Genomic DNA, 72,089 nt, shown 5'->3' with positions numbered 1-72,089 from the left:
AATATTTATAATATCTAGTCAATTTATGCCCAATAGCATGAACAATGTGGGTAATTACCTAATTCAGGCATGTAGTTTCAAAAGTTTCTGGCTTGTGGATAGTTGAACAATTCCAACTGAAATCAATGATAGTTGTGAGTTTGCAATACTAATGAAAAACCATGAATAACGGTTTTAAATTAGATACCCAGAAAGAAAGATGCACTAAATATGCTATTTCTGAAACTGTGTCCATATATGATCCAAGTTGTGCTCCAAAAGGTTCAGCCTTAAAGCTGGAGATAAAATGGAAACAGTTGCAGCTTAAACCACTACAGTCTGTACTGATGGCATTAATAGAAATAACTACTGGGTTCCTGTGGTTTTATCTCACAGATGCTTAATTACCAAAGTGAAACTATGGCACAATATATGTCTTGTACATTAATTTTCTATGCTTTCATTATGCTAAAAAGTTGCAAAAATAAACAGCCATTTCTCCATTACTTAATTCTCAAGTCATGAATAAAATCCTTATCCTTCTGTAACACGGTGCTGTGGTGGGTTAAACTTGGTTGGCTGCCAGATGCCCACCCAGCTGTTCTCTCACCTTCCCTCCTCACAGGGAAAAAGTAAGATAGAAGAGCTTATGGATCGAGATAAAGGCAGGGAGATTACTTACCGGTTACCAATCAGCAAAACAGGCTTGACTTGGGGAAGGTGGAGCAGATCCTCCTGGAAGCTACGTCAAGGCACGTGGATGACAGGGAGGTGATTACAGACAGACAACATAGCTTCACCAAGAGCAAATCGTCCTTGATGAATCTAGTGGCCTTCTACAATGCAGTGACTGCACTGGTGGATAAGGGAAGAGCAACTGATGTCATCTGCCTTGACCGCTGTAAGGACTTTGACATGGTCCCACAAAACATCCTTGTCACTAATTTGGAGAGATATGTATTTGACGGATGGACTATTCAATGGATAAGGAATTGTCTGGATGGACATCTCCAAAGAGTTCCAATCAATAGTGGCATCTCAAAATGGAGATCAGTAACAAGTCCTGTCCCTCAGGAGTCCATACTGGGATGAGTACTGTTCATTGTCTTTAATAATGACATAGACAGTGGGATTGAGTGAACCCTCAGCAAATTTGTGGATGACACCAAGCTTAATAGTGCTTGATTTGCTTGAAGGAAGAAATGCCATCCCAAGAGGCCTTGACAGGCTTGAGGAGTGTGCCCATGTGAACCTCATGAAGTTCAACAAGGCCAAGTGCAAGATCCTGCACCTGGGTTGCAACAATGGCCACTGTCAATACAGGCTAGTGGATAAATGGATTGAGAGTAGCCTCGCGGAGAAGGACTTAGGGATCTGGTGGATGAAAAATTGGACATGAGACGACAATGTGCACTTGCCGCCCAGAAAGCCAACTGTATCCTGTGCTGCATAAAACTAAGGGTGGCCAGCACAGCAAGGGAGGTCATTCTCTCCCTCTACTCTACTTTTGTGATGCCAGGAGGCTTTGGAAGAGTTTAATAACAAACTGCATAAGATCCTAAGGATCTAACTGAAAAAAAAATGTTTCCAGCATGAAAAACAAACACTATTAAACTGGTTGGGTCACTTCAGGGCAAAACATGCATTTTTTAATTTCATACAAACAAAACTAGGAACTTAAATGTATGCATGTGATAAGGCAAAGAGAAGACTTTTTTTTTCCTAATTCTCTTTAACATAATTCAGCTTTAGCATCTGTTATTGCTTTAGCGTTTACCATGAACTCATCTTAAACTCCTGACCCCAAATTCACCTCAATCTTGTCGGAATCAATAGGGTTGCAGTAATGTTTTATGGTTTGCTCAATCATTAGCAAACTACACATTAATTACCTTTGTCCTGCTCTTCAAAATCATAGACTGAGGAATTACTAAATAAATGTAATGTAAAATATCGTAATTAATAATCAATAATTTAACACATCTTTTGGCTAAGGATGCCAAATCCAGTCCAAACTTCACAATATTTATAGATTTCTTTAATACCTAAAGTAGTACATTAAAGATATCTACATAGAAAAATTCTCTTAGCCATCTACTTTTTATACAATAATGTTTATATTTCATTTTAAAATGCCAGTGTTGAGAAAAGAATCTTTCTTGATTGTATCCTTTCCTGATTGATTCAGACATTGCATATCATAAACCTGAAGACCAAACTACAAATATTTCCGTCTGGTTAGATAATGTATAAGCAGAATGCTTCTTTACAGGTGTAATTTGGAAACAGTTCAAGACGGTAGAAAGAAATCAAGTAATGTGGTGAACACTAACCTGGATACTAAATCCACAGGTTATATAATAATAACATAGAAACAGATCTAGACCTCTGGTCTGCTGTGGTGAAGTCCCTGCCCACTGCTCTTGCGACACCAAGACACCCAGGTGCCCTGGGTCTGGGGACAGGGAGGATTTTTTTTCCCCCAGGGCAGACAGGCACTGGGAAGGCAGGACAGGGTGTTTCCCACACTCCATGGTCCAGCCACTACACCTTTTGAATAAGACAAGCAGAGCAGGAGATGACTGCAAGGACTCACAGTGGCAATAAGTCCTTGGATGACATCCTCTGCCCACACAAGCCCTGGGGAGGGAGCATGGCTTGCAGAAGGAGTGCCCGAGCCCTGTGCTGAAGGGGGTCTCCCTAGGTCCTGGCGGGGAAGGCCTCTGCTGGACTCCTCCAGGCTGGGAGCACAGGTAACAATGCCCTAAGCTAAAGAGCTACCTGGCTGCTTGTGGTGCAGCAGGAGTAGCCCCTGGCCAGGGACAGGTTGTGACCTAACTCTTGGCCCTGCCGTGGTGACACTGGGAGCCTGCTGCACAGGGTCACAGGGAGGGAGCCCAGCAGGCTGTCCCAGCTGTGCCCAGTGGATGGCCACCAAGGGCAGGGACAGCCCCTGGCCCGGGGCACAGGGCCGGCTCCAGGACCAGCACCACCCCAAAGCCCTTCCTCATGTGTGGTCTCCACTGAGACATGGGGGACCTGCCACCCCATTGTCATAGTGCCACCAGCGGGCAACACAGGGTCACCATGCCCAGATAGGGTAAAAGGGGCATCCTCCTGTGCCCCACTGCCAGCCTGCCAGGATGCTCCATTGGGACAGAGCTGGCTGGGGGCTGTCCCGTGGCATGGGACATCTTTAAGGGCCCAGGGGGATTAATTGGAGGGGCTGAGGGGGGAAGGCTCAAGGATGAATGAGGCTGCTGGAGGTTCTCTGCTGCAATCTCAGCTCCTGGCAAGGCCATGTTCAAAGCTGCATCTGCTGGATGTAAGTCCTGCTTCATCCTTCCTTCAGGGAATGGAGACAAGCTCTTGGGCAGATGAGAAGTACCACAAACACATGGATGTGTCCGCGGCTGTCAGGTCTTTTCAGCTGGACAGCAGTGGCAAGGGTTGGCTTGGGAGCCTGCCATGGCCATGACAATGCGTTCTCAGTGGTCGAGGAGCACTGCGGAGCTCATAGTCCTCATCCCCTGCAGAGCCAGTGGCAGCAGCACCAAGGAATGTGCTGCAAACACGTTGCAAGGGGTATCAGAGCCAGCAGCTTCCCCCAGTGCTTTGGAGCACCCACTGGTGTCCTGCCAGGCATGGGAAGGTTTCTTACACCTAAGGTCCAGGGGCTTTTTGCCATCTCAGAAGCCCCTGAGATGGATACAGGTTGTGGGAGGGAAGCGGTCAGGCATTGGTGGCGTCCCTGGTAGGTGTGACCACCCCGTGGGGCCAGGAGGCAGGTCTTGCTCACGGGCTCAGGGAACAGCCGATCGATCACCAGTTGTGGGGTCAGGAAGGAATTTTTTCGCCCTGGGTAGATTGGCACCGGTCCCTGGAGGTTTTTCATCTTCCTCTGCAGCACTGAGCACAGCCCCTTGCCAGGGCTCCTCTGAGCCATTTTGGGTAACTGACTGCCTGCTGCTCTTGCAGCACCAAGATGTCACTGGTGCCCTGGGTCTGGGGCCAGGAGGAAATTTTTTTCCCCCAGAACAGATTGACACAGGTCCCTGGGATTTTTCCTCTACCCTGCAGCACTGATCGCAGCCCAATGCCAGGGCTTTTTTGTGTGGCTTTCACTAAGTTCCTGCCTGCTGCTCTTGCAGCATGAGGACACCACTGGTGCCCTGGTCTGAGGTCAGGAAGGAAATTTTCCCTCTGGGGAGACTGGCACTGGTCCCTGGGGATTTTTTGCCTTCCTCGGCCACACTGAGCACAGCCCCTTGCCTGGCTGCCTCTGGGCCATTTTGGCTAAGTGCCTGCCCACTGGTCTTGCAGGACAAAGACACCAAGGGTGCCCTGCATCTCTCAGGAGCCGCCACTTTTCAGCTGTTCCTAAATGCAATAGAAGTGCAGTTTTCTCCTTGACCTGTGTTTGTGTCGTGTGAGTGCTGGTCTCGGCTGTGAGCCTTGTCCTGCAGCTGTGTTGTCCCCAGTGGCGTGTGCGCCCATGCCACGGGCCTGGCAGCGCCCTGGCAGAGCCGGGAGGGTTGGTTGGTTGCCCAAGACTAGCCTGGGTCAAGGTGTCTCAGCAGCCGGAGTGCAAGGCGTGTTCAGCTGCTGCCTCCTGGCCACTCACGCTCAGCCCCAAGGATGCACGAAGAGCTGCTTCCAGGACCTGGTGCTTCGCACACCCACGTTTCTTCCCATCCAGGTCTCTGTAGGTACTTGCATGGTCCAGCGGGGGTGGGGACAAAGCCCTGCTCCACATCATGTACTCGTCCCCCTTTCTGCTCCACACTCCCAGCTCTGCCCACGCTCCTCTCCTGTGCCACTCACAGCTTGTGGGAGAGTAGAGAGGGCAACAAGAAGGAGGCCTCCCCATGACTTCTCCATCCTGGAGCACTCAAGATGTTTTTTTTGTGCAATGGAGACAAGAGGGACCCCCCAAAAAATGAGCCTGACCCCATCTTTGCAGCTTGGTGCAAGGTGGCAGTTGGCAAAGGGGCTGGCCTGCCCTCTCAGACTGGCTTTTCTTTCCAAGGACCAAGGTCTTAGCTGTGTCCACAGCATGAAGCTTCAACGCAGTGGCACATGTTGTGGTCTGTTGCTTGAAGGGTGTCACTGAAGCGTAGGAGGCCTTCGTGTGCCAAAGGCACTGGCTGCCCCCTCCTGCAGAAGTCCAGGCCATGGCTATGCCTCGGGAAGGTGACTCTGCAGAGGTGCAAGGCAGGACAGGGTTCCTAGTGATAAGCTCTGGGATAGCATGATGAGGTCTGAGTGACAGTGTGCTAGGGAGGGCTTTCACTCTGCTCCACAATGTACCAAATACAGCAGAGCACATTTCAAATGTTTGTACACTTAACGCACACAGTATGAGGAATAAAAGAGAGGAACTGGAAGATCTGGCTTAGTCCCAGGGCTATGACAACATTGACCTAAGTGAGACTTGGTGGGAAGAGTCCTGTGACTGGAATGCTGTGATGGACGGTCCCAGGCTGCTGTGGAGAAACAGGCAGGGCAGGCGAGGTGGAAGGGTAGAGTTGTGTGTGAAGGAGGGGTTGGACTGTACAGCGCTTGCAGTTGGAGGTGACGTGGTTGAGAGCCTCTGGGTAAGGATTAGGGGAAAATCTAATAAAGCAGATGTTGTGGGAGTCTACCATGGATCACCCAGCCAGGATGATGACACCGACATATTATTCTAGGAGGAATTAAGGGAAATCTCCAGATCAGTTGCCCTTGCCCTTATGGGTGACTTCAACTCCCCAGATGTCAACTGGGACTGTCATACAGCAGACAGAAAAAGGTCCAGGAAATTCCTGAAGCATGGTGAAGACAACTTTTTGGTACAGGTACTAAAGGAGTGGAGAAGGAGGTGCCGATCTCTTCTCTGGTGTCTGGTGATAGGGCACAACAGAATAGCTTAATGTCAGGGTAAAGTCAGACTGAATATTAGGAAAAAGTTCCTCACTGAGAGGGTGGTCAAGCACTGGAACAAGCTCCCCAGGGAAGTGGTCATGTCTCCAAGCCTGCTAGTGTTCAAGATGCAGATGGTTTACCTTTTGGTTGCCCTGTCAGGAGTTGGACTCAATGATTCCCATGGGTCCCTTCCAACTCAGGATGTTCTGTGATTCTATATCCTATAATTAACTGTCTCCTAAGTACTTTTCACTCAAACAGTAACTTACATAAACTTTGTGAGAGAGGGTGAATGAGTCCATTTATATGAGAGTTGTAATTTTTTTACATAATTTTGGTGATTTACAAATTTAAAAAGCAGTTACCTTCCAATCTGCACAACAAATAGAAGAAGAAAAGGAAACAATATATATGACAAAGCATATGCTGTCTTGCTGCCTAGTAGCTAATCAACTTCACAATACATTAAAATTAGCTCAAAAAGTAACTTTTCAGAGACAATACGATGTTCTGGATAGGACACCATAACAGAATGTGGAAAAGAAGATTAAATTCATGGCTTTACCATTCCTATGCATCCCTGGGCAAGTCATTAAATCCTTCTGTTACACAGTCATCCATCTCCATAATGGGATTAAAAATCCTGTCTCTAACTCTCTGTTCATCTGGTCCATCTAAGACCAGATGCTAACTCACACTGGCACAGAGTTAGCAGCTACAGAGACAGTTTGTGTGAACAAATGCATACAAATGAAAGTACAGGTTACTGCTTGCTAGACTGTAAGCTCCCTGGGATTTAGACTGTCCTTTTCTGTGTATCACTTTCTATGATCAATACAGATCACCACAATTAAGTCATCCCTGCCTTCAGAATTGGTTTTAGCACACTTTCAGTATTCTGGTCTTCAGAGCTAGAGCATTCATACCTGTTATTTCTTGTTAAATAGACCTTATATACATATTCTCCATATTCTGCTCTTCACACCATATAGCAAAACCCAGTTTCATCCTCTGTAAGGACTTATATACCTATATACAGATATTTGAAAGTAGATCATAGAATGGGACTTGCATCACTTGACTTTAGTGTCACAATCACCAACATGTATTTGACATTCATTTGGATTTTTTCTACGAACCTGAGTGCCCCAGGATATTAGTGAATTCGTCAAGAATATTACGTTGTGTGTCTGCACAGATAGAATCTTAGAAATCAGGTATTTATGGGAAGCAATATAATGCCCCAGTTGGAAAGGTGACTGAATACCAGCAGTCTTGATTAACGTCACTCCCTCAGAGCAGAACAGCACTAATGCTTCTTGTCATAAGTAGTTTATTAAGACTATATAACTACATTTTCCCACCAATTTGTTAACTATTACGTCCACTCTGAATCTTATGCTTGCCTCCTTATAATTAAATTTACATTGCTGCTTGTGATAGAGAAATTGGGAAAGAAAGATGTTGCACTGAACATAATTCTTTCCTCTTTTTTTTTTCAATAACATTCAAACAATGCTTAATGTGTAACTTTAGCACAGACAAGCTGTTCCAAACTCCCGTGCAGCATCCAAGTAATCTCTGAGTCCATGTTTTCTTTTGTTTTTCATCAGATGTGCTTCTGCCTACTCTTAACCTATCAAGTCTAAAGAAATGAATTAGATATGTATTCCCATTATCAACACTGGATGTGGTGTCAACCCAGACTGGAATGCCAGACTCAAGTGACTTTTTCTTAAAACGCTCTAAAAAGTATCTCATTTTAGCATCTTTGCTGCCACTGACCACAGACTGAAGAATTATTTTGATGTTTTTGTCCTTAATTTTTCCTTTCTTATATTACACAGCATGTACAGCTTCACAAATGGTCTCTTTGAAAGAGAATGTCTTGATTAATATTTTAAGTAGCAAGGCCTAGTGTACAGATAAAAAAACTAAGATTCGTGAGATCAAGGTTTGTAGTTTCTCACTGACCTGCCAGTTTATTCAAGCCAAAATGATACCATTCTCTCTGGTTAAATGACAAAAATCTACTGTGTTTGCTGTTCAAATACGACCTGAACTGTGCAGGTGACCTTTCTGCTTCCAGAAATGTAGGAGTACATCTCTGGTCACTCGGGACAAGATCCAAAATCCACTCAAGTTATCCCTTCAAAGAAAACTTCTCGCTAACTCACGTGCATTCTGAATTAAGTCCTTAGTTTAACTTTGTGGTTAAGTTTAACATACTAGTGCACTCCAGATGCAAGGAGTTTCCTGGGAATGAATGAGTGATGAGGGGAAGCTGATGATATAAGAGATTCATCATTCATCATTAATCATGAGGAAATGCCATTTGCTGAAGTCATTTCAGTTTAAATTTCAGTCACAGTGTAACCTTTAAGATGTCTTACCTCTAGACAAGTACATTAAAACTTTGAAAAACGTAAACATCTGTAAGAATACCACAGCACTGAAAAATAGAGCCTGTTAAATATGCTTACTTTTACTGACTCTTTTTCCCCCTCCTTAAAATGCTGACTGACAGTTTTCCTCCTTCCAAATAATTAGGGTTTGGCGATTCTTAACTCTTTGCTATTAGAAATATGTACAAGGTGGGCCATGAGCAGCCAAATAGCAGGAGGCAACATGACAGGAGATCATCAGGTATGTATCCATTGATGGCCTTTTTAAATTTTAAAAGCCATTAGCCATCTTCAGTCTTAGGAATTCTCATTGTAGACATTTTCACACAGAATCTGACCTGATACTTTTACTGAAAATGTCTAGAAAGAAACAGGAACAATCTGGTAAGTTACATGAACAGTCCTGGAAGTGCAACAGCACAGGCACACTTAAGGGAGGTCCATAATATATTCTGATATTCTTCAGGATGCTCTAATTTTTTATTGTAGAGTTCTAGGTAGTCCTAGATTTGAGAGAGGAACAAAGCCATTTCTTTTGTACCTAATTTGGGACTATCCACTGGATACTTTGTATTCTTTTCTCATATATGTAACTGTCCACTTCCTCTTCAGACCCAATTCCTCTAACAGTTTTCTGGTTTTCACTGATAGCACACATGAATACAGTTTATGTGAATTAGGCATTACAATAAACTTTCCTGTGACATCTACACAATTTGTTTACGGATATTACAGCTGTCAGTGGAGAAGAAATAATCTTTTCCTACTTATTCTGAGGAAATATATTTCATCATTCAGTTCTCCCTTTCCCAGAAAAATAAAGGTTAATTCTCTTCCAATTTAATCTTTAAAAAGCACCTCCAGCTGCCCCTCTTTTTAAATTCAAATTTCCTCAGTTTAAATGATGTTTCTGCTCTTCCTGAACATACCAAATCATGCACTGAGGACCAGTGATTCCAGTTCTAAATTTTGCCTTAAAGACAGTATTTTATACCCTTTTCTCAGATTCAACCTCCATATAAAGTATGCTCTTATTGAAGTTCTGTTTTATGGTAAAAAAAATAAAACTTTTAAGAATATTTCCAAAGTATTCCTAAGTGTAACCAGCTGACCACAAGAAGAGTAATTCAAGTCACCCTTTTAGGACACTTATGGGCAATTTAAATCCCTCCTACAAAGGGATATAGTTATTTACCACACTCTGTGCACGAACAGTATGCAAATGTTAAAAGAGATGAAAGACAGGTTAAATAAGAAGATCGTAAGTGAATTAATAGCTACCCTAAGGTTATTCATTAATTAATTCAGGAAAAAATACAAAGCATTTTGAGCTGAAAATGCTGGAAACACATGAATTTATACGCACCAGTGACTTTTTAAATTGGGATTATATTTACAGAATCCCCTCCAACACAAATGGTGAATGAAACAATACTAGCTGCCAAGCAGAAAGTCTTCTGAACTAAGCTACCATGAAAGATGCCTGAACAGAGAGGATAATGCATCCCTATTTGAATTGTATATGACCTGTTCCCAGCTATGCACATGATGATGCTATTCTAGGTGGCAAGGGGGAATCTGTGAAGCTATCACAACATGCTGTATAACCTCAGTAATGCCATATTACAGTAATGCTCATCTGGCCTGTAGTAGGAAATGCAATGCTCCCAATCCTAGCAAACTAATAGAAGGCATGCTTGATGAGAAAGGACTGATTGCCTTTAGTGGAGTGAACCCCCAGGTGATATAGAATACTTACCAATCTCATCATTGTCTTCCTTATTTGGAAACTCATCCCCCTGACATTTTTAATATCAGCATATATTATTAAAAATAATTCCAAAGGAGGAAGGAGAGGGCCAAACATCTAAGACATGCTAGTTGTAATATTCAATCCCTTAATTTGGTTTGGCTAGTAGAATGACGAAAGCCATGTTGGAACAAATATCTAACATGTAGATAAACAGAATGATCAAAGATGTAATTTTAGCAGGAATAACTCAGTCTTCATAGTTGTAAATTTAGTCAGAAATGCAACAAGTACAAATCTTTTGATGTTAATAGAGATAAATTTTAAAATGTTTATTTTAGAGAATGAAGTGAAGAAGGCAGAGTAAGTAACCTTGTAAAATGAGGGATAACTTAATATATGGAGGCAAAATTAACACATGATATCAATGGGAAGTGAAGCTGGGATTAAAAAAATAGGCATGCCAAGGAAAGTCAGTTAATAATTGTGAAAAACTGTTATAACTTAATAACCTCTAAAACAAGATGATAAAAACCCCTAATTTTGACTAAACAATTTAATAATGGTAGCCAAAATTTTTTAATTCAATAATTACTTCAACCATTGGCTGTATGCAGAAAATTTCATAACCGATACTAACCTAAATAAAGTACATAGTATTCACTACTCAATTTGCTTCTACAAACTACCTTATGATTTCCATTTAAATAATTTTAATTATATTGTTCCCTTAGAGATGTGGGATAAGTGAAGACAGTAATGAAGCACCAAGATACTGGACAATCTCCATCTTCTTCCTGGAAATTGGATTATAAATTGACAAATGAATCTTGAAAGTGCTACAGTTCTAATTCTATTGCTAAAAGAGAAGCATAATGATGTTAATTTACCTAATGTGCATTAAACAAACTCAGAAAATGGAAAACCATATCGACTTCCATATAGTGTTTCATATAGAGTTACAGAAATTAACTACAGTTGAAACACAGGCTGTTTTATGAATAAAACACTTTGATTTTTCTTAGTGATGATTTTTTGACTGTTATATCCTGGGTTTTTAAAATGTATATTTTTCAGATGGATTAAAAACCAACTCACAAATTATTAAAAAGCAGTGTGCTGTGGGGCAATAACATTTAAAAACTTATTGATGCAATCATTGCCTTTAAATTGCTCTGTTTAGACACCTTTCCAACTCCAATATATGTATTGAAGTCTTAAAGTTATTAGATTGTACCAGTTTTGGATCCAAAAGTGCCTTTAGAAAAAGGCATAACAAATTTCAAGAAAGCAGATTTTACTGAACACAAAGGATAAATGTGTAAGATTTCTTTGGGAAACGTGTATTAGAAAAGTGGTTTAGGAGAGTTCGTAGCTCCTTGAAAAAGCTCTTTAAGGATGTAGATACAAAGTATTCCAGTGCAAGGAACAGGAAGAGTAGTTCTAGCTAAATTAGCTCTTCAATGATTTAGGCTAATTAATTAAGGAGGAGTATGAAAAGCGGGCAAAAATAGAAGACAGTATGAGAATGACGGAATTACAGAATCACAGAATGGTCAGGCTTGGAAGGGACCTCTGGAGATCATCTAGACCAACCTCCTGCCAGAGCAGGGTCACCTACAGCAAGTTGCACAGAATGGCACCCAGGTGGGTTTTGAATGTCTCCAGAGTGGGAGACTCCACCACCTCCCTGGGCAGCCTGTGCCAGTGCTCTGCCACCCTCAAAGTAAAGAAGTTCCTCCTCATGTTAAGATGGAACATCCTATGTTCATTTTTGTGCCCGTTACCTCTCATCCTATCACTGGGCACCACTGAAAAAAGACTGTTCCCACCCCCCTGGCACCCTCCCTTTAAGTATTTCTAAGCATTAATAAGACCCCCCCTCCATCTTCTTTTCTCTAGACTAAAAAGACCCAAGTGCCTCAGCCTTTCCTCATAGGAGAGATGTTCCAACCTCCTAATCATCTTTGTAGCCCTTTGCTGGACCCTCTCCAGCAGTTCTCTGTCCTTCTTGAACTGGGGAACCCAGAACTGGACACAGTACTCCAGATATGGCCTCACCAGGGCAGAGTGAGGGGGAGGATGACCTCCCTCGACCTGCTGGCCACACTCTTCTTGATGCACCCCAGGATGCCTTTGGTCTTCTTGGCCACCAGGGCACATTGCTGGCTCATGGTCATCCTGTTGTCCACCAGGACTCCTGGGTCCCTTTCCACAGAGCTGCTCTCCAGGAGGTCAGACCCCAACCTCTACTGATGCATGGGGTTAATTCTCCCCAGGTGTTGTACTGTACACTTGCCCTTGTTGAATTTCAGAAGGTTCCTCTCTGCCCGACTCTCCAGCCTGTCCAGGTCACACTGTATGGCGGCACAGCCTTCTGGCATGTCAGCCGCCCCTCCCAGTTTTGTGTCACCAGCAAACTTGCTGATGGTACACTCTATCCCTTCATCCAGGTCATTGATAAATACGAACAGGACTGGAAATAATTTAGGTCAGAAAAGATCCTTAAGATCATTGAGTCCAACTGTAAACCTACAACTGCCAAGTCCACCATGAAACGATGTACCTAAGCAACACACCATATCTAGAGGTCTTTTAAATACCTCCAGGGATGGTGACTCAGCCACTTCCCTGGGCAGCCTGTTCCAGTGCTTGAGAACACTCTCTTTGAAGAAATTTTTCCTAATATCCACTTTAAACCTCCCCTGATGCAATTTGAGGCCGTTTCTTCTTGTCCTATCTCTTGTTACTTGGGAGAAGAGACCGACTCCCACCTTGCTACAACCTTCTTTCAGCTAGTTGTAGCGAGCTATAAGGTCTCCCCTCAGCCTCCTCTTCTCCTGATTAAACTACCCTAGTCCGCTCTTCTTTGGATGCTGTGCGAAGCAGAGCGGTTGGGATGGCTCTTAGCTACCGGACTTTGAGCTCTTGACCATGATGTAGTTGCATTACATAGTAAAGTGAGAGAATTGGAAAAGGAAAACAGGAGTTTAAAAGATGCAAAGGTGATTGCTCAAGAAGTAATTGCTGTTCAAGCAGAGCAGTGCTATGATCTGCAGGATAATGTAGACTGGTTGGTAGCATGTATTGTTAATAAAAGGACAAATACGGGAAAAGGAAGCTCAATTTCCCGAGTTTGTGCTCTCACCACAAAACAGTCATGGGATTCTGAGGAATGGGATGAAAATATTTGGAGACTCCAAGATTGATTTGGAATTTGATCCAGACTTAAAAAGAAGTGAGGTAGTGGAAGCACAACCCCTCACACAAATGAAGGGGGAGCAGGAATGAGCAGTCAGGGAAGTGCAGATCGTGTGTACTTACACTCCAAAAGACTTAAGGGAATTTTTAGAGATCTATCAGCAAAAGAGTGGGGAAGGCATATTGGCATGGATTTTGCGAGCTTGGTATAGTGGAGCTGCATCTGTCCATTTATCAGCGGGTGACAGATTTTTACAATGGAGGAAGATATTAATTTGGTGCAGCAGATGGGGATGGCTCATGTGTTGGTTACAGGATCTAATCCAGACAGTTTAGCAATGATGAGAAGTATCAAAATGTAGTTTTTGAGAGGAGTGCCTGCCTCACTAAACCCTTTGACAAATGCTATGGGTAATGTAGGTGCCCTAGCACACACCTTGAGGGAAATTGGGGCTGTAATTTTGGGACCATCTGTGTTGGGGGTGAATAAAGTAAAACCAGCAAAACTGAAAGGAGTTACAGCATGGGTGACAAGGAAACAAATGTGGGATGATCTTGTACAAGCCAGCATTCCACGATCAGAAATAGATGGGATCACAACATCAGAAATGTTTCCCCGATGGCAAAAGTTAGTGTTTACCCCAAAAAGCCAACCACCCCCAGCCCCACCACCAACTCCTCGCTGTCCCTCAATGCAAGACATTACCTGGCAACAAAAGCAATATATTTTGTAAGTATTGCCTCAGGGATACAAACACAGTCCCTCCATTTGCCACCTAATAGTAGCAGCTGATTTAGCACTATGGTCGGGTACCATTGCTGTTTACCATTATATTGATCATCTATTAATTATGACTGAGTCAAAACAAGAAAGTGAAGCAGCTGCCAAATTGCTGAAGCAGGACCGAGGCTCGGCAATTAATCCAAAGAAAATACAGGGCCCGAGTACTACTGTACAATTTTGGGGAATAGTTTGGCATGAATAGATTAGAGAAATACCAATTCAGGTACAGCAAACAGTCCAGCAATCTCCTATACCAATCACAGTAAAACAGACCTTTTTCGGACTTTTAGAATATTGGAGAACTTTTATCCCATATTTGGTGATATTAATGTGCCTTCTGCAGAAATTAGCAAGGAAGAAAGTTGTCTGGCAGGGGACCAAGAAACAACAGAAAGTCTTTGATGCCTACAAAAATGCTTTGATTAAGCATTCACAATTATACACTCCTCAGTGAGGATATCCTTTTGAATTAGAAGTAAGAAATCCAGATGATAGTCTCAGGATTTTGGCAGATGACTGGGCTGGTAAATCAGAAAGAACCTGTAGGATTTTAGTCCAAGGCATTACGAGGCTCACTATACATTATACCTCCACTTCTCTTATTTTACATCCCTTGTTAATATCAGATTATTGAATTCTTGTATTTCAGGTATCTTCGACAAATGCCTCTGTCTTATCTAGAGAAGATAGCATTGGAAAGGTGTTGCAAACCCAACATCGGATTGAAATTCAATCTGAAAAAGTGCAAGCCATAGCTCTCCAGTCTGTATGGGCAATTACCCTACATCAGGCTATCAAACCCAGACTAATATTAGCTGAAGACACTGGAGCAAAGCTTATGTATTACTGGAAGGAGATGACACTGCTGTTTTCCTCTCCTATCACAGGTTGACTCATCGTGCTTTGTAGTCTTGTACATGTCCTGGGTACATCTCTCAAACCACCATGTAAATACTTAGATTTGGTTGGCCTCTACTGTAACTAACTCATCTGCCTTTTATATTATGGGAAGATTAACAGCTGCAGATCTTTTGACAACTTGTTTCAGTAGCATATCAACCCCAGCAGCTGTATTGTAGAATTATAAGATGCTGAGTTATTTTGATATTAAAGTTTCTCACTGCTATCTTCTCTGGGTAGGTAACAGCTGTACGCCAACGAATATTACAAAATCAACTGATGGTGGACTATTTCCTCCCTCGACACCAGAAACGCTGCTCTGACTTTGAAAGCTTGTGTTTCTTTGACATAAATGATGAATCAGCCAGTATAGAGCATGACTTTCAACATTCTCCAGGACTTAATGCATCAAATGAAACACCCTACTGGTGGTGCCTCGTCAGGTGAGTGGTTTAATCCCCTGACAGAATGTATGGGACACCTGATTCAATGCATTATTGTAAAAACATGTTTATTCCTTTTTCTATATGTGTTTATTTCATGCCTCTGTAAATTACTCTGTATTACACCCCGCAAGTCTAAATGAACATCTCCAGTTTTATCAGCCCCAGCAGAAGCGGCCTCTTGAGCGAGGGGGTGGAATGTGGGAAAGTAACAGAAGACCAGTGAGGAGGAATGTAAATATGCTCAAGCAACTCGCACATGGGGTGCTGGAAAACACATATATCACACTAGTTGTTGTTTAGTCTTACATGCTTGACAAGTAGAACATCTGCACCTAGATAATGTAGGCCTGTTATGGACTCAGGGCCACCTTAACGTGCCTGAGATTCCTGCCCCACTGTTGAAGAAGGTCAAAGTGTTGTCTTATAGCTAAAATTTTAGCCAGTTTTGTTAACATTGAAATTATCTAGGCTTGTTAACCATTGGCATTAGCTGAACTTTTGATACAGGGTCTTGCATACGAGCATTTTGTTGTGTACTTGGGCAGATGGTTGGCCTTGGGGATGTTTCTTTACAAGTGTCGGGGATGATTAGTTGAGGAACTTCTAAGATGTTCTCATGGACAATGAAGATTCTGTCCTTCAATCCATAGTGAAAGAACTCCTAATCAAGGAAAACAAGTATTATCATTCTTGAAATGAAACATCCTGGAGCATACAGACCCTGAAAATGCTACTATTTTACACGTTTTGCAACTTAGCAGGAAAGTGAAAATTCTGAGTGTCCTAAGCCTAACTACTTCATTATAATACTAAAATCACACCCATAGTTCAAGAAGACCCTGGCCCAGGTGAAGACCTTTCCCCTGAGCATGCATAATAGCTATAACTCGATTGTGCAATCATATGTAAATTACCAACCAATCAAATAGAGACAAAAAGTAATAATATGATAATGATATCGTAAAATATGTATATAAACCACACAAAGAGTCCTGTTAGGTGTGCATGATTTGTGGAAATATTCTTGGCACCCTGGCCAGAATAAAGCAACGTCTCCTCTCTAAACATATTCTCTGTGTTTCGGGAGAATCGGAACTCTTACCTTTTTACAGGTAACAAAAGCACAGTGAAAAACTATGCCTGCTTGAACCCTTGAAATACAGGCGAGAACAGCAAGTCTGGGCTCTCTCTCTCTCCTTCATTCTCTCGCTAACAAGGACTCTCTTGCTGATAAGGACTCTCTCACTCTGCAGTGCCTATGTCCCCTGCTTGTGTGCCTCTGCCCAGCTGCTGCTTCGGAGATGCCCTGGTCTGCAAGGTATCAAGATTAAATTTGTTCTTTTTCTTTCATCTATGGTTTTGTGGTTGTTCCTGCATCCAGCCGGCGTCAGCTCACACAGATGCACTTCAGCATTTCAATATCTTTCTAGTAGTGAGAGGCCCCAAACTGAGCACAGTATTCCAGGTGCGGACCCACCAGTGCCAAGTACAGGGGGATGATCATTCCCCTAGTTTTGCTGGCCACACTACTTCTAATACAAGCCAAGTTGCTATTGGCCTTCTTGGCCACCTGGGCACACTGCTGGCTCACATTCAGTCAGCTGTCGACTAACACCCCCAGGTCCTTTTCTGCCAGGCAGCTTTCCAGCCACTCTTCCCCAACCCTGTAGCACTGCATGGGGTTGTTGTGACCCAAGTGCAGGATCCAGCACATGGCCTGGTTGAACCTCACACCATGGGCCTTGGCCCATTGATCCAGCCTGTCCAGATCCCTCTGTAAAGCCTTCCTACCCTCCAGAAGATCAAGACTCCTGCCCAGCTTGGTGTTGTCTGCAAACTGAGTGTGCACTTGATCCCCTCATCCAGGTCATTGATAAAGACATTAAACAGAACTGGCGCAAATACTGAGTCCTGGGGAACACCACTTGTGACCAGCCACCAACTGGATTAAACTCCTTTCACCACTCTCTGGGCCCAGCCATCCAGCCAATTTTTTACCCAGCGAAGAGTACACCCATCCAAGCCATGAGCAGCCACTTTCTCCAGTAGAATGCTGTGGGAAGTGGCGTCAAAGGCTTTACTGAAGTCCAGGTAAACAACAGCTGCAACTTTTCCCTTATCCACTAAGTGGGTCATCTTGTCACAGAAGGAGATGAGGTTAGCCAAGCAGGACCTGACCTTCATAAACCCATGCTGATTGGGCCTGATCACCTCGTTATCCTGTAGGCGATCTGTTCCATATTCTTCCCTGGCACTGAGGTCAGACTGACAGGCCTGTAGTTCCCCAGATCCTCCTTCTTGCCCTTCTTGTAGATGGGCGTCGCATTTGCTAACCTCCAGTCAACTGGGACCTCCCTGGTTAGTGAGGACTGCTGATAAATGATGGAAAGTTTCTTGGTGAGTACTTCCATCAGCTGCCTCAGTACCCTTGGGTGGACCCCATCTGACCCCATAGACTTGTGTATGTCTAAGTGGAGTAGGAAGTCACTATCCATATCTGCTTGGATTATGGGGGCTTCATTCTGCTCCTGGTCCCTGTCTGTGGGAAACCTCGGCTGGTCTGAGGGATCAGAATGCGAGTTTAACATTGACCTTGAGCAGATATCTGTGTACCCTTGAAGAGACTGAGGAGTCCTGAGAAGAGCTAAGTAAAAAGATAAGGGTTGGCAAACATCCTGGCTTTGACCACAGCATGAACAGTGTGTGATGTGAGAGCGTATCGGGCAAAAGTAGAATGCTAGAATATATGCATAGATAAGCACCTGGGTAAAATAATATAAAAAAGCACTGCTTGTTAAATAAAGAAATTGGATCGCTGCAATTTGATGTTCAGTGTCGTGTCCATCCCAACAACGACACCTGTCTTCCAGCTCAGGGGGCAGGGTACCATGAGAACAATTAAAGACTTACTATTAAAGACTGAGGCAAAGAAGGCATTAAGTACCTCAGATTTTTCCTCATCCTTTGTCACTATGTTTTGGCCACATCCAATAGAGGATGGAGAGTCTTCTTAGCACTCCTTTTGTTTTTAATGTATTTACAGGAACATTTTTAGTTGTCTCTTATGCAGTAGCCAGATTAAGTTCTAGTCAGGCTTTGGCCCTTCTAATTTTCCCCCTGCATAACCTCACAACATCTATGTAGTCCTCTTGAGTTGCCTGCCCCTTGTTCCAAAGTTCATAAACTCTTTTTTTTTTTTTTTTTTTTCTGAGTTCCAGCCAAAATCTCTGTTCAGCCAGGTCAGTTTTCTTCCTCGCTGGCTCATCTGTTGTCACATGGGGAGGGCCTGCTCCCACAACTTTAAGACTTCCTTCTTGAAGAATGTCTAGCCTTCCTGGACTCCTTTGCCCTTCAGAACTGCCTCCCAAGGGACTCTGTCAACCAGGCTCCTAAGCAGGCCAAAGTCTGCCCACTGGAAGTCCAAGGTGGCAGTTCTGCTAACTCCTGCACAAAGATCCTTTTCCCCTTTGAGACAGGTGTACCCCATCTGTGACCAGCAGGCCTGGTGTCATGTAGACTGGCCCATGATGAAAAAATCCAAAATTTTTGCCAGTGACACCAGTCTCTGAGCCAGGGATTGATCTGCTGGCTCTTTCTATTTCTTTCTTCATCATTCCCTAAAACTGGAAGGATAGAGAATGCTGCCTGTGCTCCTGATCCCTTAACCAGTCATCCCAAGGCCCAAAGGTCTTCTTTCATTGCCCTTGGACTTCCTATTGCAACTTCATCACTGCCTACATGAAAAAGCAATAATGGATTGCAATGGGATCTGGGGGTTGTGGTAGACAGTAAATTATCCATGGCCCAGCAATGTGCCCTTGTTGCCAAAAAGGCCAATGGAATCCTGGGCTGCACAGGGAAGAGTGTGGCCAGTAGGTCGAGGGAGGTCATTCTCCCCCTCTACTCTGCACTGGTGAGGCCACAACTGGAATACTGTGTCCAGTTTTGGGCTTCCCAGTTCAAGAGGGACAGGGAACTGCTGGAGCGAGTCCAGCGAAGGGCAACTAAGATGATTAAGGGCTTGGAGCATCTGCCTTATGAGGAAAGGCTGAGAGAGCTGGGACTCTTTAGCCTGGAGAAGAGAAGGCTGAGGGGAGACCTTATTATGGCGTACAAGTATCTAAAGGGTGGGTTGAAGGAGGATGGAGCCAGGCTCTTTTCAATGGTTCCCAGTGATGGGACAAGGGGCAATGGGCACAAATTAGAACACAGGAAGTTCCGTTCAAATACACGGAAAAACTTCTTTACGGTGAGGGTGACAGAGCACTGGCACAGGCTGCCCAGGGAGGGTGTGGAGTCCCCTTCTCTGGAGATTTTCAAGACCCGCCTGGATGCACTCCTGAGTAATGTGCTCTGGGCAATCCTGCTTTAGCAGGGGAGTTGGTCTAGATGATCTCTAGAGGTCCCTTCCAACTTTGAAAATTCTGTGATTCTGTGATAATAATCTGAGGGCCACACCAGGGTATGAAGTTTCCTCATCATATCTCTAACTGGGCTCCCAGGGAGGCAGCAGAGTTCTCTAAGTGGGTCTGGCTGACATATTGGACCTTCTGTTCCCCTCAGAAGAGAGTGTCCTATGACAATGACCCGTCTTTTTTTCTTCATGGAAGTGGTTTTGATGCAGGACGTAGGCCAACTTAACCCTGGTGACACCTGAGACCTAGATGAACCATTGTCCTCATCATTGTTTGGTTCCACTTGCAGAGTCTTGTACCTATTACGCAGGGCACGTGGGAAGATAGGGTATTCACGGAGGAGATACGCCTGCTGCACTGGGCAGGAACTTGTCCCCATTCCCTCCTGTCCCTTAAGTCACCACATTCTGCTGGGTGAAGAGAGGATAAGGAATCCCCTGTACCATATGGCCTGTCTGCCTGACAGAGCTGTCCCAGGGAAGGCAGTGGGCAGTTCGAGTAGTCAGTCTATCTCTCTCTCCCACTCCCTGATACTCCTCAGCCTCCTCATCTCCTCCTGGAGCTCTGCCACCAAGCAGAGGGGTTCCTCTATCAGGGTTCAGCTCCCACAGGTGTGCTCACTGCTGCTGTCCAGTGCTGGCATAATAGTAGGGCACACCTTGCAGCCTGACACCTGGGCAGGCAAACGTACATGAGATAAAACTAGGCAAGGCTATGAAAGCGTAATAAGAAAACAGCCTTTGGTGGTGACAGGAAGATTAGAGAAAGACTTGCTGTACTGCAAAACAAATGAAGCTGATAAAACCAAGGAGGCCCTAATGTCTTCTTAATGTCTCTTTTTCCTCCCCACCCCCCACCCCCCACCCCCCTTTTTTTTTATTAAAGTCTTTACTGGAAAAGTGATGAGGCCCTTGGCACAGTTAACACCTGTAACATAAAGATAAAACTCAGGCTAGGGCCAAGAGAGAATGCCTAAGGATAAAGTTTCATGAAGCAGGTGACCTGATTTAAGGGCTTGCTGTTGGCAAAAGAGATCCCACATGCTTTGCCATGTGCAGACACAAAGACCCATAAACCAGTGTTGTTAGCCACATGCTCTCATTCTTTTGTGCTGGCTCTGGCATTTGTCTGACCCTGTGCTGAACCATTTCAGCTTACTAAATGGGCAAAACCCAAATCCAGGAACAGTTACAAGAAGAAGCTATTGTTTTTCCATCACAAGAAGAAAGTGGAGAACATGCAGAAAAACCCAGTAATTCTGTTGTAGAAAACACTAAGGTGGCCTTGCCTGAGGTAGTCTACCCAACTACAGACACTCAATAAAGAAGGGTGAGGGCTAATTAAGAGTTCAGAGAAGGGCAACAGAAATTAATAAAATCACAGAGAACATAATTAACAGAGTGAACTCAGGGACTTGAGATTATTTATTCCAGAAAAGACTGATGAGAAAAATGACAACAGTCTTTATTCAGTTAAGCAGTACATAATAAAGCATGTAATGGTTTGAGAAACCCACAACAATTTATTGTCATTTAGACAATTATTCTATCACCCAATGTCCCCTCCTCACGCAAGAAGGGGAACTGGGGAACAAAAAGGAAACATGAGGGTTGAAATATAAATAGATACGATAGCGTAAGTCTAAATAATTAACATTAAAAATAGTAAAGCACCAGTAGTGATCCCGATACCAATATAAAATATACAAGGATTATACTCAGCCAATTCTATCAGTAGGAAGCTGTGCACTTCCATCAGTGGACAGTAAATGTGGGACACTGCGAGCGCTACAGCTTTGGGAGGAAGGGAAGAGCTTGAGGGTCTGGCACCGGGGCAAGAAGTTCTTGGGATCACCGCCATCAAAGGAGAGGGGCACTTCACAGCAAATTTTCTAATTTATATTGAATGTGACGCTCATGGTATGAAATAATCCTGTTGGCCAGCTTGGGCCAAGTGCCCGGGTCTCGCTCCTCCTCATCCCTGCACCTAGTGAGCTCAAAAACACTGAGACTTTGAAACCCACACATCATAGCTGGCTATAAAGTAAACATTTTCACAAATTCAGATACTAGAGTCTTCTAACAATGCAGTTTTTCCAAACATTAGAAGAGAAATTAGTTCTGTGTTGCTCAAACCAGGACAAGCAAAATGAATTAAAAAGGAAAGAAGCTGACTATGAAGACTGTCCCTAGAGGAAGATAGCCTAGGGCATTAGCCTGCTGAAAAGGTAGGAATAAAGTGGAAAAATGTTTCTAGGGATTAGGAAGGTTAGAGAGACAAAATATGGGAAAATATGAAGAAATGCCAAAAATAGAAGGGAACAAAAAGTAATGAAGTATACCTTATTGTTGTGAGGAAAAGGATAGGTGCACTGAGGAATAATTTTTAATTGTTTTTTTCACCCAGAAAGCATTACTGGCTTTAATTTCTAGGGTTTTTTGTTTGTTTTTTTTTTTTTAATGTTTATTTACTGATACAGTAGTTTTATTCTGGTTACAAACTGCAGCACTCTGATATGGAATAAATTCATGTAAGACACCAGAAGAAGACATCATTCCTAGGAATCACACCAAAAGAAATAAGTTTTCAAATTAAAAAAGTTGCCAGGTGAATTGTATATTTTTGTCATCTTCTGTGATCATGTTCCCTCCCTAGCCAAAATTACTCATTTTTCAGAAGTAAAACTTCTTTAAAAAGTACCTACAACTTGGTTTGCAGAAGCTGACAGTGATAGAAATTTAAGAACTTGAACTGTAAACATAGACCGTTGTCACGCCAAATGTGGTGTTACACAAGATGCCACAACAAAAAGCACCAGCCAGAACTGAACTCAGGCAGATTCAGCTCGGAAATAAGAAAATTCATTTAACAGTGTTTCAGAACGAAAATAAGCTCCTGCAAAAGGAAAGGGGTTCTCCCTCTCCTGATGTTTGCAAATTGTGACTTGGTATCTTTCCGGAATACGTGTGTTACCAAAACATAAGAATTTTATGTCAGCACTGACTTTTTGCTACGCTATCTACTAAACAAAAGATTGTAAACATAAAAATGGTTTCTTTTGCCTCACAGTCAAGGTGTACATATAATTTGGGATGCCATAGGACACCAATTCCTGGTATTATTGCTTAGCTGACTATTACTTCATATGGAAGATAGAATACCTTAAAAAATTATCTAGGCGCGACAAAGATGCACTTTAGAACTAGATGGAGATTGTCCTGCCCTGCCACTCACCACAGTGGCAAAAAAACAATGAAACTTCCCTGTTTTAATAGACAGGATGCCTTTAAAGCAGCCGGTACGTGTCGACTGGCAATGCAAACTGCTTGTGAAAACGGCAATGCCATACTTATACTTTTATTTACATATATGAGGTTTTCCACCACTTTTTCTTGCATGGATGCCGCGCACAAAGCGGGTTTGACACCCCCCGTGCCGCGGCACTGCCCATGACAAGTCAGGGGACCCCGCGCACCATCTACGGTCTGAGTCAGACCCGCCACCGCAGCTGCTCGGCGGCACCTCCGGCCGTTCCCGAAACGCCCCATTTCTCACTGAGAAAAGGCACAGATGACGCCACGCAGCTGACGCAGCCTCACGGGGAACCCCGCGCCTTCACCAGCTGCACCGGCGGCAGGTGACACCGCCCGGCGAGGCGGGGCCAACGCGACGGGGGCGTGGCCAGCGGGGCAGGGCGGGGCCAAAGAGACGGGGTAGGGCCAATGGGCGGGTGGTGGCGGGGGGCGGTGCCGCGGCGCCCCGCGCCGGAAGTGGCGCGCTGTGCGGCAGGCGGGACCGCCGTTGCTAGGCGGAAGTGTGGCGGAGGGGCGGCGGTTGGCGTTTAAAGGCTCGGAGGCGGTAAAAGGGAGGTGAGTGGCGGCAGGACAGGCTGGCGGGGGTCCCGTTTCGTCCTTCTCTCCGCCTTTGGAACGGCTGCGCTTCTCGGTCCCCTGAGCTCACGGGCGGAGCGGGGAGATGGTTTCCCGAGCCGCCGACCGGCTGCTGATCGTCGTCTCCATCCTGGAAGGTAAACGAGGGGAACGGAAGGGGTGGGGGGGCCTCCCGGCTGATGGTCGTCTTCTCCCTCCTGGACGGAAAATGGTGGGTGGTCGCTCCCTTCGGGTGTGTTTTCTCTGTGGAGTGAGCAAAGCTTTATGTAATAAACTGGTTATATTAATAAAGCCATGGTGGTACATATCTTAAAGCCTGGATACACTACCCCCCGGTTTGTTTCTAGAGGTATTTGCCCAAAATGTTATTTGAAAGGAATGATGACGGCGTCCTGGGACCTGTAATGTTCAACGTCTTTGTCAGGGACATGGACAGTGGGGTTGAGTGCACCCTCAGCAAGCTGGTCGATGATACCAAGCTATTTGGCAACATAGACGCACTGGAGGGGAGGGATGCCATCCAGAGGGACCTGGACAGGCTGCAGAGGTGGGCCCAAGACAACATCATGCAGTTCAACAAGGCCAAGTGCAAGGTCCTACATCTGGGTCAGGGCAATCCCAAGCACAAATACAGTCTCGGTGGAAGGTGGCTGGAGAGCAGCCCTGAGGAGAAGGGCCTGGGGGTGCTGATTGACAACAAGCTCAACATGAGCCAGCAATGTGCAATCGCAGACCAGAAGGCCAACCGTATCCTGCGCTGCATCAAAAGAAGGGTGGCCAACAGCTCAAAGGAGGTGATTCTGCCCCTCTGCTCTTGTGAGACCCCACCTGGAGTACTGCATCCAGCTCTGGAGTCCCCAACATAAGAAAGACATGGGCCCGCTGGAGCGTGTCCAGGGGAGAGCCACAAGGGCTGGAGTACCTCTGCTATGAGGAGAGGCTGAAACAGTTGGGGCTGTTCAGTCTGGAGAAGAGAAGGCTCCAAGGAGATCTTATTGCGGCCTTCCAGTCCCTAAAGGGGGCCTACAGGAGAGCTGGGGAAGGACTTTTTACTAGGGCATGTAGAGATAGGACAAGGGGGAATGGCTCTAAAACTAGAAGAGGGCAGGTTCAGATGAACATTAGGAAGAGGTTTTTCACTTTGAGGGTGGTAAGGCACTGGAACAGGTTGCCCAGAGAGGTTGTTGAGGCCCCATCCCTGGAGGTGTTCAAGGCCAGGCTGGACGTGGCCTTGGGCAACCTGGTCTAGTGGGAGGTGTCCCTGCCTATGGCAGGGAGGTTGGAACTCGATGATCTTAAAGTTCGTTTCCAACCTAAACTATTCTACGATTCTAGCCTTCTTTTCCTTGGGGGGGGGGGGAAGGGGGGGAGAGAACCTGTCTTTTTGCGTTGCAAAAGTCACCAAGCCCGCATTGTCCTTTGCACCCCTCACCATTGCCTTCCCTGTGGGTGCAGAGAATCGTTTGCCGCCACTCCCTCCCAATCGAGGCTGTAGGTGGGTGAAGACAGCCCAGCATCGTGTCCATCCTCTCTTTCTGGCTGTGGGCAGCAGCATTGCCAGCCCTTCCTTAGGGGCAGCAGAGGATTTTCAGCAGGGACATACTTCAGGGAAGCTTTGGACTAAAACACTGGAGCCCTGGTGATGTCTTATGACAATTGGGACCGTTTCATGTGTCTGCTTCTACTCTTTTTATAAAGTACTGTTCTGTTGTTTCTATCCCCTATTGTCAATCCACTGTAAGTAGGTTTTTTTGGTGTTGACTTGAATGCCTAGCTAATTATTCTTCAGTTTATATTTCTACAGATTCTAGTTACTGAGATGCAATTAGTGTGTGTGGGGGGGTGGGGGTTGCTTGTTTTGGTGTGTTTTTTTTCTCTGTTGGATTGTTTTTTGTTTTTTGTTTTTTTTTTTTTTGACTGAATGCTTTCTCTCTTTGTCAAGTAAATCCCATTATCTCTCTGTCCATTTATGTAATTTGCCAAGGTAGCTTTAAAATAAGATCCTGTCCTCTGACATGTGCATAGCCCCTTACCACATTGTGATAGATGTAAATTTTAAGTGTTCGCTTCATTTTGTCATTTAAATTATTAATCAGAATATGGCATGGTACCGAACCCAGGAAAAATCCTGTATTACTTCAGGCAGTCTGCTAATGTAGTAGTGATTTTTTTTTTTTTTTTTTTCAACAACAAGTATTTAGAAAAACACCTTTCATGTCTTTCATTAGATCGTGTTTTGCTGCTTTGATGTGGGACAGTAGGTGCAAAACACTCAATTGCTGTCTCTCACCTATTCACTTGATCTATTCCCAATCATAGATTTATCACAATTAAATCATACTAGTTGTCTAGGTTCTTAATGTATTGCTCTTTCTGGATGCTTTACAAATAGTCTCTTTCATGTTATGGTCTTTCTTCTGTGCAGTGGGAAAACTTTTTCCAATATGAAGAACATAGTTTTAGAGTACGCACAGGTAGGGTGACACAGGAAATGTATTTTTATGTAATTGATTTATAGCATAAGTTTGAGCTCTCACTTCTTTTTTTAGTGGTGGCACGTGGTGTTTACATTCTTTTACAGGGCGCTATTTTCCAAAACGACCCAAGCATGTGCTTGTAGTTGAAGCAAAGTTTGATGGTGAACAGTTGGCTACTGATCCTGTAAAGCATACCGATCAGCCAGAATTTGCTACGGAATTGGCTTGGGAACTTGATAGGAAAGCATTTCATCAGCACAGGTAACATTAGAAAGTTAAGTCTAATTTGGAGATAGAATTTAATTTTCTTGTCCTTACAGCTGCTGAAATATAATTTTTGTATTACTGTCATCTGATTCTTTTTTTTTTTTTAGAAACTTTATTTTAGCTGTATACTAATCTACCATAGTATCACCACAACAAACAAAAGTAGTATGTGGCAAGATAAGTGATGTTTGAAAATTCTAAAGGGTATGTTTTTACACTACTGAAAAAAACGTAAGAGTTTACAGCAAAATAATAATTCTACAGTTCAAGCATTGGATTCAAGCTTTCTTATGTATACTTTGGCACAGAATTAACTGAACTTCAAGCCTGAAAATATTTTTGAAAATGTCAAATAGAGCTTGGAAATGTAATAAGGTTTCCATAACTGTCATTTGGGTTTGTCTGATTGAAAATATGGAGGTAATATTGTAATCTAAGAAGTTAAAAAGACCATATTATCTCTGATGTTTGAGAGAAAAACACCTAAATGTACCTTATGCTAGATACTTCATACATGCTTCTGGGTATTGTTAGGTGCTTTGCACAAAAATCTTGCATAAGTCTTACTTTTAAGATACAAGTGAAGTCCTGGCTTCATGTGAGATGCAGTACTTATTTCTTGTAGGTGGATGAGATTTTATTATTTGTCACTTACATCTTTTGAATAGCGCTTGAGGGTCCGTGAGACTGCAGTACGCTTATCTTACAAAATTAATCTGCTTCTTCATTCTCCCACTTAATGATGAATTTTTAGATGTTCAATGTAAACTCATTTCTTGACCTGTTAAAACTAGTTATATAACAAATATGTTTTGTATCATTGGTATGCTTGAAACTTATGAATTATTTTTGTGAACTAATTGCAGAGATCCCTTTTACACTGTAGATTTCAACTGAGTTGTTCTTTCAGGCTGCAGCGTACACCTATCAAACTTGAGTGTTTTGCATTGGATCCTGCATCTTCAGCTAAAGAGAAAATAGGCTATATTGTACTTCATTTAAGGGCTGTGCAGGAAAAGAAACAGGTATGTTATGGGGTATAAAGCTTTAAAAACTTACATTTTGATGATACAGTTACAGATAGTAAATTTGAATTAAGGCACAGGCAAAACTTTCAAGTCTTGTTTTGGAGTATGATTCTTAGTTGATCATTTACTTTTTTTTTTTAATGTTAGAGGAGAGACATCTTCTTGACTCTCTATAAGAACATGGGCAAAGGAAATTCCTTTGTACTAATCTTGCAATTCTGAATTTGAGAAGCACTTGTAAGCAATACTTTTAAGCAATTCCAAGATTTAATCAGCTAGAAAAACTTTTCAAAGCAATTGATATTGAGCAATTGAATTGAGTCTCCATCATAAAAAAAAAATAAATTAATGGGCCTCTGTGGAAGGTGTGTTAGGTTGTCAGAAGTTCTGGCCCCTTAACACAGCGTAGGGTAAAAATGATGTAATTGTTCATAAAATTTAATCAAAACTCTGTGCTGTGCTTGATCAAAACATAACTCCGATATAGGTCATAATAGGGCCCTGGTATCTTATTTTGACATACTTAAGGATTTGTGACCCATATAACTTACACTGTACTTTCAGTTGAGAACTTGTAGATTTTTCTCTGTATGGCATATTTTTTCTTGCTAACTTGTTTACTGTACAAATTGGTGAATATATTCAGCTAGTCTTCCAGGAATCATTCTATAGAATCATTTAGTATAATAGCATACTCAAAATAGACCAAACTTTTGGAACTAAAAAACAATGTATATTCCTGTAGATGATGAAGTAGAATTGCTAGAGCAAGTCTAATTTTTCTGTAACAATATTATATTTTCCTGGGTTTTCTAAATTCTTTCTGTTTTTATTTTTGTTTTAATTATGTAGGCACCAAAATGGTATCCTCTGCTTAGTAACAAGTACAGTAAATTTAAATCTGAAATACAAGTAAGTGTTGCATTGGAGACTGATTCAAAAGCACTAGTTGATGATTTTCAAGCAAAGGAGGCACAATCTAGAGAAGTGAAGGGTAAGTAACATAATAAGAATATCACTCACTTTGAATTAAAAATGTTCCTGTGCTAGATGAACATATCACTTGTTGGAAACGTGTTGGAGTCTCAAGAGAATTTTAATTTCATAGCATTTCCAATGCAAATACTTTACAGCTGATTAATGTACCTTGTGGTAATAACTTTTAAAGGATGCTTTACTGTTGTAATTGTGTGACTTCCAGGTGGAGAGAGTTGCAAACCAACTGATCTTTAAAATTAGAGACTCATAGTTTACTCCTATGGGCATTTTACTTGTATTTCAGGGCTTTAGAAAGCTCTGTAATGAAAGAAAGAAGAAAGGATCTTAGTTGTGGAACTCAGCTTCAGTAGTTCGGGCTTGGAATTGTAAAGTAATGGCAATACTTCATTTGTTGGGTACGCTGCTTCCCTTTTCTGATGTGTTTTTCATCTATTTCAAATCATTCAGTACTTAAAACATGTTCTATTGATAATTTTAAGTAGATGTTACTACAAAAACTTAACTGCTGGGACTCATTCCACTTCTGGATTACCTTGTACTTTCCTCTCTAATATAATTAGTGAAATGTGTCAAATGTATTGAACTCAAATATTACTCTAGGAAGTGTTTTCATGTATGTGCTGTGCAATTCAGTCATTTTTATCTGGAATTTTTTAAGGCAACTTAGTAGTTTAGAAAAACCAAACCCAAACCCTTAGGAACTTGATTAAAAAAAAAAAAAAAAAAAAAACACCCCTAAACCAAACAGATTTACCTCACCCCCCACCCAAAAGTCTGTACACTTAGTTTGTGAAAACTGAGCCTCTGTTACAACTAATGGATTTTCTCCTACTTACAGTACTTCGTGTTCTTGCCCTGGGGGTAACTTTTTCCTAATTATAAATTTGTCATCTGCTTATCATGGTCTGTGGTTTTGTAAAAACAAAGTGGTCAGTGGCAGTAAGTGCTTTATAAGGTTTCTGGCCCAGACTTTGACTTGGCTACATTGCAAGGGTGTTTAAGGCAGTAGTGAAGTTCCAGTGTAATCACTTGGCGCTCTCCATCCTTTCAGGTTTACAACCAAGCACAGGGAATTTTATGTACCATAAAGCTTGTAAAGGAGGCAAGGAACTACTGTAAATTATTTGTTAACCTGTGATCTTTCCTCCTGCAAGCTCTCCTAGCCCTCATGGCACTGGCAGAAAATACAAGAAATCTCTTCTACCTTCACCCAGTACTCTCTTCCACTTCATGCTTTCTGTGGAATAATTGATGCAAACAAGTTTGCCAGCTTTTTCCCTTTTTTCTGTTGTCTGAAGATTGGTCAATACCATATTTAGGCAGTGGAGGCAATCAAACGTAGGTTTTTGCGGGTTTAAAGTTAATGTTCCAAGCACTGGGTATGACAAAGCTAGACTACTCAGTTCCAGTCTAGTCAGATACTTAAGGAGGTGTTTTCCTTTTGGGATTCATACACCTTTTTTTTTTTTTTTTTTTTTTATTCTTGCTTCACTGACTTCAGTGGTCTAAAGTTCCCAGTTTTAAATGGAGTCTTTTGGTTCACAACCAATCGTGCTGTGTGATTATTCCTGTTTGGTGTAACCTGAAGTGCTTTGAAATGTATTGTATTACTGGCACCATAGAGTAGAAACGAATAAACCACAATACAAACACTGGTTTATGCACTGAAGACTACAGATGAAAAGTCTTTAAATAAGACATTCCAAAGGTCTGTGAAATGAGACATTGTACTTCTTTCAACAATTGAACAGGTTGTCCTATGCAGTTACTGTCTTGCATTTCCTTTAATGAGTAAAATAAAGAAACAGCGTGGTAGACTCTGACCTAATGAAATGAAGTTCCAGTCACTTTCATGTCACTCACAGTAATTTTAAAAATATGCACTAGCATTCTGTCTGTCATAGTGTTCGGAGTAACATCTGTGCCCACTGAATAGAAATTAATTTCAGAATTTTTTGTACCTATACCTAAGTTACTTAAGGACTCTTTTGTGTTGAAATGCTTTAGAATTGAGCATCAGGATCTTTATCAGTAATACTACAATTATATGTAAGATTCCTGCAGCAATTAGTAAGGTCACAAGTTTCTTAATTTTTTTTCTTCTCTTTTAGCATCTGCTCTTCTCTCTGGACTAGACCCTAAAAGTATTGTACCAGTTTTGAATACAGAAGAGGGCTACCTTCAAATTGGGCCAGCAGAGTATTGCAGAGACTACTTTGTCTTGTCTGTAACCATTGTGTTTGCCACACAGTTGGAACAGGTTTGTTTCCTTGCTATGTATATTTTTTAAGAAGTACTGTCCTGTGTCTGTATTTTCACCCACCTGTGCTTTATTTCTAGTCAGGATTTTTTTATTATCTTGTAGATTTCTTGCAATAAATAGCCTTGTCCTATATTGAATTAATATACATTAATTTGAATTTTTAAACTTTATGTAGTGCTTATATGTCAAATCACAGATGAAAGATAAGAATTCTTTTGGAGCACTAAAATTGCTTTACTTCAAATCATGCACTTTTATGAAATGCATATTGAATATATAATAAAAAGTGTGTGTGGATAATACCAGTCTTCGATGCGGTGCCTATGTGCTGAACTTCAAACAAGACAAAATATCTTTCAGATTCATAAGATGTATGAAGCAGTAGGGCCTATAGGTTGCCTAAGGGGAAGACTTGGATGCTTGGGTGAAGCACTGTGTTCATGTGATTATTTCGGCTTTAGACCTCAGCTGCTGTGTTTATTCTGTACTGTACCACACTGATACACCCTGTCTGATTTAAAAATATCAGTATGCCCAAGTTACTCTACAAGTCATGACTCCAGACCAGTGCGATTTTAATTATCTGTAACTCAGTGTATGGTAAACTCTCCTCAGTCTTGTCATCTTTTTTTTTTTTTCTCACCAAAACCGATTTTCCATGTCAGAATTATAAGGGCTTGTGAAGTAAACTTACTGTGATCACTGTGGGGTAGCTTGTGCCTTTTTAGGCATTGAACTCACAGTTGTAGTGGCTACAGGATGAAGCAGCTGTTGCTGGCAGTTCCAGTATTTCTTGTATAACTTGTGATCTAGTGTGCATTGTTTATTTGCACTATAAATATTTTCTGGAGTCATTGGTTACTTCTGAATATTTCACAGAATCACAGAATCACAGAATTATCAGAGTTGGAAGGGACCTCAAGAGATCATCTAGTCCAACTCTCCTGCTAAAGCAGGATTGCCTAGAGCACATTACTCAGGACTGCATCCAGGCGGGTCTTGAAAATCTCCAGGGAAGGGGACTCGATTTGTGCAGTGCTTGATACTATTGAATATGTGATTTCAGTTACAGTCCCACTTTGCAAGTTATTGGTATGCTTGTGAAGTAAGATTTTCTTTAAATGAGTTTGAGTATTAATATGAAAACTTTCTTTTTATTTTGTGTGTAATGCAAGGTAGGATTTAGGTCAGCTACTTAGTAGTTTGAGATCACTTTAAGCTCTTTAATTTCCAAGCTAATGCTTAAACATTATTGTAACTGTACATTAATGAAAGAGATACATTTTTCTTTTCTACAACTTTTTTTAGTTAGTTTCTAGTACTATGAAGCTTCCTGAACGACAGCCTGAGTTTTTTTTCTACTACTCATTGCTGGGACATGATGTCATAAATGAACCTTTCACTGATTTAATTAATCCAAACTTTGAGCCTGAAAGAGCTTCAGTTCGAATACGTAGTACAGCTGATGTCCTTCAAGTTTATCTTTGTGCACAGTCAAAATTGCAGGTAAGCTGTTTCTTCTCAAATGTGAATGAAAATAAATAATGAAAATAAAAGAAATAACATGTGGCTCAGGATGAAACTGAAAAGCATTTCTCTCCAAAACTAGATTGTATTATAGTGTTTTGTCTCAAATATAAGTTGATTCTCTTGGCTGATGTGACGGAAACCCTAGCAGTAAGTTTCCCAGCTCAGATGGAGTACAATGCCTTTAGTATGGTCACTATAGTAAGCTGGGCTACATGTCATGATAAAAGACACTGCTGAAATATGATATTCCCAAAGAGCTGATGTTGCAATCTCAAGAGCTCTGAGCTCTGGGATGTCCTCTGCAATCAGACCATCTGCAGCCTACAGTCCTGCTTTGTGCCACCTGTGATAACCTCAGCCACACCAGCTGCTCAGGTCATTCTTGACTAAGTTCTAAAATCCTCAGTGCTCTTTGTGAATAATAACAGAAGTCTGTGGGGTTTGTTTTTTTTTTTGTTTGTTTGTTTTTTCTTTTTCCCCTCAGTCCTTAGCCAAACACTGTTTTTAAATATACTACAGCCGTATTTGGGCTGTTATGGGATATTGCTTATCTTCAGCTATGCCTTTAAATGGGGGACATGGTTTAGTGATGGAGTTGGCAGTGTTAGGTTTATGGTTGGAGTCAGTGATCTTAAGAGTCTTTTCCAACTGAAGTTATCCTCTCATTCTAAATATTGGGTAGTATCAAAACTCCTCATAGCAATCTCTATCTGGCTCAGACTTAACTCATTACAAAACAGGAGACTATTTGGTTGAGGGTAGTATAGATTCTCTAATAACATAGCTAGTAAATAAGACAGTGTTAGTTATACAAAGTAAGTCTTGGATCTGGAACTTTTAAAAATTATTTTTCTTTAAACTTTTATGTACCATTCTAGTTTTGTTATCCAGGTTAGTTTAAGAATGTTCTGTAGAGATCTTACGTGGTTTCAGATTTTTGTCTCAACTCTAAATATTGTTCTAATGACAGTTTTTGGGAAAATATATGCATTGATTTGTTTGGAATTTAATCTTAGTCTCTGGTCTTTAAACCAAGTATTTAATATAGCATATATTATATGTACACATACAGAGAATTATGTGTGCTTTCATCCTGTTAAAGAATGACTTTTTGGACAAGAGTTGATATGAGGTCACATCTACATCTTGATTTACAGTTTTCTTTCTCTTCAGCTTCTTAAAATTTAGGGTATACGTTCAGAGCACTGTATTCTAATCCTTAATAATACATTTTTTTTTTTTCCAAAAAGCTAGCTGCCAGACTGGGGGGGCATATGTGTATATGTATATTGGGTATGATTGTATATATGTGTATGAGCATATATACACACCTAGGTGTATATTGGCAGCTGACACCTTTTAACATTAGAGTCTTCATTAAATGTAATAAATACTAAGGATCAGAATATAGTGTTCTGATCTGCTAAAACAGAACTGAAGTGACTCTTACTTGGGAAAGAGCAGATTGGTGTGTAAGTTTCAAAGAGTAACTTTCACAGAGCAAAATAAATTACTGTAGAGTGGGGGATTTTTTTTTAAGATCCATCTCTTAATTAGGTGTATAAATATTAAGCTGCGGGAGGAAGAAAGAGTTGAGTCAAGTTTTGAAAAAGGAATAATGATTCTTACCAGGAATTAAGAACACAGTTACTTAATTCAAAAAATCCTTGCTATTTAAGTGGTGTCTAAATATATGCACAAAGGCTGAGCTTTCCAATAACTCCTTTTTTCCTTTACCTTGCCGTCATGCATTTTATATGTCTGTACATTAAGGGCAAGAAACTGTGCTGTGTTTAGAAGCCACAGACTATTGAATTTGTCCTCCAGAAGGGATGATATGACAGGCCGTCAGAAGGGCAGTACTGTGATCTGCTACTGTGCTAGCACTGGGCAAATCCTGCCTGTTCTGTTCTGAAATTTCATAGCTGTTCTTATATTTCTCAGAACACTTATTCTCAACATACAGGGACTAGACTAGGGATGATCATTTTGATCTGTTATATTTATGCTACCTTTAGTAGAGGGTAAACAGATGGTCCAAGTGGAAATGCACATGCCAGTTACTGTCTATCACTTTTGTATGTATACAGATCCATCTTTGCTGTGGGGACCAGTCTCTTGGAAGCACTGAAATACCCCTGTCTGGACTGCTGAAGGAAGGAAATGTGGAGATCGATCAACACCCTGTGGCAATAGAAAGAACGTTTGTCCTTGTTCCACCAAATAGAGCTAAACAGAAACTGCCACAGTTGCCTTTGGATATGGCTCCTACTGTTGGGGTATCTGTAATTCTGCGAAGGGAGAGCTTGAGTGCCCAGGTATAGCTTACCCATTTATTGCTGGTTTAGACACTTTCACAGTTTCATGTTAAAAAAAAAAAATAATTGGCATTTCTAAGTCCTGTTTGACAGTTAAATCTGTAAAAGAAAATCTGAAAGAGTAAGTTGACTTATATGAGTAATCCTTTCACTGCTTAATTTTTCTGTGTCAGAAAAATAATCTCAAACTATAAAAATGTTGTAGACAGAATTTTTCAGTGCAAGCCATGGTCAGTAAGAAAATTATGTCACTTCATTCAGTCTTTGATTTCTCCTAAATGCTCCAACTGAACCTGAACAGCCACAGGTGGAAGTTCTTCCAGCTATTAGTGGAAAAACAGAGGACCTGCAGCAGAGATCCCAGAATGTTCAGTCTCAAGCTGACCACTCTTCTCCAACAGAAGATGAAGCAACAGAAAGTGAAGTGGAAAGTCTAAAGTTTGAAAAAGGCATGAAACTAAAGAAAAAGGGTATGTGGTATATAACTTTTTCCCCAGTTCTCAAGTGTGGTATTGCATCATGTACTACTCATTTGTGGTAACAAATTTTAGGCAAGTAAGAATTACTTACATAAAACAAACAACAGGAGTAGAATAAATGTTGTCATTTGAATATGGTGGTTGTTGAAAACACTTGGAAGAGCCAGATTGGGGATTTGGTGGTGTGTAGATTACAAGTGATGTGGACGGTCACTGAAAAATAATACCAGAAATATTTGGAATTCCCTGAATTTGAGAACAAGAAAGTTCAGTACAATACCCATGAAGAAACTGACTTCCTCAATGAGGAGATGAAATGGCCTCATGTTCATGTTTATTACAGGAAGGCAGGGAAAATGTGGGATTTTAAAGACTTCTAAGGAATTCACTATGTGGATAATAAATTGCGAAAAAAGGTGTTCATACTGTACAGATACCTGGACAAAACCAAGGAGCTGGGTTGCTTTTTACATTATCCTGTTGTAGGCACTTGGTAGCACACACAGCCTTCTAAGACTTCCCTTGTTTTGGTTTCATATGAGGACTGGCTTGAGGAGAAGTCAAAGAGGAACAGAGAGGAGAGAGAAATAAATACTATACTAATGATAGAGTAAAGCTGAGAAGAAAGAATGTTAGTTTGCTAAATATTACCAAACATGCATCTTGTTAAGAGATGATTTATGAATAAAGCTAAAAGATTCTTTAGCTAATGGTATTTGTATTATCGTTCTTCTGAGATTGGTCGTAAAGATACACAGTTCTGTATAGGAAAACCTGTGTCCTAGCACATGCTCTCAGGATTTGTCTGCTAATTCAGACAACTTTTCTCTTAATCCTAACTGATCTTACCTAAGCAAGGATTAAGTTCTTTATTTGGAATGTATCAAGGAAAAGCATTATAAACCCAGCAGCTAGTTTGAATCTGTGGTTAAGAAATGCAGGATTGTGCTTTTTTATTACTAGTAGTAATAATTTTATAACTCTGTTTTGCTAAGATGTAAAACATGTCTTTTCACATCTATCTTTCAGGGCTGGTGGCTGAGTCTTGCCAGGAGGCTAACAAACAGCATACTGAAGAGCTGTCAGATCTGCAGAATTCTAGTAATGTAAAATTTATCACATTTAGTACATTGAATGAAATTTGAATATAACAGCAACTTAAATGAATTTTAACAATAGGCTGTATGCAATTTTTGTTCTCTTGTCTGTGACAGCTTTAAACCTATATTCAGTCACTTCATTGCACCAAGCAATCTAGTCACATTTTACCTTAATTGCTGAAAATGATTTCATTCCTCTGTTGTGCTAACTGGCTTATGTTGAAATAGTATTGAATTTTTCTTTTTTGTATTGTTATAGTTAATGCAAATAAAACACTCAAACAAGCATAAAAAAACAAAGTCACTGCTAGCAATGATGTATTTCTTTAAAAATTACAAAAATGGAATCATTTTAGATAATTATGAAGAAAGAGGATCAGAACAACTAACACAAAAGGAAGTTGAGTTCTCTGACAATTTCTTGGCCTCTTTCTCTGCTTTACTATCTTAAACATTTTTTGGAGGATACCTTTTGGTGATCTTGTCTGTAAAATTGTGGCTTGATCTTTTAGTCTTTAAAGGCAGTATTGGATCCTAGTGTAAGTACTTGAGAAGCCTTGCAATTGCATCCAGCAATTGGACAGGCACTCATTGTAGCTTCTGCTTCCTAAATTATGAAATGGATGTCAGAGTAGGTGGTTTCTGATCAAAGGGCACAAGCACATGTGCTTTACAGACCTAGCCAGAGCATTTTAATTTATTTCAATAGTTAAACCTAAGCTTGGAGCAGTAGTTGATGCAGCTTTACATGAGCACAGTAATTGACCTGGTGCTCTGTTTCTCAGTCCCAAGCTAAAGACGTTAGTTAATTCAAAGCAAATTAAGTTAATATAAACTATTTTTTTTGTAAGCTTACTTCTCCTGCATGCCCTAAAGTTGGCTAGGAACAATTGTGTAAACTGCTGAAACTGAACTCTTGCAGCATCCTTCTGAAGACTTTAATACCTTGGATCTTAGTCTAAGCTTTTCTTCAGTGAGGTAAACCTACATAACTTGGAAGAGCAATTACATCTTCTCAAAAAGATTCTGTAATCTTTTTTCATTTTTTTTTTTAAAGTATATTGGAGTTTTGGTGTGTTTTCTTTGGACGCAGTAACTTAAATAGGGGGGCTGTTTTTCGTAGTATTAGCTGATATTACAAGGAATTGAAATCTCTTGGGGAAGCAACCTATCTGTACTTGCATTTAAAATGTGAGACCTACCTTTAATACATTTTGTTATTTGGGATAAAACAAATTATTAAAAATGTGTACAAATTCTCCTTTGTGTTTTCAGCTGATAATGGTCCAGTAGCTGTGTCTCAACCCAACCCTGTGGGTGCATCCAGTTCTTCTGAGCCTGTGTCAGCACAGAAAATTGTCATTCCAGCAGCCTCTCATCATTTTTGCTTTTCAATAGACTTACGAAGCATACGTGGCCTGGAAGTTGGTTTTCCAATAAATTGCATTTTAAGGTATGATATATTTAGTTATTACGAAGAGTAATATCAACAATCTTTCTTTTCAATACAAAGTCTTCATAATCTAAACAATTGCTGGCAGTATACTTCCTGATGCCTTTTACCTTTACAGAGCTGACTTTCTGTAGCGAGATACTTTGGAATGTTCATCTGGCTCATCACTAAACTTCTGAGCATTACAGCATTAAAGATAGTATGTAACACTTCACCTGCACTGTAATTTATGGTAAATCTCACTTGAATATCTAAGCTCAGACAACAGGTCTGAGCTTAGTCACAGGTCATCATTCAGTCCTTGGAGGAAAAGGAGGATTACTTGTCTCCTTACTTTCTGGCTGCCTTTCCAGCTGATTGAATTACTAATTTCTGTAGCTTTCCATGTCTCCACCAAAAACTCCTTGTAGTGTTTTAGTAAGAGACAGATCACCCAATTTGTGTGTGGCAGTGAATCTAAAGGAAGCACATTCTAGTCTTAAAGTGAAGAAGTGTAGTAAATGCATTATCATTCTGAAAGATAGTATTGGGGGTTCTAATAATCTTTGCATGCAAGAAGCAAAGCTTACTAGGGAGAAGTAGCATCTCTTGTTACATTAATTTGTGGAGGTACAAAAAAGATAGGCTTTTTGGATAAATGAGTTTTGTGTCTGAAGCAAGAGTAGAAAAGTACCAGTGATACTTTGGAAAAATTACTTAGAGATTAGTTTGTTACTGATGTCAACATGAAGGAAAAGTATAGGAGCATTTTTGGAGAATAAGCAGATGTTGCCTGGGAGGTGAATACTAAGTTGGAGGAATAAGAACTAAACAATTGAAGGACCAATTAAAAGTAAGGGTGTTGAAACCAGGTTGGGGTTTGGTTGGTTGTTGTTTGTGGTTTGTGTTTTGTTTTTTTTTTTTTTTTTTAATATTGCCTGTGAAGAGAGAAACTTTCTTTTACTTAATTGTTTGGTTTTCGTTTAGGTTTTCATTAGGATCAAGAGTTTATAGGTACAGGGATAATTTTGTGGTTTAAAAATAAAAATTCCTACTCATGGAATATTACTTCTTGATGGCATATGTAAATTCAGTGGTTCATAGCAGTTTATAGTTCGCCATCTAGTTTCCATTAGGGCCCTTTTGGTGCATGTGATGATGCATATATCTAAATGGTGATACAGTTTGAGAGGGTTGAATATTGTGACTGTGGAGGTGTATCTGTGTTTGCTTTGCATTTGTTATTCCGACAGAGTTTGGTTCAATACAGTTTTAAGTGATCACCGGAAAGTCTATTCATGTTAATAATTCAAGGAGTTTAAGCTTTGTTAGAACTAGGGTGAAAAGGTGGGTTTGGGGTGGAGGAGTGGAACATTTTAGAACACAAGTAATACAGATTACATCATTAATGGTTTTCTGTATAGTCTATATTCTTAAATAGTATGGAGAAAACAACATACAATGGATGCAATTTTGTCACAAAAGCTTTTTCACATAACATTCCAAAAATTAACTTGTTTCACAACAGTGACAACAAGTAGGTTTTGTTGCTACATGCACTTCAGCTTTTACAGTCAATGATGGATATGGCAAGAAACTGAAGAGGAAAAACATCCAAACACATAAATGCTAAGAAAAGTTACAGGGGAAAAAAAATGAATTTTCACTGTATATTGGGAGCATTATTTCGTTCAAATCTAAACAAGCTTTTTAAACAGTTCTGCACAAACAGTTGAAGTATGAAATTTTATAAGTGGTAGCATTTGATGCAGCATTTGTTTTATTGGTAACTTAGCTGACAGCTGGCATCATGAACTTGAGCAAAGTGAAGTTCAAGAGGTTCTTGGCCTTCCCTTTGTTGTAGTTTATCATACATTGAATGTGAAAGTAGTGTAGTTTCAGGCCACATTGTAAATCATATTGGTAAAATGATTCAACTTTCCTTTTAGTGAATTAAACTAAATTCTTCAAATGTGACTGAAATTTTCAAGTGCTTCTGATGCTTTGTATATGTATACTTAGTTATCAATTATTGTGTGCTATAGTCTTAGTTGTAAATAGTTATAATTAGTTATAATTGTTCTCAAGTAGCAATCTACATCTCAATATAATATTCCTTTCTTCTGTTTCTCTGTTCAATTTATTAAGATTCTGCAATTATTGTGTAAAGATTAATTCATATGGTTGTGAACATACAGGTTATTAAAGCTTTAATGTAAAAATAAGAGCAAATATAAATGAAGCTGGATCAGTGCTGAAGTAAATATGAACATGAGTATTTGAGAACAATTCTGTTGTTGGATATATTGTGTAAATTTTGCTGACTTTAAAGTTGTGCTACAGTGAAAGATGTCTTAAACTGGTGTTCTTGTTGCAGAACGCTTAAGAAAAAAGTATCTATTTATTAAATATTTTATTTTGTTACTATTTTTTAGGTACTCGTATCCATTTTTTGGCAGTGCAGCACCTATTATGACAAGCCCACCTGTAGAAGTCAGAAAGAACATGGAAGTCTTCCTTCCACAGTCCTATTGTGCATTTGACTTTGCAACTATACCTCATCAGCTTCAAGATACATTTTTCAGGTGATGACTACATTTACAACAAAAAATAGAAAAAGTGTAATTAAGATAAAGAATGCAAGTTAGGTTCAAATTTTTTACTTAAGATCATCAGTTTGAGAATTTAGTGAAGAATCCAGGTGCCTGGTGCTAACAGATACTTAATACACTGCTCTTCCTCTATTTCTCTATTACTTACATTTAAAGTCAGGGACTCTAAAATTGTAGCTTATCTCTTGAGTACTTATGCAGGGATCATTGCTTACAGCAACAAGTACTGTTACTGTAACTTGTTAAATTAAAGATTGATACCGTAGTTTTAGCAATGCATTACTTCAAATGAAATAAATAGATAAGTTTTTTTATATTTCTTTTTAATACATGATGATTATCTGATATCTTTGAAAATACAGCAAGTACCTAGGAAGCTGAGTTCAGGGTTGAGGGCTGTGGCACAATTTTCCCAGTAGTGTCAACAGCTTTTGATAACTTACTAAGATGTGGGATAAAGAATCATCAGAATAGTGATATTTTGAAAGAAGAGGTGAAGATGTATTCTATGAGTGCCAGTGACTAAAATTTATTTATAGTATTTATAAATTAAGATGATATTGGTCTGTTAAGATTATTCAGTCAATTGCTGTCACTGCAGCATTGTTCTTTCTAATAATTGGAGAAAGGAATGATAATCTGACCACAGTGAATAAGTGATGGAGAAGATACAGTCTTGTTCCTCTGTGAGTGAGAGGCAGTAAACCTATCTCGTTGTTTGACAGTTGTGACCGTCACTGATTTGGGAAGTTTCTTTTAGAACATGAGGCCTTTTTCCCAAATGAATAGGAATACTTCCTCTTTTGTGTTGATGCCTGACACTAAAATCACTTTGTTTCAGATTACCTCTGCTGGTTGAATTGTGGCACAAGGATAAAACAGCTAAAGACTTACTTCTAGGTGTGGCAAGACTTCAGCTTTCAAATGTCTTGGCTTCGGAAAAAACCCGGTTCTTGGGTGGTAATGGTGAACAGTGCTGGCGTCAGACTTGTAATGAAACAGTCAGTGTCACAGAAGCACAAGGGTAAAGCTATTTTAAAAATACTTACTCTAGCAAGTTTTGAAGAATTGTTTGCTTAGTATTTTCCTGAAAAAGGACAAGCTCTTCCTGTTTACCTTTATGAATAGGTAAACAGGCTGCAGAGTACCACAATATGGGGGTGGGAATAGGCATCCAAGAGATTAATTTAAATTGCCACAAGCGCATTGTGCAGCCCCACACCACTACCAGAGTCATTGTAATAAACCTTTATGTAATTCTGATCTTAGGTAAGCTTCATAGACAGATTAAAGGAGTAAATAACTGGAAAAATTTATTCAGGCAGTTTCCTGTGTACATTACTTAACAGTTAGAATAAGCTGCTGATATTGCAGAAAATAGTTAAGACTGTTTGTCCATAGTAGGCTCTTAGATGCAACTGACTTCAGTGAAAGTTAGGAGGACAGATATATCTATAGAGTGGAGAGGTTTCCTTTTTCAGAATTATACCTTGTGGTAGTAGCAGGAGTTTGAGTTTGTGTACATCAAAAGGAGCAGAGTTATTAGTTAATAAGATAAATGTTCCTTTACATAGAGGAGGGATGCTTTTTTTTATATATATGAAGAAACTTAATTCATAGTTACTTCTGTCCTGTATCTTTGCTGAAGATATGAACTGTGCCAGGAATCAGTGTCTAGACCCTCATTTTCTGTGTGATAATGGAACTTGATTACTCCTCTAGAAATAAATATAATTGCTATTAAGACTGAGGTCAGTTTAAAACCTCTAAGCCTACAGATAATTAAAACATGCTGTATTAGACAGAGGAAACGTCAGGTTACTGACACAAAGAGAATATCCCCCTTCTCCTCCCAAAATGATAAAAATTGATCTCTAACTTTCTTTAAACTTTCTTTGTGTGAAAGCCAGCATGGCCTGATTCTGTGGAGAGTTACTTTGACCTCACTGTACGTTAAGGTTCACAGTTTCACCAGTAGTAAGTTTGTAAAAATAAAATCTGGTTTTGCACAAAACTTAACAGCCACAAGGTGGCATTCTCAAAATGTAATCAGGTCTGCATTTTGCTGTGCTGATACCTTTCTAGCTTTGCTCTTGGTGCTGTAAAGTTCTTTTTACACTGATGTGTTAAACTGTCTGAATTGTTCAGACTTCTAAGGTCAACTACCTTGAATCTTATTTGTTTTTTAATCAGCTGTAAGAATATAATGCAGTAATTTATGTTAATTTATGTGAAGTACAAATGTTTGGGGTTTTACCCCCCCCTTGCAAATAATTGCATAGAAGGTTGCACCTTTGTAAAGATATTTTAATGTTGTCTTTTTATATTTGCTGGAAGAGAATTTCCGTGAAAACTACAGCCATGGTTAATTCCTTCAACCTTTTGTTGCAAATTGCTTGATACCTAATTCTGCAGCTTCCAGGCTTCAAGTGATTGTGTAATTGCCTTTGCATCATTGAATAGTTGTAACTGAGAGTTTTGTTTCTGACCAAGTACAGGTCTACACTGCAGTGTACTTTCATGTTAGACTAGTGATAACTTTGTTACATGACTTGTGCGGTTTCCTTCTCTTAATGTCTTCTGTGCAGAAAACTACCTTTTGTCCACTACATTTTGTCCACTATTAGAGATGAGACAAACTGTTCTACCTAAGCAGAAACTGCAACTAATTTCAGATTGGTTTAGTAAAATATCTTATCTAGATGCTTTTTCATTATACAAAAGCAGGTATATATTTAACTTGTAAGTGAATTTAAAGTTGTGAGTTTTCAGTGCTGAAGCTTCCAGAAATGTGTTTTTCAGTAATCCCAGGATGGCTTACCACACATGATATGCTAAGTGACTGTGGATAACTAGACAGTCACTGCTGACACTTAAAGCAAAACTGATGAAATTCATGGAGTATCTTAGACAAAGTCAGCAGCGATACCTGTATTCAACAGGTATATTTGTTAGAAAGATTTAAGACTGCAGGTATAATTTTGGATCATTCTTTTGTTGCAGGGATGTGTTGATTCTAGTAAGATAAGTGGGCTCCCAATGAAAAGTTATCCATTAAAGTCAGAAAGCTTACTGTAGATGTATATCATTTTAATTTAGGGACTGCTTTATACATGGGAGAGCATCTCTGGGCTGTCATATAGGCAACTGTTTAGAGACGCAAGCTTACACAGAGCCTTTTAGCACTTCAACTTTGCTGTTTTGTGTGTTGTCTTACAACTCAATTTCTGTATTTTTGAGACAGTTTTCATTAAAATAACCTTTTAATGCCTTTTATAGGTCAGGAAACAGAATAGCAGAGCTTTCGTATGCTATCACTTTGGAAGACTACGGGCTTGTGAAAATGCAAGAAGTTCTGGTGTCAGATTCTTCTCAAGTAAATTTTACATAAATATTATCCTTCTTACTTGAACACTTCTCTGAAAAGTTGGGTTTCAAGTTAAAAATCCATTGTTATTATATCAGTGTGTAGGTGCTGGTCAACAACAGCATGTCCCTCACACTCAGCCTCGTTGTGCCCCAGACAACCATCCAGAACCTCGAGAAACTCTTGAATACAAAGCAGCACTGGAGTTAGAAATGTGGAAGGAAATGCAAGAGGACATTTTTGAAAATCAGGTTTTTAGTCTTTCTATTAATTTCCTAAACTGCATGACTGCTACAGAAGCTTTAGCAGAATTGGTGAGAGGAATATTGACTGCATGTTTCTTAAACTTTGTCACTGTTTCAAATAAGAACTAAATTTTGCTCATCTAGAATATTAAACTTCAGATGTACACAAATATCTTCCATACTCTTAAGGAAGAAGTAAATTATTTTCTGCTAAGTGACTGAAGTAAGTACTAGGTAGTGAAATACAGAATACCCCCTTCTCTTCCCTTACTGTTTATGAAGTACAGTAGATACTGAAGATTCAGATTATTGGTGTTAAATATTAACACTGCATTTCTTTATCCTCTTGTCAAAATCCATTGCTGTGTTTCTACTCTAGAAGTCATTCTAGGTGGTGTTAGAGTCAAGTACTACTTTATAAAAGATACTGAGAATCTAGCGTCTTAACTTTTTAGGATATTTTTCTCAAACTTGGGCTTACTTTGCATTTTATACTTAGGGTAAGAAATATCTTTCATTGTCAGAGTCATACCTGGAGTTATATAAGTCAGAGTACAAAACTCAGTTTGCAACTCTTTTGCTTCAAAGCTTAGTTCTGTTAGTACTCTGTCCTTTAGAGTTGCACTTCCAAAATTTTTCATTTGACTTTCTGGTTTGGAGTTTTTGTTCCTTTTTTTTTTTCCTTTAAAAGCTTAAAAAGAAGGAAATGGCCCATATGCAGGCACTTGCAGAAGAATGGAAGAAAAGAGATAGAGAGAGAGAAGCATTAGTTAAGAAAAAGGTAAGGAAACTTGTTATACTTGCTGACAGTCTTGTTATAAATATCATCACTATAAAATTTGACAAGATATTTACTAACTATTAAGGGTCTGTGATTAGTCTTTATGCCTACTGGTGTGCATGCATCTAGTCTACAACTGTGCAAAAAATTAAAAGTAGTCCTTAATCGTAGAATACTTGTTAGAAATCCTTTAGGTTAGCTTGCTATCTTTGGGAGCTTTTTAACTTTAATTGCCTTTCACTTGCCTGGTCAAAAAGCACTTGTACAGCCTGGCTGTGCATAGTAACCCATCAGCCTTTATTGTATTGGATTGAAAGGCTCTTCACTGTCATTTTTTCCTTAGGAGGTTGAGGGTTTTTATGTGTAAATTTCAAAACAAAAATTGTCAATATTTTATAACATAGCAGGAGTAAATTCTTTGTCTACCTAAACCATATTTTTATTGCAAGAAACAAATGCCTTTTATATTTGTTCTTTTAGGTAGCTGAATACACTGTTTTGGAAGAACAACTTCAGAAAACCCTGAGAGATCTAGATAAACGAGAACGTCAGCTTTTTAGCGCTGAATCAGAGGTAAAAAGTGTTCAGTTGTTTTAAACAGTGCTATTGCATATTTCTAAAGGTTTGAGTTTTCATATAGAGACAATCGCGACCTGTGTATAAGAACTGAAATAACAGAATTCATGCATAGAGGAGCCCTAATAACTTAAGCCAAGTTTTGTTACAAATACACTTTTTTACTGAAATGGAAATTCGGTAAACTTTTCAATGACTTTCTAGAAATACAGAACTGTAAATTTTCTATTCTTAACAGAATTAAAGTGTCAGTGGAGACAATTATATAACATTATCATATCTCAATTTTAAGTTTAGTACTGTCAGGTGCACATCGTACATGTGTACAAGAGTGCCTTACCTAAAGAGTAATTGCTAGATTAACCATTGAAATAGGAAACAGTGACAACGAGAGCTAGGAGAAACAGCAATTGTCTAGGTTCTGTTATCCAGCAATTTGACAGAATTGCTATTTCATTATGTTGGGTTTTTTTCATAGTGACAGGGCCAAAGAACATTCAGGAGAAACCAGTAGCTACCATTGTTTCTAGATCTCACTGAACAACCCCAAGATGAGGAAATGGGGTGTGAGTCCTCAGGGAAGCCAGTCATATGAAAGGAGAAAGAAATAAACTGCCTGGTTTTGTACTTCAGAACAAACTCTCAATTACGTAGGTGTCCCGGTTTGAGGTAGAACAGTAGGTAAACTGCTGTGGTGATTTAGGAGTCCAGCAAAAACTCCTTCTTTCCTCCTGTAGCTCAGATTAATCTTTTTATCATATGAATCCCTTCTGTACTTGTGTAAAAAGTTAAGAAAGCTCCCAACACAGGGACTAGCTGGTTGAGGCTGTGTCTATTACCCATCACAATGCAGTTTGTGCTGCACATAGTGTCTGACTTTACCTTCAACATCTATGCAAAAAATCTGGTGATTAGGTTTCACTGAATGCATTTCAGTCTGAGTTAAAGTATTTATTTTGAATCTCATACATGTTTGTCTCAAAACTTGCTCTAAATTTAGTGAGATTCTGACCTGAGGGTGTAGATATAATAAAAATCAGCGGATTCCAAAAGCGTCTAGACAAAATGATGTAGGGTTCATTTAACTATTGCACAGTTTGAGAAATGGGTTGTTTGGAGAGGTTTCTATTCAGCTAGCAGTTACCTGGGCCAGTACTGTCTTTCCAGAAAGTTCAAACGTGTCAAGGACTTGTTTTCCTGTTTAGCTCAATGAGAAATTCTCTCAATATGCTCAGTTTGAAGAGTGCAGTCTTACTGATCTAAAGGTATCTTGGTTGTAGCTATGACTTTGCTATTTCTGCAGTGAAGGTGTCTATTTAGCTTTTTAGTTTGCAGTAGAAAGGTGCATATGGGATTGCTAAAGGCAAATTTTATGTAGAAAGTACAATACAAGATACAGATAGCTCCGTATTTACAATTGTCAAGCAAGAGTATATTTGTAGCCCAAATATAGTAATTTGCAGGTCATTAGTCAAACTGAAAGCCAATAAAAGAGTATATAGCAAACATATAGATAACAATGGAATTTCTATTGTTTAATTTGTAAGATGGATAACCCTTTTTTTCTTTCATGAATAGTAGTAACAGTTGTAAGAAAGGCTCTTAAAATAAAGCTCTTGCACCTATGGATTAATATAAATGTGTTTTAAGCTTCAAGGACTAAAGAAGGAGTTGCAAGCAGAGCATGAACGAAATCTGCAGGAGCTACAGGATTCTGTACGGCGAGCCAGAGAAGAATGTGCACACCAGGTTGAGCTAGAAAGGTCAAAAATCAAACAGCTGGAGGAAGACAAGCTTCGCTTACAGCAGCAGGTAAGTACACATAAATTTTCTGCCTCAACCATTTACTTATTTAAGTAAGCATTTTTTTAAAATAAGTATAGCAAGTTGAGCAATGGTTTTGAGGCAAGCGCATTCTGGCAACTTTGTAATAAACACTTCATCTCCATTGTTTGGTGAGCTACATGCTGGGATCCATCTCTGTCAGTCTCGCTCAGTAGTAGGGCCAGTTTGCAATGCAGTGGTTACAGCTTTTCGTTTTTCAACGCTAAAAATCAAACATAGACTACATCAAGCATACACTGCATGTAGAATCTGAACAGCAGTATACATTTCAGTAATTGAATAAATTGTTAGCAATTAACATCTAACAAAACATCTAGGTAGCTTGACTATGCAGTTTGCTTTATTCTTACATTGCAAAAGAGTATTTCTATTATCCTTGGGGGAGTGGGAGAGGAATTTTCTTGCTATTGTGATCTTCTATTCTGAAAATAGTAGTTTCATTAAACCAAGAAAATTTAGACCATTCTTTTGTCCTGTAAGCTAGCTTTTGCACTAACCACAAGGCTAGTCTAGCTATTTTTCTTGATTGTTAAAGCATACTGTAAAATTTTAAAAGTTAGTACTAGGGTTTTTGAGCACTTGCAATATTACACACTTAATTTGTTTAAGTAGATTAAATCATAGTAATGTGTAAGTGTCTTTCAAGTTTGTTAGTTTATGTAGATGAACTACTTGCTTTGGTACTTTTTACTTCTGATGTGTGATAGTGATAATCCAACAATAGATTTGACTAATTGAATAACTGTATCAGCCAAAGGCATATTTTTGCATTAGAAAGAGTTGTGCTGGGATTTTGGTTTTTTTTTTTTTTTAGTTTAGTATTAAACACTGTTATTAACCTACTTTTTGCATCAGCATTTTAACCACAGTACAGTGAATTTGTTAAATAATGGCTAATACAAAAAGTGCTGGTAATGTAGAAGATGCTAATCTTGGCTATTCTACTGAGCCATCATTGAATTGAGATGAGCAGTTTCAAACTGCAGAATGCAATCCACTTCAAAGTGAGAAGTGCATCACTTCTGCATCATAAATGTGTTGTTGGCAGCTACTGCTGTATCTGACCAGACAAGATAGCCAGTAGTTCTTCAGGCTCAAGCAGCCAAATGCCACCACCTAGGAGTCATCTTCAAAATTCATTCTTTTTTCTCCCACTGACTCTTTTTAGCTAGGTTGCAATACCATCACAGTCACTTTATTTTTCCTATTTAGAACAGACATAATGTATCAGACCAAAGATCCAGTTAGCTCAGCATTCTGTTGCAGCAATGGTTGGATATAAAGGGCAAGAAAATAAGAAATGGGACAATGAGAAAATACAATTTTGGTATATCCAGCAATACTATGTACATGTATCCTCAGCCAGTGGCAGCATTTCATATTTACTAGCCATCAGTGAACATATTCTTCATGAACTCATCTGATCCCTTTCAAAAGTATTTCTATTTTTATCATTGCAACATCCTGTGGCAGTGAGTTGTAAGATTTTAATTATGTGTTGTGTATTGAAAAATTGTTCATTTTAAACTTGTTGCTTAATAATTATGAAGAATCCTTTAGTGCCTGTGCTACATACCATTCCTTATTGCTTAGGTGTCTGTCATAGTCTTACGGTCTCTCTTCCAAACACAAGCCCTGCTGGGTTTTTGTCTTGCTTTGTGTGAAGGCCATTCCTTCCTGCTGATCATCCAGGCTGTCTTTCTCTGTGCTGTTCCTGCTGGTTTGAATTTCTCTTCATGCTTTAATATGAGGTGGTTGTTACTGCTTGTTTTGCTTAAGACAATCTTTTTTACTCGGGGTGGGATGTAGAATGTTGCAGCATAAATTATAATAGTTCTGAACAATATGCTTTGACTTGTTACTTAACTTTGAAGGAGATGTCAGTACACAATTTTCATACTTGAATTGTAGAGTTCTCTAAAAGTCTATGTTTGAAGGTAAACCCCACTATGTGCAAGAGAAGATCCTTGAAGCGTCCACCTTGAAGAATATCACTCTTCCTGAATAATTAAGCTGTGCTTTACTTGTATGATTTGTGCAGTTCCCTGACAGTCTGCAACCTGAGGTCTCATGAGAAATTCAATTTTTGAAACTGTTTTCAGAACCAAACAAGAAATGAAACACTATTGTAGAAGTTCTAGTGATTTTGGGTTTTTTTTATAGCTGAAGAAATTAGTTACTGTTTTCATCAGCATCATGTCTGTATGTCTGCTCTAACAATTCAGTAAAAATGGAAAAGTGACAAATAACAGTATTGTTGGTCAAAGTTGGCTATTGTGGTTATATGTGAAAAGTAAATGCAGTGAACTGCATTTTTATATGGATCCTTGGGAAGCATCTTTGCTTTCTTACATCAATTCTATAAAAATAATAGCTACAAAAAGTGAAATTCTGGAAGAAAAATAGATGTGACCCAATTAAGAGATCCAAAGAATTAAAATATTGATGTAGAAGATTGAAGAAGCTGTAGGATTTGAAACAGAAATGAATTCTCTGAAGCATTTTCACCTAGTATTCTAAACTGTTGGATACAATTCATGGAAATATTTGCATTAACTAGTTGGCTAGTTGGACATAAATATAAGTGCAGCATTTGGGATCATATTCTGTGATGGAGTATTTCAGTTCTGTCAGGTGTATTAAGGTATTTAGAGTTGAATAATATTTAACAGAAGAATGTAAGGTGCTCTTAGAAAACATAATTTTTCATTATACCATATTAAAATATTAAGAAAAGTTGAACATTTGACTTGTTTAGTTTCTTTGTAGCGAAGTAACTGTGTACTGGCGTTGTTTTTTAAATTGCCCACTTTAAGATGAGAAGCAAAGCTTTCTCTTTATAAAATCTTCATGAAACTGCGGAAGTACACAGTGAGGGCAGAGGTACATAGCATTAAGTCATTAGTCACTGAAGTCTTTCTAATTCAGCCTTTCTTCTAAGTCATTATTTGGCTGTACAAAGTATTAGTTGTTTCCTCTTCCAGACATTCCTAAACAAGTTATGAACAACTTGGTGAAGTTGAGTAAGTAATAAAACTTCATATAGTAGATAACGCTGTTGGCTTTCTTTAAAAGATGTGTGTAAATCTAAATAGTTTTGTTTTCTGTTTCTTCTGCAAGTCATTTTAGAAATGTGAACAGCCGTGTTTATAAATCTTGATCTTCTGTATATGAGGGCAGACTTGTTTTTTTCTTTCCAGTACTGAGAATGAGCCTCTTAAATTATTCCTATTAAAACCTTGCTGTATGCCATCATCAAGAAGTCATTAATTATGAATATGTAGCTTTCAGTGTCTGTTTTATATCAGATAAGTGTCAGTAAGATGTTTGTTTCTGAAAAATTACTTAAGTTCTGTAACCTAATTCTTTGTGAATGGATTTTTCTGCTAACTTGCATTATATCTTTATCTTTAATGTAGCTTTATGAAGCAGAAAATAAGCATAAAATTTTGGAGAAGGAGTTCCAGCAATACAAAGAACAGCAAAGTAGCAAACCAGAAATCCAGCTACAATCAGAAATAAATCTCCTCACTTTAGAAAAGGTATCTTGGATTTTTCCAGTCTTTTAAAAACTGTCACAATGGTCCATTCACTGATAAGGGAGATGTAGAATAATCTTGCGTGATAAACTGGTTAATTTGTCCATTTTGTTTTACTACTTCCAACAATTTCTTCAGACTTTAAATATTCAGACACAAATAAGGCCAACAGTGGCCTTATTTCTATAGAGGAAGCAGTAGTGTTAGAGGCTAAGGCAGGAAAAAAACTAACCTATATAAAGATTTCTTCTGGGGACTCTGAGCATTCTATTTATAAAACTAAATAAAGATGAAGATTTTCTTGTGAGGATTAATTTAAACTGGTATTCCATTATGTGCATTGTTTTTTTTATGAAGTATTTCTGAAAAGAGATTGTGTTACTTATCAGTGGAATGGAATCACTGTCATAAGTTGATTTCTTAGAAACCATATATGCCTTCAGTAGAGGATATTTTCCTTAATTAAAACCACAGATAATGGGCATTTTGTGCTCAGAATTATTGTTACGTTTGAGTCAAATTGTTGACTGAATAAGCTGAAAAAGATGGGACCAGGCTTCTTGACACAAAAGGCACTCACAATCATATGGTCAGTCTGCATATTACTGTGTGCTTGAATAACTTCTAATAATGCAAGCAAATGATTCAAAATATGTTTCTGTCTCTGCAGACTTTTAAAACTCTTAGCTTAATATTTTTAGATTTCCTGTTTTTGTTAGGGTAAAAAAAAAATCAGTGCTTTAATATCGTCATAAATTTAATGGTAAATAACTTTTGTGTGATTAAAAGAAAATATCACTGCCTTAGAGCTGTTAAATGCTTCATTTTTCAGGTTACTGTGTTTGTGTGTGCTTCATGACTGTTTTCATTTGCCCTTTAATACTAAACTTTTTTTTGTACAGAATGCAATCAACCTTTAGTGTGTAACATTTTGTAAAGATTTATTTAGATAGTAAGATCAAAGATTCACACTAGATACATAGATTTTAAAGAGTGGTTTGGACAGATCTCTGTTTCAGAGAAAAGAATGTAGCACATAGCTTCCATCAGCTGCAGGAAAGAAAAAATTCAAACACCTTTTAAAGGCAAGATTTATCCATCAGTGTTACTGTTAAATTAGTGTTTATAACCATACTTTGAAAAAAAAAAAAAAAAAGGGGGGGGGGGAGGGGATTGATAGTTTGAGAATCTTATATTTAAAGGTTACGTCAGCAAATTTAGTGCTAAAAACTAATCTTTTTCTTTTTGTATAGACAGCTATCCAATAAAAATAAGGCTATATTTTAAACAAGAAAATGTTCATGTGCCATAATATTTATGTTATATAATATAACAGCTTTAGATGATGTTGTATGTTACACTACATAAACACTTTTCTTAAACCAGACTCTTTGTATATATACATCTTTCAGTGATTGTTACTGCTGTTATTGCTTCAGCTGATATGATTTTAATTGCTTTTAGGTTGAACTTGAAAGAAAGTTAGAGTCAGCTACCAAGTCAAAGCTCCACTACAAACAACAATGGACGAGGTCTTTGAAAGAACTTGCAAGGTTTAAACAGGTATGCAGGTTTTCTTTTGTCATATAAGACAACAATGTTAATGTAGTGCTGGAAGCTACTTAGTAATTACCGTTAACTACTGTTGGGTTTCATTTTATTAGTGTTTATCTTTGTAAAAATTGTAGCTCAGAGCTTTAATTTTGCAAAAATGAAAACAGCAAAACTGGCTTGAATTTGACATTGAACTCAGGAAAGACCAAGTCTCAGGTCTGCAAAGAGGGTTGGCGTAGCTGAAAGCAGGTGTGATTAAAAACAAAGTTTTATTAATCTCATTCCCAATAATGCTCAGTCAGCACTTCCAGAGGAAATATTTTGTTCCTGTCTCAACCATCTTGGTCAGTTACAGTCCTAACTGTTGTGTATTTTAATTGTAATATGAAGAATAAAGGTAAGAAACAAATCTTAGCTTTTAGAAACATGGTTTAAGGTTTGCTGAATGCTGTGAAATGAAGTAAAATTGTAGAAAACTTAAACTGGAATTGAAACTTTGTCCTGCTTTTGGAAATCCTAATCTCACACTAATTTGGCATGGTTTCTTACTGGTGTGTTTTAACAGAGCTTGCGTGTATATATATAATCATACAGATGACTCTAAAGTACTCTGTTCAAACCTTCAGGAGTAGCAGCTTCATCCTCAATGAATCCGTATGCCTCTGGGGTTTTTTTTTGTCATCGCCTGTCTTGCATGAATTACAGTAAATATTAGCTAAACAGTATACTTAATGGCAAGCATTTCCATTGGCCTTGACAAACAAATTAGTAAATCATTAATCCCTGTTACTGAATAAACCTTGACACAGACATAAAGCTTCAGAATTCAAGTTTAGTAAATGGTTTTTATTACCTGTATTCGCACCTACTTCCTGCTTGAGGAAAGTGTTATGCTGTTTTTTTTTTTTTAAGGGTCGTATTCCTACTTCATTCTTACTGCTAGACTGTTCAGTTTTTGGAGAGTTAGAAGCTAAGCCCACTCTCTCCTAATTGATAATTACCTTTTTTAATCTGTTATTATATTTAAATGTATTATTTATGAAAAGAGTGCTATATAATCACTATGCATAATTAAAAACTCATCTTTATTTGCTGTCTTCAAGTTGGTCCTTCTTTGCCTAGTGATAAAAGGAGACATGAATTCTCCAGTTTCTGAAACATCTATGCTTGACAGGATGATAGAAGGAAGACTATAAATCTTATCTCTCTGATTAAGATTTCTTCAGTACCATAAAATGTCCAGGCTATTTTTTCTTACTGACATATTTAAAAATTCTTGTAGAATAAACCAGAAGACTGTTGCTTGCCAGATTAACACTAGTGTATATCACTAAAGTTTTTATTCTAAATTTTGTCACCATAGACCTGACAATCTCAATTTAGTAACATATATAGATGGTTTCAGATGATGCTTTTGCTTGAAAGTCTGAACCATAAAATAAGTTGGCATGTACAGTGAATTATGCTATGTAAAACTTTTCTGCTACAAAACAAACCCTTTCTTGTGGTTTTAATACTCCTGTGCTTCATCTTATACTTAGTCTATTGATAAAGGATTTAAGTGACTTTAAAGAGACAAATAAAAGTTGAAGCAGAGCTGATAAAAAACCATTTACCATGTTTTAAATATAAATTTGCAAAGTGTTGCTTCAGGAATTCTAGATTTGCTTTAGTTCAGATGATTTGTGTAATTGTGCATAGTTTGACCAATTTCTTGTTTAAATTGGATTAGAACCATGTTAATTTTGCATTGCCTCTGGTGAATAGCCACAGGGCTGTAATCTGTGCCAGTAATTTGTCACACCAAAGCTCTCTAGAGAACTATACAAAACATTTGTGTAGTGAGGATTAGACGCTGAAAGCCATATCTTAGATTGTTAATAAATGTTAATGACAAAATCCAGCTGGTAAGTCTTGGAAATGAGATCTAATGCTTTGTGCCCATTGCCAAAAAAATGTTTAAACAGAGATTTCCATTACTCAAAGGTGACCTAGTACAGTCAATTTGTGAATTAAAGAAGCATAATCTACAGGCTAAGCATTTAGTAAAATGCTCTTCTGATTTGCAACCATAAAAGTCAATGTTTCCTTAATTAAAACGTTTCCTTTTACTTTGGAACTAGTTCTTAGCACACATCTGTGATGGTTTTATGTTTTGCAGAATGAGATATGCAGTACATAACATAGAAAAGTATGGGACTGTTGATAGAAAATGCTCTAAACTTCTCCATGTCTAGGATTTTGAATGCTAAGCACAGTGCCAGTGGTAACCGCAAAAAAGATGTAAAGTACATGAGGGCACATATACATTATGCTTACCTGTGCTTAACAAAATACAGAAGTTAGCTGAATTTAAACACCGTTTGTAAAGCTGAGTGAAAATAGACTTCACCCAGCTTGCTTTTCTTCCCTCTTTGTTACTTAGTGCAAGTCTGTGTTAATACGTCATTTATTATACCCCTGTTCAGTTTTAGGAAGACAAAAATGTCAACGTTAGCTATATATCTATGCACCCAGGTAGATTTTATCATTTCCAGAGGTTTCAAAAAATGTCTTTCAGAGTTTGCTGACTCAGATCTCATTACTACACAAATGAGACTTCCATAGTTTTTATGTATGTGAGCATTACTTCTGAGAGCAATCAAACCATTTACACAGAACTACATATGTACTTACAGAGATCTTAGGTGCTAAATTCAGAACCTGTCAGAGTGCAAGAAACAAACAGCTTTGATTTTTGTTTTGATACAGAAATGTCATTTTTCAGCTATTGATAATCTCTGTTGTAATCTAGAAAACCAAATCTCAAAAAGTACCTGCATACATTATCCAGTGTTCTGGGAGAAATGTTTAAGTCTTTTAATGTGTTTGTTCCTTACAGATCTGTTAAAACCAGCACTGATGTGTTTGTTTAAAACAACATAGACTGTCTTGGCTGGCTGACATTCACTCTTGTCTTGTCCAGTGTCTTGCTTATCCACTCAGTAATTAATTTGATTAATTTATAAGTAATTTAGCCAAAGATGGGATGTAAATCTTTGTTTAAAAAAAAAAGCACACACACAAAAAAAAAACAGTTGGAGGTCCAAGTCTTGGTTAAAAACTGTGTCTTGAAACCATCCAGGCCCTCCTACTGACTTGTCAGCTCTGGGTTATTTTCAGAAAACTTTACTTGAGTTCCTTAGCTTCAATCGTAAGTTTTTCCCACAGACTTACATGGTATGTGTGAGTGGGAGAATGAATAGTGGCTGCTATTTAGCCATTGTTTAGTCTAGTGTATGTATGTTTACATCTCCCTTTTGGATTTATAGGCAGCTATGGCAAAATAAAGATTGTGCTTCCTTGATTGAAGAGCCTCTTAACTAGAGCACCTGGCGGCAGGCAGGGATTCTTTTATGATCTGGTTATAATTGAAATTTTGAGGGTTTTTTATTACTAGTTAATTTTTATTTAATGCTGATATTCCTGTAGTACCCTAGGCTTCAAAACATGATTGAAGTTGCCACCATGCGAGCTCCTAAAACAGTATTCCATGTCTCAAGCGCTGCATTAGAGATTCAAAGTAATGAAGTAGTAAAACATTGAAGTAAATTATCTCATAATTAATATGTGATTTTTGCATTGGATTTGATTTTGTTTATCGGCTTGTAAGAGGAGGATGGCAAAATACCAAAATAAGAAGAGAAAGGAATACTGGTGAAGTTTCACTAAGGGGGGGAAAGGAAAGAAAACGAGCAAAAGGAATAGCATGACTAGCAGTGCTGAGAAAGTAATGGAGGAGAAGGTACCTAAGGTAACTAAGAGTGTAGTGCAAAAATAATTTTCAAAGTAATCTGCATATGATACTCCTGGTTTGTTTGTGGCTGCCTCACTATGGGATAATGGCTGACATTAATTAGGTGGTGATGCAAGAGTAAAGTTTCTAAGTGTTCTGACTTTCTAGTGGGCCATAATTATCATCTATCCACAAAGTTGCCTTAGTACAGCAGCTGATGATTCCAGTATTTCCTTACCTGAAATTTAAAAATGCAAAATTCTACAAGTTTAAAAATTCGAATAGTTCTTACTAAGGCTTAAAACAGCCTGACTGGATTGCAATAAGCAGCTGGGAATAAATCTTAAATGTTCCTAATTTCGGTATATATTACAGGTGCATGTTCTCTGGAAACCTAAAGTATGTCAAAGTCTTGACTGAGAATTTTAAGGGTATGTGTATCTATGTATAAACTTGTGTGCACTGAGGTACACTTAAAAATACTTTATATCCAATTATCACTTAGTTTTTAAGTATACACAGAATAGAATGAAGATGTTACAAGTGAGTTTAGAAATGCTGGACTTTGCTTTATTAGTACCATAAATACTCAGAAGTGTTTTATTAACACTGTTTTTTCATTTTGGAAGATCTCACAGTAAATTCTGCTATATTTCAAGTAGTACTATGCAGTAGCATTTGGTTCCTTCTCTGGCTTAAAAAAAAGTGCTTGTTGCCCAGTGGATTATTAAACTGTGATGGAGAACTGGATTTAATACCTGAATGTCTTGGATAAAGTGGCACCAGTTTCATCACTGATGAAAAAGAAATCGTTCCTTCTCTCTTACCATAACAAGACTGTCTTTTTATGGACCCTCAACACAGAATTGTATATAAATTAATTCAAAGTCAGCATGCCTCACTTCTTATCAAACAATTGTTGTAAATTCTTTGCCATCTTCTTGTATTTATGTATTATTAGGAAATGGATTTCTTTTGCTCTGGTATGAATGGTACACATAGAGCAAGTTTGCTGTAATGCACCCCACAAATTGTTATGACAGACTTTTAAAGGAGTCGAAGACTAATGTTGGGAAAGACATTTGAAAATCAGAGTGTGAAGTGTGTAACTTAAATTACATACAGGATCCATCACAAATGAATCTACAAAATCCCTTCTCATTGCATTGCATTCATGTCTTTTGTCCAAGTTGGACTGTCTTAAACTGAATGCCAGGGAAATCTTGCCTCAGAAAATGTTGATTTTTATTTTTTTAAATTTAATATTGTGTTTAAATGCCTTTATTCAGGGTCATGACATGTCACGCTACAGAAATTCTTGACTTTCACTGTTAGAGAACTAAAATTAATCTTGTTTTTCCCCTCCCAAACAAGGAAATGCCAAATATTTGTCATAATTTTATTACTAATACAATTGTGATGTAAATAAATTTCTAATCACATTTATCTGAAAGGAAGTCCTACCCAACATTAACTTGGAGACAAAATGTACTGGTAAGAGTTTTTCTTCTTTATGGAGAACAGGAGAATTTAGCACTTTCTATATTCAAACTTACTTCCCTACAAATCTAGGGATATTATCATCATAGAATGGTTTAGGTTGGAAGGGACCTTGAAGATCGTCTAGACACCTTCCACTAGACCAGGTTGCTCAAAGCCCCATCCAGCCTGGCCTTAAAACACCTCCAGGGATGGGGCATCCACAACGTCTCTGGGCAACCTGTGCTGGTGTGATGATCCTAAGCAATGAGCATGCTCACTATGACACTGATTATTTTTTTTTAATTTCATAGACAATTTTAACAGAGAAAACATAAGAACTGAACAAAGGATTCTTCAGGAAAGCCTTGCTTTTCCTACATCTCTCCTTTGCTTTTGCATCATTCTCTCTTCTGTCCTTTTCTTGGTTTCATTAAACATCACTAAAGATGTTTCTTAATCAAAAAACCTTATGGTTCTGAAACTAGTTCAGTGACGGCATTAAAGGACCAAAATATTAAATGAGACCCCTCCTGATGAATAGGAAAGCATTAGGAATCTTCTGTCTTCTTCCTGGTGCGATTAGGCTTTGGACTTTGTTTTGTTAACCTTCAGTATATGTACTTCTAATGTATACTTTTCTTTCAGTGTGTTTCAAATGCCTTTTTTGCTATCAGATTGCCATTGTGAGCATGTTGTTAATGTGTTAAGTCTTGCTGTGCTAGTAATAAGTGCTACTGTGTTTTGCATTAGTTTTCCAGTATTTAGTTTTTGGGTCACATTTGCCCAGCATACCTTCAAAAATATTCTCTCATAGGGTTACTGAGATACACAAATTTGGCAGTTTTACATTAATACCCCAGCTTCTCATGACAGTAGTCCTAGGCTAAAATGGGAAAATTAGGACATGAATAAACTGAACTGCAGAGCAAGGAGATTTTTTCTGAAGTTAATCCTTTCCTCACCATCTGTGACAATGCATTGGACTGAAGCTAATCATAGCCACAAATCGGTATAGGTGGAAAGGCTAGAAAAGGAGATAATGGCAGTTACAAGTCCTCTCTTCTGTAAAAGATCTAGATTTTTGCCATCATCTAAGAGCAAGATGTCAGCCTCATCCTGCACAGTGATGAGGGTGTTTTTTTTTTTCCTACAGATGAAGCAAGTTGCTTGTAAATTACATTTTTATATAGTTTATTATGTGGCCTCCAAGACTCTTACCACTGTTGGATAATGTCAACAGGAAAACCAGGTTGTACCGGACAGATTAAACCTAAAACCAGAACTTGGATAGTCAGGCTGTAATCTACCTACTACAGGGATAAGAATAGCAAATTTCTTTAGACTTGTTGTCTAATCAGGAAAAGTAGCTTTCACCAGACTGAATTATTAGATTCTGTACCTGTAGGGACAGACACGTAGAAATTTCTAGACTTGTTCTACATTTACAGGGCAACAACTCCTCTCCTGAAGCTAAATAAAACTTTACAAAGGAGAATTAACACACTTGAAATTTTAGGTCCCATATTTGCCTTAAGGTAGTAATCTTAACTATTTTTTTTCTTAAACACAGCAATATTTTAACTTGCTTTATTTTGCAAAGGGTTTAACTTAGGGGAGCAAATGAGAGCACCAAGAACACTGATGGTCTCAAAGAAGATATTAGCCCATCCTCGTACTTCTAGGTTTTGGATAATTGAGATAATCAGATTTGCTGTACATTTATTTACTATTTACATTTATTTACTAGTACTATTACTTTTACTAGAACTTAAGTTGTACTGTTTTTATACCAACCAATTTGAGACTAAATCATGTTCAGCATTTTATCTTAACTACCTGCATTTAGCAAAGAAAACAACTTAAGATGAATACAACTATCAAAATAGTTAAGGTAATGCCATTTTTCCTCATAGCCCATTGTATACTTGAAATTTGGCTTTACTGTTTGGATGCTGTTGCCTATCCAGATATTTGGAAACCAGAGAATACCATTGTGATATTTGCTGCAATTTCATTTAAAAAAAAAAAAAGCACCCTTTGTCTTTTCTTTAAGTACTTCAACAGTAATGCTTGATCTGTAGCATTTCTTTAAAACGCAAATATCTATCTTAATTCAAAACATTCTGGGACTAGGAAGCTCCTAACATGTCTGGTACATTGCTTAAGTGATTAATTTCCATTGTTTTAATAACTTGAATCATGTCTCTAGTTGGAATTTACCTAGTTTTGACTTTCAGCCAGTGTTTTTCATTGAAAACCAAACTAGCTAACTGATGCAAAATATCAATCTAGCCCATACAGAAGCCAGCAGTAGATGCACAAGATCTAGAAACTCGGCTTGGATATCTTCGAATATCCTCCAGCTGCCCTCAGTCAATTAGTTGAAGGTCATGTTTAACAGACGTCAGGGAATGTATTCTTAATTTATCTGTTTCCTTTTCAAACTAATTCATATTTTTGTCCCCATAATATCCCCCTTTTTCACATATTCAGTGGAGAAAAAGTGTATTGGCAGCAAACTGTTTTTTCCAGAATGACTTCCTCTTTTATGAATGTATCAAAGAGTAGATTCTTGTGCAGTCCACTGTTACCTTCTTGCTTTTGTGGAGATAATCAATTGCTATCCTTATTCAGGGTTTAGAAGACCAGAGAAATCTGAGGATTTTCTCCATGACAGCTTAGTTTTGTGATTGGTTGTAGGTGGTTTCTTTGGTTGGGTGTTTTGTTGTTTTTCAGGCTTTTTGTGGAAGACTAGGTGGGACTGTGACTACTTCTACAAAAGCTGGATTCATTCTTCCTGGTGTACCTGTATATCTTGTTAGTTTTGGTTTTAGTTACAGTTCTAACCAGTTTGGGCACTGTGGAAGTAAGTCCTGCTGGTAGTTCCTGGATATTCCTAAGGCCTCTGTTTAAAGAAAGAATAAAATAAAAAAGGGGGAAACGGTTATTCCTGTGGTGTCAACACCAATTGTAGTGATGTTGACACCAAGACTAACATGTCCAGTTAGTCTTGTGACTTTGTGTTTGAATTTCCCTAGAACTCCCAAAACCCCTTGGATAAATATCAGCTGGCTGTAGTGACTTGTTAATATTTGCTACATATATTTGTAGATTCCCATTCTGAAACCTATTCTACTTCAGTCTGAGACTGTTCTCCAAACCTGTCCCACATAAAAAAGGGTGCCTCTTATGTCAGAATGTTCTTCTGCAATGAACTCTTGATGAGGAAGGAAGGACTATGACCTTATCTTCTCAAAGTGCTTTTTTTATGCTTCAGTCATCTGTCAGCTGTAGACTCTTTGGCAGGATTCCTGCTTCTGGTTTTGTTCTTAATATGTATCCCTTTAACAAGTTGTTCTTCTGTCTTTCTGGCCTGTCTCACTGCAGTTCTAACATTTAATTTACCTGGCTGGTGTATTGGATTTAGTATAAAAGTAAAGTACTTTGGGGTTACATACATTTCTTGTCAAGTGCTTCTCTATTCCATTGTCTGTTCCAATCAACAATTAGAATCTTTGTTTATACCAATTTCTTGTGAAAATCAGATTTTCCTATCACTTATTGATCATCAACAGGGGGTGCTTAAAGATGCTGGGAACTGAGATTCAGGAAACTGCCTGACTGTACAGTCAACCTAATAATATTTGGATTAATGATGAGTATACATACATATATCTAACAAAATTATCTTATTTTACCTCTGTAATAAGTATAAAACCGATTGTATTAGTAATCAAATATTTCAGATGAAAGCAATGTCAAAATTACAAGGGTAACCTCGCACTTCACAATATGTCTAGATCCAGGATGTTTGTGTAACCTTTTGCCTTATTTTTTAACTACAGAAAGAAATGCTATTTTACCTCAGATCTTCTGTCTCATTCAGAGTCTAGGACTGACTATTGAGTTAGTGCACAAGGCCATGTGGAAAATGACTGGGAGGAAAACAAGTGGAGAGAGGACCACACTTCTTATTAAGGCACTTTAATGTCACCAAGTGGTAGTCTACTAAAACCCTATTTTTGTTACAGTTTCTGTAAAGACCTTAAAGTAAACTTTTAGCATGGATAGATTAATTTGATTAAATCCACAGAGTAAGTTGTCTAGCTCTAAGCAAAAGTTTAGCTATATGTAAAAGGAAACCTGACCAGAGTTTGGTTTTCAAGGCTTATTTTTTAACCACAATTGCAATTTCAAAAAGTAGTTCTTGAAGCTTTGACGCTAAGCACTATGGGGCTGATGGTGGAAGTTTCCTGCAGCTAGATAGTATTTTTCTGTTCACTATTTCCCCAAAAAATTCTAGTTTAAAATGCAGTGTAGTGAAGGAATAAATCTCTGTAATCTCAGTATCTTGAGCAGTTCCACAAATACTAGTTTTATGTTTACCCACTTAAGCCAGAGTTTGTAAAACTGTTTATAACACTTTTGCCGTTTTGTTAATAGGAAGGTATCTGTTCAGCTTATCTAGCCTGGACAGGTTTACTGCAATTGTAATAGTCCTGGTCTTACTGTATTATAGATATCAACAACTAAATCAATATGTTTAACTCCTGTGTTTCTAATACTGCTGGAGACTTAATTGTTGTGTCTTCATTCTTGAAGTTTTGCTCATGTCACTATATATAATTAGCGCTTTTATAGGTAATCATGTAGTCAACTGAGTTATATCTTCACCCCTTCCCATACTAGCGTGAACGAGAAAGTGCGATGGCTTTCCTTAAAAAGCAGCAACAACAGCTGGAGCACCTAAGGCTGCGCTATTTGGCAGCAGAAGAGGAAGGGCTGGAGGAAACAGACCGACAAGAGCTGGAAGATATCAGAAATCAACTTAACAGGTATAAAAGCATGTGTAAGATTCTTCCCCACCTCACCCCCCCACCTTTTCTTGCTGTCTGCCTCAAAATAGGAGAAGGTTCAGTTAAATCAAGATTACTGGCTGGCAGTCCAGTGAAAGAACACAGTTTATTGTCCTTTAGGTAAAGATTGCACATTTATAAAATGCAACAATACTGCAGTATAGAAAATCTATGTTTAAGGCCACTGCACCCTGGTTTTTATGTTATGGTCAAAGTTGTACAGCACCAGGCTTTTCTATTTTAAATTTCCAGTTCTAAGGATAACTGCTGTGTTAAGAAAAGGAAGAGGCGTGTACTATTCATATTTTGAATACATATTTAAAATTTTAAATCTACCTAATGTTGTCCTCCAAAAACTGTCTGCGGTAGTTCTGTATGTTGAATCTTTTTATAATTTGAGTGCTGTTTGCGTTATCAAAATAGGAGCCTTGGTACCAAGTATTATAGTGACATATGCATATAGAAAAGGTATTGTTAGAATTTAAGTATTAAAATTTCTTTTACTTATAGTTGTTTTTCCCTAGAGAGAGGATAATTTACCTTTTATAAATTACCTTTTATAGATTTCTTTATTTTACTAAGTCCTTCAGTAGATAAATAACATAAAGACTTAATATGAAAATTATCAGAGCAATTTTTAATAGGGCTTATCCTCTGATTCTTTCCATTTTATCAACATCAGGCTGAAGCAACTAGAAGAAAGAAAGCAATTGCAAGATGTTAGAGATAATTCTGCTGGTAGAGCAGATAGTCTTCATTCTAGAAAATTAAATGAGAACACGGATGATTATCTCTCTCGTTTGATAGAAGAGAGGGATACCCTGTTGAGAACAGGAGTATATAATCATGAAGACCATATTGTAAGTGAACTTGATCGTCAAATCAGAGAAGCTATTGCGAAAAGGAACATCACTAAATAGAAAAGTTCTTAAAAAGAGCCAAAACTTGAACAGTGACTTTTTTTTTTTTTATAAACCTGTACTACTTTGCAAACTGTGTAAGGTCATGCTTAATTTTGCACACTATTGTTAGCTCTTTTTGAAGTCAATGTAAATATTTGCAACGTGAAGTTAAGCACAGTTGTAAGTTTTACAGGGACAATGGCTATTTCGAAATGTTTTTATACTCATGTATATATATGTAAATATATTTATCTTGTGTACTTTCTTCTGAAATGTTTTCTACCTCTTTTTGCATCACCCTGGCTAGGTTTATTTGTAATATTTTTAATATTCATTCTAAAACTTTTGGTCAATACTATCATAATTTCTTTCAAATTTTAACAAGATCTCTTCAGCTACACTAGGGAAAAGTGACATCAGCTGTTTTCCCTGACAGAACTCTTAATTCTGAACCAGTTTAGCACTGACCAAATGGCACTTTTTTAATGAAATCACAAGGTAATTAAATTTTGCTTCTCCAACTGTAGCTGACATAACTAAGTTCTGTAGTAAATAAGGGATAAGGTTTTGAGTGTGTGGGGGGACAACTCTCAAACCTTAAAAACTGAAACCGAATCAATTTTCAAGTAACTGGCCTGATTGTACAGGATGAAAATCGCTTTGTTGCCCTAGCAGTTTTGCACATAGGCCTGTAAGGGTGAGCCCAGAAGGATAAAGACCTAGTTCAATAATATATATGCATTCTTACATCCATCCCTAAATAGGAATGATACTTGAAGCACTAATTCAGTGAATTTATACGCTTAAATTCTCAACACATACATAAACTAGGAGCTTTAGAATTCTAAATAAAGATGTTTTCTTTAATCAAGACCTAGCCACTTTGTAGTTACGTAATGTATATTTGAAAGCGTCTTATCTCTTTACCACTTAAATTGTATGTGGAAGTGTATTGTGGAAGTATGAACAGGGTGCAGTCTCAAGGAGTTAAATGCCAGGAGAGAAATTGACAGGAAATGTTAATTTCTGCATAATCAGTTGAAAAAGTCCCGATTTCCAGCCTTCATTCTATTTCAGTAATCTTAAAAGCATTTGTGTGGATCTAGCTAATAACATTAGCTTACAACACTGTCCTTTCAATGGGCATTTTTGTCTGTCCTGTAGGCACAAATGTTTCTCTATTTGAATGTCAAGTACTGAAAAAGTCTTAGGATTTGTTAATTTTAGAATGAACAAAGATACCAATGCAAAAATTCCTTTTTTTTTTTTTTACATAAAATCAAGTCAACTTCCATAGATATGTCTGTATACATGTGGCCTTCCTGTTTTGTATGGTATTAATTATAATTTTTTTTATATTGTATCTGGCTTTGCCTCTAGGTGCATTGTTTTTCTTCCTCCCTAAAATGGGTGTCTCTCCTGCTAAATAAACTATTCATTTAGGCTCCTTAGAAAAGTTTTAAACAAGCTGTATAAACATAAATATCATATTCTGTGAGGCGTTATCACTTATCAATACCAAAGTTTAAGTAATACTTTTTTAATACTTGGCCCACTCTACTATATTTTTCAAATTAGATCCCTCACCACTAGCAAAGCAAATAACACCTTCATAAATTCAATAAAAATCCGTGAAAAGTAATTTTACAATTTTTTTTTTTTTTTTACATCATGGCTTTGTCATATCAGTGATGCCTGATCATATGCAATTATTGTAAATGAATCAGGGAGCTTCTATCTTGACAGGAAGACTTGCTCCTGCTGTTTTTCTTCAAATCCTTGCTCACTTGCTAGAAGTGTAGTTTCTTCTTCAAACGCTGGAGGGTGCCTTAGACTTAAAGATCGAAAAGATTGTGTTGACTAAATTTTTGTATCTGGTGGTTTTTCTGAACTGGTATTCTATGACTTTTCATGTGTGTTACTTTATTAAATAAAATTAATTTTAAGTAAGTTTTAAGGATTTTGTGTTTATTTTTTGACTGTGTACTTGAACAAAAATTTTATTTACTATTCCTGGTAATATGACAGTCTTTAGTGCTTGAATCCATAAAATTGACAGGTTCACTTTCAAAATTAATTTCACTTTTTAATTCCTAAGTGAGTCTCTTCCGTGGCTTACAAAGAAAAATGGCAGTCATGTTGCTGTGGGGTTTAAACTACTTGGGTGAGTTTTCTTTCTAGTAAATCAAAGTATTTGAGTAAAATAAAAGGTAGAACACTTTTTTAAAAACATTTATAAGCCTGATAGTTGAATCTATTTGGATCCATTTTGTCATTTGAAAGATCACTACTTTACAAGGCAAGAAGCATGAATTTTTTGATTATTAAAAAAACTTATTTGGCATTTTTGTTTTGTTACATAGTCATTACTCTCAGTATTCATTGTATTAGAATGAGAAAGAGTGATACTTTAAGCTTAATGTTTCAATTTCATTTTTTTCCAGCACAGTTTGTCTATGTGCTTCAATCTGAAGTACTCTAGAAACAAAATCTGTATATGTAGTAGATATGTATAGCAAAGATGAGCTCAATATTACTTTTTTAAAAAAAAAAAAAAAATTTATGTTGGGTTCCATTTGCCTTTTTATTGCCTCAAAACCATTTTAAAGGTTATAGCTATTCAGTGGAAAGACCAAATACTTTTTTTTTTTTTTTTTTAGATCAAAAACCTCTTAAAAAAAATTATATTAATCTCTGTGGCAAAAGAAATGCCATTTGAAACAGATGCATGAGACAACGAGCCTATTTTAATTTACCCAGCATAAAAAGACTGCTGGAAATGAAACCTGTGTTTATGGGTTCAGTCCTGGTTCTGTGCACCTCAGAAAATGGGGTGGGAAGAGGAGCAACAGCTATACCCTCCTGGAGTTCTCGCAAACTCCTGCTATTGATTTTAGTGCACCCAGATTTAACTAGGCAAGTTCGTGGAATTATTTCAAAACAAGTACTCTTAGCAATATGTTTTTGTGAACCCAAATGCCTATAAAAATTAGTAAATGGGAGGTGGGGGGTGGTGGCGGTGGGGCTGTTCTGTGTCAGTTCCATGCCAAATCAGTTCCAGCTTTCATCTGCATTACGAATCGGTCCCAGAACGTGCAGTTGGTTTTGGATAAGGAAACTTTGATTATACCCTGTATTTGTCCATTCCAGTGTTTCAAAGGAAAAGTATTAGCCCATCTAAAAAGGAGCGCATTTAGAAACACTGTTTGTTTTTCTGATAATCTTCAGGCAGAGGATCCCCTCCTGTCTCTGTATGCGCTAATTATCCTTACAGTGGTGGGGACTTGCTACTACTGATCTTTACTACCAAGGAGTTGTGTCAAATAACTTAGTACAGGTTTAAAAGAAAAGCAGCAAATCTGGATGTTAATTTTTATACACCTTGATACAGTATGGAGTATTAGCCAAGATTTTGAGAACTGTTACAAAGAAATGGACATTTTTCCCCTGTTACTTGTTAGACTGTTTATCAGAAAAATTGTCTTTAAATTCTTACTTAAGCAGTGGAATGCCTTATGAAAAATATGACAAATTAAAAATAAGATGGCAGCATTTTGCTTTGAATTTGGATTATTTAAATGCATACTTCCATTATTGATCTTTCCAGTATATTGTTTTTGGGGGTGAAGCTATAACTGCTAAAATATTATAGAAACAGTGGTTATCCAACACTTTTAACACTAATACACTTTCATAAGGGCTGTTGTGGAATAGAAGCAATGTTATGTCTGGCACTGAGCTTTCGAGTATTCAATCCATAGTTCTCCTTCACTGCAGTTTAAATGGTTCTCTCTTCTATCCACTGAGATAAACCTTAATGCACGACTAAAGACAGAAGTCCTTTATCATATCTTCTAAGTGCTACTGAAGTATTTATACCAGTTATTACATATTTACACAATTATTTATTTTGCTACTACTGTGCCTAAATGATCATGACCTGTGTCAAGGCTTGGATAGGAAGCACTAGCCCCACTATTGTTAAAGACAGAACTGTAGAAAGGCGGCTGCATACTTAGATCTCATTTCATTTGTTTCTCCAGGGGGTTGTATTAGTAGTGTTTTCATTAGAAGTGTTTTTACAGATGTCGGCTATCCAGATATGAAGTCTCTGTGGTGGAGAAGCAGTCAGGAGTTTGGCATTCAGAACAGAAAGGAAAAAAAAAGTCAACTTTGAGAGACTAATTTATAGAAAAATAATTTACTGACTTTCTGATGTATAAATGTACAGTAACCCCATGGTGGCTTTAATGCAGAGTAATTGAATTCTTGCAAGTACAGTTATTTTCTATTCTTAACTTGAAGAAAGGCTACAGCCTGTCGTTCCCCATCACTGAAGACTAAAATAGTCCCTATTAATAATGCTTCTGGAAAAGTGACACCCACTACTTTGTAGTCCAGTGCTCTTTTTTTTTTTTCCAAGTGAAATACTTGTAGTAGTTTGACAGCATTTTAAACAATTTACGTATTACTACAAAAAGTTTTGTTCTAACAATATACATAGAGAGTAGTTGATTATGGAAGTGTAGTGTTACTGAATGTTTGACCGAAGTGTTGTGATGCAGTTACCAAGACATAACTGCATTGACAAAATAATATGGCATCAAAATTTAGAGTGGGTTTACTGGGGCAGATGCATTCTAGTAGAACCATCCACCACCTAATACTGTTTCAACAGTTATTGTACGTTGCTTGTAGCTGTAACTGTACTCTGAAAGAAACTGTAAAAATTGTTGTCTCAGGACTATGATTTACTATGACTTATCATAAGTTTTGTTTTACAAATACAAGTGTTAAGTAGGGCAGCAAAGTTAAATCATTGGGGTTTGAGTTGAGCAGGCAGTCAAGCTAATAAATGTTTTTTTAGAACTTAGGTTTAAGTGGTAATGGTAAGTCTTCAACATTTTTGTATTTGCTTAATAGCTTAGCATAAGTGAGGGGGAGGTACAGAAAATAATTTTATTGATCTCGTGTTGAGAGACGTTGGTTGCACAGGACACCAGACCATCAGTGTGTTCTCCTGAGAAGGTTATTTTTGGCAACAGGATTAATATTGTAATACAACAGGTCATCCACATCAGGGCTGAAGCACCATAAGCTATTATTTGCTTTATAATCAGACATGCACACGTGAAGCGTGAGTCCCATTCATACCAGGCATGAAGTTGACAAGATTCTTCTCATCCAAATAAATAAGGCAGCTTAATAGTTTGTTCTTGTACCCAGCACTTTAAGCCAATACTGCAGTTACGCTTTCGTGAATATCAATGTGTATTTGGTGTAAACCGCGGGGCCTACCTGCTTCTCCAGGAACTGTTCAGGCAATGTAGAAGGTAAGTTGTTTGGACTATATATATATATATTGCTTATATAGCAATAATGTTTTTTACTGTGGTTTTCCTGAATGTGGGTGCATATGGTGTTTTAAATACTCTAGCTTATTGATTTATCCTGACTTTTCTGATATAATCCAATTATTGCACTGAAGAAATGGGGCTAATAACCCAAAATAAATGAAAAAAAAAAAAAAAAAAAGCAGAACGTCAAAAAGCAAGTCCATACCACTACCACAAGGAATTGGCAGGTATTGTCTCCATAGGTATACCTCCGTGAGAAGGCACTGCTATTTGTGGAAAAACTTGCACACCACAGCGACATGCGTATGTGCCTCTACAGTGAGTTTTACTTGTCCCATCCTACTATGTCTTGCAGAACAGATGGATTATTATTTTTTTTTTACTCTGTGACTGTGTCTTCTTATTGCATATATCCAGCAAATCATTAAAATAGTCTTAAAGTTTTACCTGAGAATAAACGTTTTTGTGCTACTGATTCCTATTTCGTTTATATATGTTGTCATCAATGCAGGTGGCTTGTAATAGCCTCAGCAGAAATAGGTAGGACATCTTAGAAGGCATTATCTCTCTACCACTGTGTAAGAGAAAAGCAGTGCTTTGCCATCCTAACCAAAAACTTGTGTTGCAGTACTTGGTGCAACACGGCAAAATCTCTCCTGAATCGCTCACGGAGGGGCTTCTACTGGTAGGCTGAGGATTGGGCACAAAGCCTGTGGTTTCTCTGCCCATCTTGGTCCAGGGGTGTTGAGTGATCTTGAACAGGGCTCTGGGCCTCCACTTCCTATCAGCGAAAGGAGAATAATGTGGGAAAAGCTTTTCTGTGTAAGTGGTTCACAAACCGCTTTAAAGTCAGACTATCTGGTTGCCTTAATACCCTAAAAGGGGTAGTTACTGGCTTCTACTGGGATGCTTCTTCAGCAAATGAGTACAAGCTACTTACTTTGCTCTTTTTTGGTAGATAAATCAGTATCCTCTTTTGTTCTTCTGGCTAATTCATCCAAAAGCTTTAGAAAAAAGCAAGAATACTCCAATCCTTATGTATAACTCTCTAATTTCTAGGGAAATTAAGGGAGTCCAAGGCTGCAGCCTTCCGAGAACGGCTAGGTTAATCTTCTTGTTAAGAGAAGAATTAAAGAAAATCATTTGGCGGGGGCAGAAAAAAGGCAAAACTTCTGAAGTTTTGGGCCTGCCCTGAGCAAGGCTGTATGTAGTATGGGGCAGTACTGTTTACTTTTGTCTCTCTCTTGGTAAGGTGAAGGTGATTCCTCATTATACGGATGCTTTGATGAATAGCTTGTTAATGCTTGGTTGTTGCAGCTGTTTGGAAAAGAAAAGGTCAAGCATTGTTTGCCATATCCCATCTATTGAGCAAATAAGTAATTGCGAGAGTTTTAGTGAAAACTTTTATAGGAAAATCATTTCGTGACTTATTAGTATTGAAATACTAATAAAAGCAAATCCCTATTATCCTAACAAATGTGACAAATACTGTTGGAAATGAGTCTTGAAGGTGGGGGGAGGCCAATTCTTAGCATAGTAACTGTCAAATGCTATGAAACCAATTGGCTGCTGCTGAGCAGCACATCCACACCCCCATGAGATGCTCACAAGTTCTCCATCCAGATCTGGAGCTCAGCACAAAAACTCAGGGGCTGCCGTGCCACAGAGGGCAGTGGGAAGAGAAGGAGGAAGAAGCAGTGGCTTTGTTCTGCTGCACTTGCCATCACAGGGAAAAGGTATTATTGCTGCCGCTCAAAGAACCTACACCTAAACCTCTCCCTGTATAGCAACAAATTCCTGTGGTTTTTTTTTGTCAGAGTGGACTCTTGCCCCCCTCCCTTTTTTTTTCCTTTTCCTGTTATCTATCACATGTACACATGATGAAGAGAATAGCAGATTTCACCAGTAAATAAATAAATTTGGGCGGTTTGTTTACAATGAATAATAAACGAAGTTTGGTAATTAAATCTTCAGAGAAATTAGACTTTGCTTTATATACTTTATATTGAAAGCAATCTTGATCGGGTCATGCTTTTTAAAAAAGCAGAATCTTCAGAAAATAAGTTTGGGGTTTTTTTTTAGTTAGATAGTTTTTATGCACGTTCAAACAGTCTTTCACAAAGAGCTGAGGGCTTTTTTGAGATTTTTGCCCTTCCTTTCATGCTCATTGAATAAGTCATTCACAACATCTGTACCATTACTCCTGGAAATATCCCACCACTATAAAAGGAAAGTATCTTAGCTAAAATAAATGCTTGTAGAATAATAATAATAAAAAAAATAAAGCGACTGCCCATGTCTTTATTTTGCTTGCTGCTTATTTTACCACTCAAGTTTCAGATAAAACGCATTTCATGCTTTCTGGAATGCAATCTGTTACAGCGCACGGACAACATACCAACTTGTGTACCACAAAATAACAAGCTTGTATGAGTACAGGCAGGGCTGCTGTTTATACTGCCAGATTCAAACTTTTAGTTAGATAATTTTTGGCAGTGAAACCGCCCAGTCTGTTACTTATACACCAGTTAATCCTGACTTAGAAAAAAAATGAAACTCCATTTAGGGCCTCTAAAATCTTAGCTTAACTTTTATACTGTGGTAAGAGATGATTTAGGGTACGTCACATTAAAGACTATAATTCTTAAAATCTTATGTGTCAAGCATTAGGTCTTTAAATGCTAACACTGTGTTTTTACACAAAAATTTAAGAATGAGTACTGAGTCAAACTGCAAAGCAACTTTTACCAGGCTTAGCTCAAAATGTGTTCTATTTAAGCTCACAAAAGAAGAGAAAACAGGCATTTAGTGTTGTCTGCTTTTTTAATAGAGGAACAAGGGCTACGATGAAGAATAGCAGTATGAATTAAACAGACTGTCCCTATGCAGTCTGAACATATATGTATGTGCATTTAAATACACTGGTGAAAGTAGGACCATGGTAAACAGAATACACCCAGGTTTTCTTAAGGCAACGAGACTCGCTTTATCTTACAGCGCTTTCTTCATTTTCTTCTGTAGCACAGAGCAATATTTCAGTGGCTCAGCATCCAGGTTAGGTAACGTCATTTTAGCAAGAAGAAACTGTATTGTCTTTGGGGACAGGAGAAGCAACATATAACCTGGTTCACAATATCTTCCATTTCTGATTCTCTGACCCTTACAGAATAAAAACCAACCAAACAAAATCCCAGCATCATTTGGGGGTTTCCTTATAGAGATTTCTGAAATCTTGCATTTATTCCTCAAAGTCTCATAAATACATATTTTTAAATTATCACAACCTCGACTCCCTTTTCTAGCTCCATTTTTGTTATCACAGTATCTATTTTAATGGCTCTTAAACTACAATGTCCGTACCTTATCTTTGTCAGTTAATGTATCTAATTCCACCATCCCAGAGGGAATAAACCTGAAGCTAAAGCCTGCAATATATTAAAGAATCAAGAACGCTTATGCAGAACAAACAGAGGATTTAGCTTGGATAAACAGCAGAGAGCTCAGTGTCTTTTATGTCCAGAGCTCAGGACTGGAAGAAGAAAATGACTATAAATCATCCCTGTGAAACAACATAACATAAATGTTGTATGTTTATTTAAAACTTTATACAATCATTTATCTGGGCTATAGC

At 38.4% G+C, this 72,089-nt stretch overlaps 1 protein-coding gene across 1 annotated transcript; it reads left to right on the top strand.

Moving 5' to 3' along the window:
* Nucleotides 1–23,759: 23,759 nt before the first annotated feature.
* Nucleotides 23,760–65,041, top strand: CEP120 (centrosomal protein 120; the record flags this gene model as incomplete). The annotated part of the gene is given in 22 exon segments (XM_082498090.1): nt 23,760–23,811; nt 26,256–26,412; nt 27,329–27,443; nt 28,299–28,440; nt 30,557–30,705; nt 32,017–32,214; nt 34,329–34,556; nt 34,818–34,829; nt 34,831–35,026; nt 36,065–36,136; nt 37,411–37,588; nt 40,003–40,152; nt 41,021–41,203; nt 43,459–43,555; nt 43,645–43,797; nt 44,483–44,572; nt 45,053–45,145; nt 46,799–46,960; nt 50,413–50,535; nt 51,997–52,095; nt 62,033–62,178; nt 62,882–65,041. Coding segments are annotated over 22 exon segments (3,033 nt in total). The 3' UTR covers nt 63,120–65,041.
* Nucleotides 65,042–72,089: the final 7,048 nt, after the last annotated feature.

The sequence above is a fragment of the Vanellus vanellus genome, assembly GCF_965231255.1.
Source record: "Vanellus vanellus genome assembly, chromosome: Z".
NCBI lineage: Eukaryota > Metazoa > Chordata > Aves > Charadriiformes > Charadriidae > Vanellus > Vanellus vanellus.
This window is presented reverse-complemented; position numbering and strand designations above follow the sequence as displayed.